General features: G+C 32.2%; 2 protein-coding genes and 1 pseudogene across 2 annotated transcripts; 1 reads left to right on the forward strand and 2 right to left on the reverse strand.

Annotated features, from left to right (window-relative positions):
- Positions 1–8,167: 8,167 nt before the first annotated feature.
- Positions 8,168–10,646, reverse strand: LOC142608154 (pentatricopeptide repeat-containing protein At2g01510, mitochondrial). The gene is made up of 2 exons (XM_075779866.1): positions 8,682–10,646; positions 8,168–8,373 (listed from the first exon to the last, which is right to left on the reverse strand). Exon 1 carries the CDS (start codon positions 10,644–10,646, stop codon positions 8,850–8,852), a length of 1,797 nt encoding a protein of 598 aa, XP_075635981.1. The 3' UTR covers positions 8,168–8,373; positions 8,682–8,849.
- Positions 10,647–39,966: 29,320 nt separating this feature from the next.
- On the reverse strand, positions 39,967–41,328 carry LOC142606581 (uncharacterized). Its single transcript, XM_075777893.1, has one exon. It carries the CDS (start codon positions 41,326–41,328, stop codon positions 39,967–39,969), a length of 1,362 nt encoding a protein of 453 aa, XP_075634008.1.
- An 11,341-nt stretch (positions 41,329–52,669) lies between these two features.
- On the forward strand, positions 52,670–63,746 carry LOC142606582 (protein ASPARTIC PROTEASE IN GUARD CELL 2-like; annotated as a pseudogene).
- Positions 63,747–72,089: the final 8,343 nt, after the last annotated feature.

Here is a 72,089-nt window from a genome sequence, read left to right on the forward strand (position 1 = left end):
TATTATCAAATCACTCTAGTATCACAGTTTCTTGACTTCTACCGAAGCTCCAATCAATTAAGGATTTAAGGTCCCACAAGAATTTACAAGTTGGTTGCAAAGATATCATATTAATGTTAATCAATGAAAGTCGCATTCATACAGCTTGGTGATGGTCGATCTATCTGACGGTGGAATTATAGACTATAGTACGTGAATTGGTTTCAAAAGGCCTTTTGAGAGAATTAGACTCGAAACGTCCTATAGCCACGTTTCTCGGTCCAAATCCACTCTTGGCAAATCTTAATTTTTAGGGGGATAATGTTTTCATGGCATTAGTGAGAATTAGACTCGAAACCAAAGTATATATATATAATGCATGTGGGTTTAGGGATGCAATCAAGGTCAAAAGGAAACACGTAGTATTGACCAGTGTGCTATCAAACAAAACAGGCTCTTGGGAATTGATTTATATATATATAATTCGAGAGAAATAGAGAATCAATTGACTGACCAAAACCATGTAGAGTTTGTTTGTTTATTTGTTTTTAATATACTTGTTTATTAATGTCAGAAATGTCCTTCTGATCAGATAGTAAATACAGCAGTTCCTGAAGAGAGAAATTGGGGTATATTGATCTGTTATTATGTGTAGTATATCGCATAATATAGTAGTATGAGATAAATGATACTGATATTGATAATGACCTTTAACCAGTTTCTCCATTTATTCATTCATTCTAGAATTTTGTTGGTGGCATGGGAGTTATTCATTTATTTGGGGGCTTTGTGATATAAGAACAGCTATTTCTTAAGAAAGAAATGTGTGCACCACCTCCTAAAAAAAACAGGTCATACAGGTATAATTCATATTCATGGTAGGATTCTTTATAAGAAAACATCATTCCATGAACCAAAGAATATATTTCATTCCCTTTAAACATGTATAATATTTTATTAATAAAAGTTAGCACTGATTGCATTAACCTATCATTCTAAAAAGGAGGAGAGATATTATAATCTACCCTATTTATTTATACCTAATAAGTTTTCCTCTAAGCAAATAATAATAATATAGTAATCAATAAATAATCTGATGATGTCTCCTAACTAAGACAAATTTTTTTAGTCTTTGATATTTTTTTAGCTCTCTCTCTCTCTCAAAATTAAAAGTTCAAAGAAAAACCTATTTATTTCTTTATGTAACAAATAACTTTTTTTTCTTTTTAGGGTGCATATTGCGCTAATTAATTAAAGTAGGAGACTATAGTTTTCTTGTGATCTCTCATATAACCATATTGATCTAGTAAAAGCCTTGATGTAGCACTTATAGCACACTCATGGAGCATCTTTGCATTAATTTTAAGGTCTTGTTTGTGTCAGCATAAAATGTTTTTTTTTTTGGAAAATATTTTGTATTCTTTGGCGTTTGGTATTACTAAAAATGTTAGTAAATGGGTAACATTTTCCATGGTCAACAAACATTACACCCAAGATTAGGTTTTAAGTTACTTCTAGTAGAACTTTTGTTATTGTTAAACTATTTAATATTTTTTATTATATGTATTTTGTCTTTTGATAAATCCGCTATTAGATTATATTGTCTATCTATACATTGATGCTTATAAAATATTATGATAAAAAGTGACTAATAATTCTCTTTTTAATAAATTTTTTAATATTTTAATATTATACACAAAAACTTGAGTTATAAATTGAATTGTAAATGATATCCGATTAACACAATATTTAGCATATATGTTAAAAGTAATGAAAACATTTAATTAACGATGAAATTTTCAAAATAGTGATCCAATAAAAAGTTATTGTAAAAAAATAATTATAAAGAACTATATATTTTTTGAGTTAACAAAGAACTATATTATATATGGTATGCATAATTTGATCTTGACTCGAATGTATACACATTTAGAATGACACTGCTAAAGCTTTATTTTATATATATATATATATATATATATATATATATATATATATATATCAATTGGCAATGTATATATATGCTAATGCAATATTTTGTTAATGGCCTAAGGGGAATAGGCACACTACTAGATCAGCCCCTCTGCCAATGTATACATGCTAAACTAGTTTAAATAAATAAAACTAGTTTCTCAAAACAGTGATCCAATGTAATTGCTGCTTAGACTCTGTTTCTTTGTGTTTGTTAATAAAACTTTCTGTTCATCAAAAAAATAATAAAAATAATAAAACTAGACTGGTTTAGCAAAAACATAAATAAAATTAGACTGATTGCGTGTGTTTTTCTAATCAAATAGCCACAACACTTTTTGCGAGGGTGACCGAGGGCATGCAGTAGACTAGTGGAGAAACTCGTCCTAAAGTCAAAAGGTAAATTTTGGTGGTTCTTTGTGCCTTGTGTCGAAGTAATTGTGACAGACTTCAAGATCTGTGCCTTAACCTTAGTCAAACCTGTGAAGATCCAAGTCCATGTTCAAACTCTTTTTTCTTTTTTTAATAAACATGTTCAAACTCTATATAAGAAAAAGGTCTATTTTCAACCCCTTCTCCACCAAAAAAAAATAAATAAAAAAGAAAGAAAAAGTCTATTTTCAACCAAAGAAAATGTAACATGGCATCTTTGTTGGTAACAAAAATATTTGCAATATGTCAACAAGAGTAGCAGGCTACATGATGCCAGATCTAGCGGAAAAAGCTGATCTCATAGATTTCAGTTAATTCAACCAACCCTAATTTATTATACATTGTCCAATCCAAGAAGCAGAGGCTGCATAAATGCCCAACAAAACAGAGAGAGAGAAAGAGAGAGAGAGGTTAAGGACAGTGCATAAATTTTGATACGGAAGGGATGTGTATATGTCTGATCAATTAAGAATGGTTTTTTCTATAAAAAATAAATAAATTTTAAGAATGGATTTTTTTTTTCTTTTTTTACATCTAACCGTGTCCACGCACTTTCACATTAGGTACATACTCTACATAATGCGTAAAATATAGATATTTAACATAAAAAGTGTAGATATTGTGTAAAATATTTTACATCAGAGAATATGCATCAATAATTAGCCATTGGAAATTATTTACTTAATTGATAAAAAGTGGATGAACTGGGATCTGTAAGATAAAATTTAGAGTGCAATGGAAACAAAAACAAACATAAACATCCCTCTAGTTAGAGCTGTCCAGACTCGACCGGAGCCCGACAACCCGGCAAAACCGTCTGACGCCGACCCGATTCTGGCCCAAGCCAAAGGTCCAGTTGGTCGGCGGCGAGTTTTCGTTCTCAAAAACCGACACCAGTGGGTCAAGTGGCAAGTTTGCATCTCCAAAACCTGAGTAACCCGAACCCGACCGGAGCTACAATAAAATCAGTCCAAAACTCCAAATCCTACAAAAATAAGCCAGATTCGGCAAGATCTCGACCAGATCCGGTGGGATTTAGCCAGATCTGGCCAAATTCTAGCAATTTCTAGCCAAAAAAAAAAATGCAGATTTCAGAAAAAAAAAAAAAAAAAAAAATCTAGTTTCTAGTGCGTTTTTTCTAGTTTCCAACAATATTTTCCAGTTTTCGGCGATTTTTTTTTAGATTCTGGCAACTTTTTTTTTTTTTTTTTTTTTTCTTTCCAGATTTTGATGCCTTTTTTTAATTCCGGCCCGACCGAAGCTAACAATCACCTAAAACCAAACCGATCGATTTTTCCGGCAATCGGTTTTGGGTTGCTTTGCCCTCCACCCGCCGTCGGCGAGTCGGGTCGAAAACTGACCCGTGGACAGCCCTAAGTCCAATTATAGTTGTTTAAGTGTTTAAAGAAAAGAAGACTCACTATATGATGATAGTGTATATAAAAGGGTCTTCTAGTTTATTGCATTTTCTTTACACATATCATTTTGATGGAAACACAGGCTATATATATAAGCTAAACTAAGGATTTTTTAGATTAAGATTTGTTCCATAACCTCCTTCCATCAAAGAGTTTAAAGCTTGTAACTTCGAGGTATTTATTAACTAAAGGAGTTATTCCAATTGAGAGTTACTTAGAAATTGTTATTCATTATAATGTATTTTACAAATAAAATCTTTAAGACATGAGTTTTCATTTATCATTTAAATGTGGGCCATATAAAATTTTCTTAAAATCTTACATTCTCCCACTTTGCCCACTTGACATTTACATTACTTGATAAATGATATTAACTTTAACATAACCATGATATTACTCATGTCAACTAGTTGTGAAATGCTCTCACTCAAATAAAGAATCCAATACATGAATCATAGCGGTAATACCCTCAATTATAATGAGTACTTCCTTCCATATATTATAATGCATGATAATCCTTACGTGAGTACTTTATGAGCCATTAATTCTTTATGAATGGACTACTTATTAGTCATTTGGGTCCTCTTTTATGCATTCCCATGGTTATATTATCCTTATATATCTCCATAGATATATCTAACTTAATTCATATACTTTATGTGCACAAAATAAAAATCAAATATTTTCTTCTCCAAAACTAACCAAATATGTGTCCAAAACATAAAATAATTAGAGAGAAATTTAACACCAAATGAGCTAACAGGTTCCATATGTCCAAAAGACTTTTATACTTCTTTGCCGGCAAACCTTTAGTTATGAAATTAACATATATTAGCTCAATAATTTTAACACAATGGACACTTTCAATTTCTTAAAATTCTCTCTTAGACTGAGTTACTTTATGTCGATATGTTTATTTCAGCTTTTACAATTATTGTCCTTAGAGAAGAAAATTATAGCCGAGTTATCTTTAAAATCTTTAAAGGTTTCATCATAAAATCGACAACCTTAAGACCTATCCATAATGCTTGTCTTATAGCTTCATAGCATATAGGATACCATACAAGACAAAATCAAATCACTACTTCCAAGTAGTGTCATTCATATTTAGGCATAAAAACAATACATTTACTCCCATTGATCTTAGTACATTTACTCCCACTGATCTTAAGGCATATACACTGAATAACAATGTAACCAGTAAAACCAAATGGCACAACAAAATTGGTGAACCTTTATATACTATTAGTGAAATACCTATATGCCAAACTTTTGCAAAGTATAAGTCTTATCAGGAGTCAAACCTTAATGGATCTTGTAAACTAATATAAATAGCTTTCACAAAACCTTTACCTTAAAGGAATAAATTCCCAAGTTTTCACTCTTGAGCAATTAGATCACTCCCACCCTCCTACTTAATTTCTCATTTTAACATATTTTATTCAATGAGATGGGTGATTCATCCACATGAGTACCAAAACATAGATCCATAAACCCAAAGAAAATAAACTTTAATGCTATGAAACTTAAACTTTAATTCTAAATTGACCAATGCCAATTTAGTAGTAAATTCGACCTTCCTATGGGTAGAGGCGCATCATGCATGAATTTACTATAAAACTTTATTCATAAAATTAGTAAATATAAACACTAAGAATCAAATTTTCCATACCTATGGGCCTAGGAAAAATCTCACCTTAATGCTACATTCACCATTTTATTCCAATTAAATCATAAAAATAATAACCTCCCTATAGGGCCAAGTCATAATCTTCATGAATTAATTGCCACTTACATGCCATTATTCCTAATGAAGTCTCATAAAAATTTATTGATGTGATTATTATCATGGCTTAGGATGCTATGGCTACTCCCATGTCATTTTGATATTCACTACTTCATATGGCATCATAAAGATCAACCAATCGTAATACTGATCATGTCAATTAAAATTAATCATAATATGATATTCAAAGACAAGATAAGTGTAAGAAACTGTAAATACACTAAAAATATCATATATTTTAATGATGTAATGGTCAAAATTTCATATATAGTCACAAACTTTATAAAATCATTGCACACAATATGCAAGTCAAACAAGATAAGTTCTACTAGCCCAAACTATGTTTTATTTCTATCAAAGAAACATAATAATCTATATGCAAAAAGTTATCATGACAGATGCCCACTTTCATGAGAAGCTTAACTTTGAAAAACCAATCATTATCTTCATGGAAACATTCAGCCAATGCCAAATGCAAAAGGAATAATTTTTCATAGATAGTCGTCTATATCCAAAAACTATCCCATATTAAAGCCATCCAGCCCAAATGATGGTAAAAGCTATTTCAATAATAGGCTTCAATACTATATGTTATAACCCACACATGAGATACATGGCATAAAACTTAACTCTATTCCATGCCTGTTAAAACTGGGTTTGCTGATATTGGTTAAAAGGCCAGATTTTAATGTCATAGTTAATTTAGCTAAAAGGTCCCAGTACAAAAGAATATGCAATGCATATACTTTATATCCTTAAATCCATATGTGCATTAGAAATTTAGCCATATCATAGAAAAATCTATGAGAAAAAAATTACTAAACAACATAGCATGAAGGTGGCTTTGATACCAAATGTAAGATAAAATTTAGAGTGCAGCGGAAACAAAACAAACATAAACATACCTCCAGTTATAGTTGTTTAAGTGTTTGAAGAAAAGAAGACTCACTATATGATGATAAAGTATATAAAAGAGTCTTCTAGTCTATGGCCTTTTCTTTACACATCATTTTGATGGAAACACATGTTATATATATAGGCTAGACTAGGAACCCTTTTAGATTAAGATTTGTTCCATAATCTCCTTCCATCAAGGAGTTTGAATCTTGTAACTTCAAGGTGTTTATTAACCAAAGGGATTATTCCAATTGAGAGTTACTTAGAAATTATTATTCACCATAACGTATTTTACAAACAAAATTCTTAAGATATGAGTTTTCATTTATCATTTAAATGTGGGCCATATAAAATTTTCTTAAAATGATACAGGATCATTCATATAGTTCTCGTAAATGTTCAAATCCAGACTCACGGTCTAGTATTCTTAGTTTCTTACAGTTAGCATAAAAGGAGGCCTTTCCAGATTACAAATGCCTTCACAACCATCATGCTAGGAAACCTTAGAGGAGACTACTAAACTAGTATGCCAAAATAGCTCAGACAAGGGGCAATAGTACTCTAGGAGATCTGTCTTTGAGACTCCGATTCTGCCTTACATCTAGGTATGAATGTTGACTGAGTAAACAGTAGTCTATACTAGATAAGATAACCCACAAACAAAGGAGAACTGCTCTGACTTGGAGCATGTTGTACCAAAAAGCTTAGATAGTCCAATACATTTTAAAGTTTGACCATACTTGATGGATATACCATTATGAAAGCTTCAATTCATAAAGCCTATGTACAACATCATACAGGCAGATGACTAGTGGGTACTCATATTTCAATTCTCCAAACATGGATAAGTATTTCCATGTTGAGATACTTATTACGCGCCTATGATGGAACCTGCGGAGATATAGGTCATGTGAAGCTATATTGGGGAAAAAAGGAAGAAAAGAAACTAAACATGCTTATCAAATAAAAACTATAATGACAACAATGATCAAGCTTTATTCCCAAATTTTTGGGTTAGTTATGAATTTTCAACAAATTAATCAAAGTGGCCACATATTCTATCCGAAGTCATACTCTTTGTTACTTGACATGTAATTTTTTTACTATTTCTATTAAAGATATATTTTGTCTTCTTCTATATTTTTTCATTCTCTCAATTTAAATGAGCTAACTATTTTTCACTAATACATTAATCGTTCTCTAAACATGACCAAATCATCTCAAATGACTCTTTTTCATCTTTTTATCAATCGTAGTCTCCCTTATTTTTAAGAGAATTTTCTCATAATTTTATCTTTTCGTATATTTCCACTTATCCATCGTAACATTTTTTTTAATGAAAGAAAAAGTCATTGTAACATTCTCATTTCAACTACATTCATTTCATAAATATTAAATACTAAATACGTTGCTTCTTAACAGCCCAAGTAGAATTTCATACTTGGTGCCTTCATCTCCCAAGTAAAAATTAAACATTCATTTGACTCATGTTCTTCAATGATCTGAAACAAGCCTCAAACTAGAAATCTAAAATCTCAAAATCAGCTTGTACAAATTATCAAAGAGCATACTAATTTGATTGCACTAACAGAAAACATCCCCCGCCCCTTCTCTGGGGTCAACAAAGACCAGATATAGCAAGCAAATAAGGAACAAGAAGAAGAAGCTGCACAACTGAATGGAACCTAATTGTTTGTTTCACTTTAATCTCAAAATAAATAACCTGTCCAATCCAAAAATATTTTCTCATTTGGGATACAGTAATAAACATTGGTTTCTCTGTTTCTTTGGAGCAGATCAAATCCAATATAGCAGCAGTAGGTCATTTGTACTCACGAGAAACTTTTGATCCTGGGAAGTAATGATGCATCACAGCTACAAAACAAATTTCTGTACATCCCATAAAACAGAAAATTAAAATAGTAAAATTTGGAGACTGTTTAAGACATTGAATTCATGAATTAGCTACCCAAATGTTCAGCTCCAAAGCATGCCCCTTCTTTTCAGGAAATAATATATATAATGTACAATAGCATATTCTACCTGATTACGATCAATTAGATATATGCTCTTTATGTTGACATTGGTTCCCACTTTTAATCACTTCAACACTTGATGAAGGATTTATTTCGGGCTTGGGTCTTGCAATATCAAAAGAATGGTATCTTTGATTGGATTGGATCGTTTGTAAAGCTTACCTCAATGCTGCTCATCATCTCAGATGGGACTCCAGTTCCCGAGCTAGTGTTGAGCCATATCAAGTATTGATGATGTGCTGATCTGTGTTCCTCTCCAACCACTTTTGTGATCTCAAAATATATCTTTTGGTCTTTAATAAGGATCAGAGTGATTATAATTTCTTGATATCACCAAAAGTCTTTGCATGAACAAGTGCCATTCCTAAAATGATGAAAACGGATCTTATCTCTCATGATAATCTCCCTCATTGTAATTTTGGAGACAAATTTAGAGAAATTATGGCAGTCATCACAAGTCCTCAAATTCTTCATCACCCTAATGGGATATTCAGGTCTTACATTGATAAGACCAAATGCAATAGCAAGTTTTTCACTGTGAGTGCTAATCGTGACTTCCTTTTCCTCCGTTTCCACATCATGGAACACAGAACTGGTTTTGGGAATGTAGCCTATACTTTTTATCTGTTGAAGTAAAACCTCCAACTTCTCGTATATATAGGCTGACTGTGGGTGTGATCTGTCTCCCCCATAGAAAAAATGAAATTCACTATTGCATTCAACTGAGCTATAACCAGCTACTTTTTTAATGCCTTTCTTTCTCATTTTTAGTCTCACCTTATCAACAAAATCCCATCTCCCAACTGCTGCATACATGTTAGACATTATAACATGATATGAAGCAATATCAGGAGCTACTTCAAAAAGCAAGTCTGCTACATGTTGCCCCAATTTGACATCATGATGAATTGCACAAGCGCCCAACAAAGCCCCCCAATCCCCTGCATCCGGCTCTGTGGGCATACTTTTAATGAAGTTATAAGCATCCTCAAGATGTCCTGACCGGCCAAGAAGATCAACCATACAAGCATAGTGTTCTTTTCTAGGTTGAACATTCTTATGACCTGATTGAGTCATATAGTTGAAATATGCCCAGCCTTCATTTACTAGCCCTGCATGGCTACATGCTGATAGCACCCCCATATAAGTAACATAGTTTGGTTGCACTCCCTCATTCTTCATCCTTGAGAACAAACCCAATGCCTTTTCAGTTTCCCCATTGATTGCATACCCAAAAATCATTGTACTCCATGAAATAACATTCCTTTGAGGCATTTTATTAAACAAGGTCCTTGCCATGTCAGTGTTACCACATTTAACATACATATCAAGCCGTGCATTTTCAACAATGATATTACAATCAATCCCCTCTTTTCTTGCCACTCCATATGTGTCCTCCCCAATCTCCAAACAACCTAATTGACCACACGCCGAAAGAGCACTCACAATTGTCACTGCATCAGGCTTAATTCCAGCCAAACTCATTTGGCGAAACAACCCAATAGCCTTACTGGCAAGTCCATTTTGCACGCACGCTGCAATCAACGCATTCCATGCCACTACATCCCTCTCTACCATACTCCCAAACAAAAATTCAGCCAAACCCATCTCCCCAAATTTTACGTACATTATCATCAACTCAGTCCTCACCATAGAAACAAACTCCAACCCATATTTCACTACATGGACATGGACTGCCCCACCAGTCCATAATTCAGGCAATTGGGCACATGCCTTGACCACAAATGGATATGTAAAAGAGTCTGGACGAACACCAATAAGGTGCATTTGCCTATAAACCGAAGCAGCTTCAATGGGAAGCTCATTTTTCACATACCCTTTAATGAGAGTGTTCCATAAGAAAGTTCGTGGCTTGTGCATTTCGTCGAACAGTTGGCGAGCGTATGACATGTGACCCAAGAGTGTAATGTTTGTGAGCAGATGGGTGATGAGTCTGTTCTTGATTGATAGACCTGTAGTGAGGAGGAGGGCATGGATTTGTTTGAGCTGGTATGGGCTGGAAGAACATGACTTCAAGAGGGTTGTAAAAGCTTGTATTGGTGGGATGGAGGATTTTTGGTTGAGAGGAAGAGAGTAGAATTTGGAGGGATGAGTTTTGAATAACATTGGTTATATATATATATATATATATATATATTTATATATATATATTTATATATATATATAGCACAATACAACACAGAAAGATAGCCAATAGAAACAGAGTGAAAACAACTACAAGTTTGTAATAAAAGTCTGATGCCTCTTTAGGGACATGCATAAACATTAAACACAAGCAAGGAATATGAAAAAAAAAAAAAGGACAATCTATAAGGCCCTTAAAGCTCAGTCTTGATTTATTTTATCAAGGCCTGCATTGGGTTTAAATTTGGGCCTCAATACTAATGGAGTCTTTGTCACAGCCTTGATCAAGGCCCGACCAAAACCAGGGACCCACGTCTACTGAAAACATCTACAGTGTACGGAAAAAACACTTTTTTTTTTGTCCACTTCTTCTGATTCATGATCATATCTATTTATCAAAATTATCGAGTTCTACAACAAAAAAATGAAAAAAAAAAATCTCATTTTTGTTTCATATGTTCAAATCTCACACTTTTGTGTAAAAAAAATGCTAAATATACTACAAATTTTATTATAAAAAACTTATAAATTGATGTGGTAAGAATGTATTGATGACATTTAAACAAGATAATAAATGAATATTTGATTTGTGTGTGTGTGTGTGTGATTAGTGACATAGTATTATTTTGTAAGATTCATGTAATAAAATTTGTAATATCATTTTTTAAAATTTATAGATTTTATGATTAAAAGAAAAGAAAAACTTAGGGGAAAAAAGAGAGGTGCAAGAGTCTTGAAGATGGTACCCAGACCACCTGCAGTGAGAGTGAGACAGTATAGTAATGTCGGTTGGGGCAAAGACGGGCCAAGTTCAGGATCGCTTTCTGTGTAGTGGGCTAGATATCAAGCGCCATACACAGTTCATCTCTTAACGTGGAATTGGGCTTCAACAATTAAGGACCTGAATTAAGAATATAAACTATTGAAGCAAACTTCTTTTTTTTTTGGACAGAATATTGAAGCAATCTTTTTTTTCTTTTTTTGATAAACACCCCAATTCATTCAAAGCTAAGCAACAACAAAATGTCCAAGACAAAACCTGTTATAGTACAAACCAAGTAAGTCTGAATTAAAAACATCAACAACCCCTATGGAAGGGGTATACAAAAAAAAATAATAAAAAATCCATAAATTGGCCTGTTCCTATTTTGGCCAGAGCATCTACACACTTATTAGCTTCTCTAAAGCAATGACGAATCCCCTTATGGGGAATCAGATTTGGATCCTCTCCATTTCTATTTGAAAAGGAGAGTGTCCAGTTAAGGAGGGACCAAATCTTTCTAAAAAAGATCTATGGTAAAAAATGTGGCAGCTTATAACTTAACCCAATATCAATCTTAACTGTAGTTAAACACTTAAACTAAAGCACTCTTAAACTCAACCGGACAAAGTCTATCGAAAAACAAAAAAATAAAACATAAAAAGAAAGAAGAGAAGAGTCACAGCTATTTTTGGAGGGAAAAGTGAAAACCAAAAAGAACACATCTTAGAGAATACATTCATAGATTCTGATTATTGATTATTTTGGAGGGAACACATCTCAGAGGCTGTTTTCCTTTTGTACAATAGAGCATGTCTCTGTTTCTATCTTGCCAAAACAAAGGTATGACAATAAAAGTTGTTTATGGTTATTTTATTTGATCTTTGATCATTTTTCTGCGTTTATATTGTTGTCTTCGTGGTTGGATGCCAGCTGGAGTCTATCTGAACATTTATTTTAATTTTTTGAGATAAAGATTGAATCTTTAACTCAACTGAACAAAGTCTATTGGGAAACCAAAAACATAAAGGCTAAAATGCAAAACTGACTCTCTAATTTTCTTCAGATTTTATTTCAATCTTCTAATTTTACTTTCGTTTATTTCAATCCTCCAAATTTCAGATTTATTCAATTAAGGCCTATTCGTTAACTATTGTTAAAAATTTTTGAAAAAAAAATCTGAAAAATATTTTTCAATCTTTAATTGAATTTTTTAATTTAAAAAATTTGAAGAAAAATTTATAAAATAGAAAATTAACCACAACATATAACAAAATTTGATGGAAAAACCTTAATTGAATAAATTTGAAAGTTAGAAGACTGAAATGAAACCTAAAGAAACTTAGAGGGTCAGTTTTGCATTTTACCCAAAAATAAAACACAAAAAGAAAGAAGAGAAAGAGTCACAACAATTTTAGGAGGGAAAAGTGAAAACAAAGAGTCCATGTTTGATTGTTTGGAGAGAACACATTCAAAGGTTTAGATTTTTATTATTTTGGAGGGAACACATTTCAAAGTTTGTTTTCTTTTTGTACAACAGAGCACATCTTTGTTTCTAGCTTGCCAAAACAAAGGCATGACAGTAAAAGTTGATAATGGTTATCTTTTTTGATCTTTGATAATTTTTCTATGTCTATATTGTTGTCTTGGTGCGTTTATATTGTTGTCTTGGTGGTTGGATGTCGATTGGAGTCTATCTGAACTTTTATTTTTAATTTTTTGAGATAAAGATTGAATCTTTTTATTGGCTGGATGATTCTTGGAGTCTATCTATATATTTTTTTTGAGATCAAGATTGAATCTTTATTAAACGCAAATTTGGGTTGGTGAGTGATGCTTGTGTTTATTAGTCATTATTAGTATATGGCATATGGCATATTAGGGGACACATTTATTGCTCACATATTATTCAAATTGATGTAATGTAGCTTTATTTTCAAATTTTTAAATTTTAGTGAAACCCATATTTTGTTCTTTCAAAAAAAAGAAAAACAAAACCAAATACAATACCATGTTTGTTTTATTGGAATTTTTTTTTTATTACATCATCTCTGACTTGAAAACTAAAATGATAGATGAAAGTTATAATAAATTTATGGTCATTTTATTCTAGGGATGATGATGGATGTCTTAATGGGAGTACATGGCCCCTCTAATGTGCCCATAGAATTTACCCCATTTAAAGGGATGGAGTTTGAAGCAGATGATATTGCATATGATCTTTATAATGAACTAGTCGCTAACCCGTGCGATGCACGGAAAAATTATTGAAAATGAAATCTAATGAATACAAAGCAATTATGCAAAATACCATTTAAATTAAAAGACAAATATTAGTAAACGTCGTTATCCTTAACTGTTTGTGTTACATTTAGAGTTTCATATCTAAGTTACTACAATACTACTTATAGCAATTGAAGCTCACAATATAAATATATTATATGAGGCCAAAACTTATATTATCTTTAAGCTCCCCTTAGCCTTACAGAGTCCCTAAGAAAATTTCTTTTGTATTGAATTTGATTTTAGAGGAATTATTCAAATTTATTTGAATTAAACCTCACAAATTAGAAAAAAAATTTATTATAATATTGTAGTTGATTAATATACAAATAAACTACCAATTTAACATTATAAATCACTATTAGTAATTTAGAAAGCAAAAATGATAACAAAATTAAAGTTGTTACCCATTTAACCTAAAACTTTTCATATTTTAAGGTTGTCAAACACCTATTAACAAATAGCTATTGATATAAAATATTCTGTAATTACTTCAATACTGCAAGTTGTTCATGCTGTAAAAAATTTGAGAGAATAACACAGCAAGCATCTTAAACTCTTTCTTACTTGGATCCTATAAAACAATATCTATATATAGTGATGGAGACAAAATATTCCATTAAAGAGACAACCAATTACGATAGTGTTGGAGGCAAAGTAAAATATTAAAAAAATAAAATAAAATAAAATAAAATAACTAAAGAAGCAAGCGGTTTGGCTAGCATATCAGCTAGTTAATTTATATCAAAAGACATAAAAATCTTACAATCAAATAGAATCCATAAGTAAATAAATACATGTGGTACAATTAGATAAATAAAAGGTTTGTCAAGATGAGCAAGTTTGGCAATAAAGAAGATATAGTAGCTATTGATGAGGGTAATCTCTATCTTAAGCTTGTGATAATGATGAAGATGCAACAAGTACTAATTATGCAGATTAAGCATAATCTTATTTTGATTCAACTACAACAAAAGTGACGATAATTACCATAAAAGGATTATATCAAAAAACAGTCTTTTATGATATAGCCAAGAGTACAATCAAAGCTAATAGAAGGAATTTTAAATCGATTTCAATGATGGAGGAGGGATTCACTTAAATGAGGAGATCAACAAAAAAGGAGAAGTATCATGTTCTAAGTATAGTATTGAATTTTAAACTCTACAATTCAATTTGCTAACTACCAAAATACCTTAGCAAATTGAATTTCTGCAGGCACGGATTACATCATTCAATTGAATTTCTGCAGACACGGATACTACTAAAACTCTATCATTCAATTTTCTAACTACTAAAAAAATATCACACGGATACTATAAAAACTCTATCACACAGATTACACAATATAAACTAATAATATTACCGTCTCAAACATTTTTTTTAAAAAATAAACCAATTTTTTTTTAAACATAAAAACAAACAATCATATATCAGTATAAATACCCAACCTAAATACATAAAAACTCATATATGACCCACAACACAAAAGACGTAGTAACAAAAAAAAAATTAAAAAAAAAAAAAAACACTAACATTGAACTGTTATGCAGGCAGCCATAAGAATAGAGGTCAAAAGCAACTGGGATTTAGAGATACCTAAACTAAATCATTCAGATTTTCAGTATTAATATAGTGTGAGGAGAGGAAGAGATGAATGAGTTAGAAAGCCAAAGTCTGGTGTTAGGAAGCTGAAGGGTTGTTGTTCCAGATTGTAACTGTGGAACACAAAGGGTTGCTATTTAAAATTGTAATTGTGAAACACAAAGGGTTGCCATCTAAAATTGTAACCATGAAACACAAAGGGTTGAGAATTATTTTCTTTTTATTAGTATTTTTAAATCTAAGAAAACTAATTTTAAATTGCAGGAAAAATTCAGGAAAAAGAATGATAATGACATGGCAGCTGATGTGGCTCAACCTGAGCGTAGCAACATTAGATGCTACGCTTCAATTTTTAGTAATATATAGATATGGAAGAAAGGCTGGCTTTAGCATTAGAAAAGAGTATGTAAATAAAAGTAAGAAAACTGGAGTGGTTACTTCAAGGAGATTTGTGTGCGCAAAGGAGGGAGTTTGAGGCAAAGACAAGCGAGATCAGAATGTAAACTAGCCACGAGCGGAAACAAGATGTGGTTGTGAAGTATGTTTGGTTATTGTACTTAATTGAGATAGTAAAAAATATGTGATGAATGAATTTATTGCTGAGCATAACCACTATCTCCACCTCCTATCAACTGTACACATGATGCCATCACAACGGAAAATGACTGCAAATCATGCTATTGAAATTGATTTGGCATATGAATTGGGATTGAAATTAAAGCAATCTTATGAGCTTCTTAGTAAGCAGGTTGGTGGATATGATAATTTTGGTTTTACCAAGCAAGATCAGAAAAACTGTTTACGAACTAGGCGATAGAGAGACATGAAGCATGGGGAAGCTACTAGCTTGGGAAGATATTTCAGTCAACAACTTAAGGAAAATCCTTCATATTTTTTTGCTACTCAATTGGACTATGAAGAGTTGATTACTAATATCTTTTGGGCCAATACAAGAATGATCATTGACTATAGCCATTTTGGTGATGTAATAACGTTTGATACAACGTATAGTACAAATAGAGATGCAAGGCCACTTAGAGTATTTTTGAGACTCAATCACCATAGAGAAACTGTTGTATTTGGAGGTGCACTTTTATATGATGAAACGATTGAATCTTTTGTATGGTTATTTGAGACCTTCTTAGAAGCAATGTCTGAAAAGAAACCAATTACTATTTTCACTAATCAAGATGCAGCAATGCCAGCTGCAATAAAGGTAGTCATGCTTAAAACATATCATGCATTGTGTAGTTGGCATATGCGACAGAATTCTGAGAGACACTTGGGTCATTTACTTAAAAATGAGTCTTAATTTAATGATGATTTCTTAGCATGTATCTATGAGTATGATGGTAGAGATGAGTTTCTTATAGCTTGGAATGAAATGTTGGATAAGTACAATGTTCATGAAAATAAATGGCTAATTGATCTATTCAAATTGAAGGAAAAATGGGCCCAAGCATATGTTAAGAGAACTTTTATTGCAGGAATGAAGACAACCCAACTTAGGACTTGAAGGATTGCTTGTGTACTGATCTCAATATAGTAGAGTATTTCACGAGTTGTCAATTAAAAATGGTATAAGGAGTTAGAAGCAAAATACAACTCTAGACATAAATTTCCAAGATTGAAACTCAAAAGCTATCCTATGCTCAACCAAGTAGCAACAGTGTACACACTAACATTGTTTGATTTATTTCAAACAGAAGTTGAAGAGGTAATGACACTTTCCTTCCTAGAACGCAATGTGAGTCAAACACATAGTTATGTGGTTGGAGTTTTCAATCGATATGGAAAATATGAAGTCATGTGGAATCCATTAGATGAGACTATATCTTGTAGTTACAGAAAGTTTGAGACATTTGGTATTTTATGTAGGCATGGTTTGAAAGTTCTTGATGTATTGGATATCAAGTTGATTCCTAATAAATATATCATGAAGAGGTGGAGAAGAGATGCAAAAAATGGAAGTAGAAAAAATTGCACAACACATAACATTAGGTCGGATACTCAACTGGAATATGTAGATCGGTATCGAGATTTATGTCCAAAATATATTCAATTGATGAATGAGGCATGTGAAACTAAAGAAGGCCATAATATTCTAAGCTTAACAATTGCAGATTTGAAAAAAACTTTGTGACCTTAGGAATTGCAAAGCTAATATAGAAGAAGACATCATTAGACCTTCCACCAATTTTACAGACAAAGAAGATCAATTATGTGCTTCGATTATGATTGTACCAAAATGGATAAAGAAAAGTGAGATTTATTGTAATAAAAAGCGTAGGACGAAATCATAGATAAAAAAGATGACGAAACCAAAGGAAGGCACATCAAAGAAGCAAACAAAGAAAAGAAAAGTGCAGGAGGTAATCTTCTAAATTATCCTTATTTTCACCATTCTATTTTATTTTTACATATTAATATAGTATACTATTATTGTTGCTAAACAAATATAATTTTTACAGGAAATATATGCAGATGACATCATGGAACAAAATAAAACTGAGGATATCTCTTCTGGAAATATTACTAGTTTTACACAACTTTTAATGGTAAAGATATTTACAATTATATATTTTTCTTTGATATTAATAATTGTTTAGATGCTTGATTTGATAATTTTAATGCTAAGCTTGTGATATGTGTAATTGGTTTTTTTGTAGTCGGCTTCTACAAGTTCTGCATCACATCAGGGAGGCTCATTAGCAAGTGTTGCATTAGCATCACATTTAGAGAGTATATCAAGTGTTGTACGCTCTAACGACAAAATTGATGGTGCAGGAGGTCTCTTGGCTCAAGGAAATGTTGCAAGTGGAGGTCCCTTGACTCAAGAAAGTGTTGCAAGTGGATGGAATGAGATGGTTCATAAAGTAATGTCATTTTTCTAGTTTAGGATCATGTTTTATAATCTATGACACATGTTGAGATTAAGTGCTCTTATTTTGTAATTTTCCTAGTTTAGGACTGGAGTTTTGATGGTCATAGTTTAGGAATGAGATGGTTCATAAATTCAAGCAATTTCCTTTTGTTACCAAATAGCATATCTTTGTTTATATCTTGCCAAAATAGAGGTACAAGTTGTGACCAAGTGTTCTAGTTTTGTTTACTTTAAGATTGAAGTTATGATGATCCATAAATTTGAAGTTTCTTTTCAATGGATCATAATTTGCACAAATTTTGCTTAATGACAAATTGAGGATCATAATCTGCATAAATTGCACAAGTTGTAGAATTGCTCATGATAACATCTGTGGATCTAAACTCTTCTTGTTGCAGATATGTCACAGGAATTTTGTTCTCAAATTCACATTGGCCAAGGAAAGAAAAAAGGATATTAGATGCCTATATTATTATACCATGTCTTATTAGGGAGTTCTATTTACCTCCAATTATCAATATTAATGTTTACTTTAATTGCAGAAGCTTCATTGACTTTTGGTAGTTGCTCAATCAAGCAACTGACAGTGATCTGCATGTCTGATGTATCTCTACATGGTGTTAATTTCTGCATAATTTTTTGTTGCTGTAGAAATTGTTATGTTTTTCTGCATAATTACTGTTTCTGCAGAATAGGTCCAGTATTGCACATTCTGTAGTAGATTGTCTTATTTTGTTTTAAAGATTTCGGATGTATTGTTAATGTTTCTACAGAAGTTGTTTTTTTTGCATAATTGTTATGCTATTAGGAGTGGATCAGTTTCCCTCTTTCCTATAGATAGTGTTTAGTTTTTGTCTAGGCAGGAGTTGTTGTTTTTATATATTAGTGTTGCTGTTTGATTTAGGTAGTGTTCAGTTTTTTTGGCTAGGCAGAAGTTGTTGTTTTTTGTTGCTGTTAGCAGAGGGTCAGAGGTTTGGATCCCTTGCTTTGTTTACACAGGGTTCTTATGTAATGTTTTGCATATTCATTAAATAAAATTTCTACCTTTTATCTATAAAAAAAATATCATTATATAATTGTTACACCAACATCATTTTTTTTTTTGAAAAGGATACTTTCATTCATCAACAGAGAGAAAATGGAATACAATAGAGTGAGGCATAAGAGCCATATACAGAGCAGAATCAGGGAGGGTAAAATCCATATTGAATGGGGGCATGACACCTTTCCAAACTTGAACAAATTGCACAATAGAAAGGGCATCAGATTCAATAATGATACTGGGGATGTTCATTTCTTGGGCAAGGATGATTCCATTTTCCAGAGCAATGGCTTCGGTTGTATCAGCAGGGTAGCGGGCTGGGAGTTTTTCTTATTACTGCTATGACATGGTCATTGGAGTCTCGGATGATTGCTCCGATGCATGAGGGTCTTCCATCTTTAGTTGTTGCACCATCAACATTAATCTTGTGAGTGCCATTATCATTGAACACTTAACTAAGCAAGATACAAATTTGAGTACACTTTGTATATTTGAACATATAACCCAAAAATAAAATTCTATCTTTGATCAACTGATTGGCATTTCTCCCAAGTTGATGTTTAGGTCAATACACTTTGAACATTACATGAAGTAAATTGGTTGGTATTTCTCCCAGGTCTTTTCCATCTTTCTTTACAACTGCAGTTTTTTTAGAGCATTTTGAAGTCTTACATTTCCAATTGAATGACAAGGTTACAAATTATAACACTTTGATTCCATACATCTGTTTGAGAAAATTTGAAAAATCAAATACAATCATACAATTAAATGTGAAAGCCATTATAACCTGTAATAAAACTCATTATAAAACTACAAAAAAGTCATTAAATTTCCCTTTTTTTTCATCAGCCCTGACATTTTGATCCACCAAAAAAAGAAGCGCCCAATGAATCTAAGAAACCTATGTGTAAAATAAGTAATTCAACATTTATAATCCAAATTCATATCCAAATAATCAAACCATGCCTAAATCCAAAATCATTCCATATCTGGGATGAAAATCAAACAAACTCAACTATAATATCACCTACCTAAATAAAAAATCAAAGCAAATCTGGGGAAAGATCCACAAGTTCATCTTCCAAACCAGACCCCATCAAGTGACCGCCAATGACCATTGCCACTGCCACCAGCCCTAGCGAGCACAACACTACCAGACCCGACCTCATCGACTTGGAGTGAGCCACCGTTCGCCCATGTCAACCTTGCAACCCCATCAAATCTGGTTTGTGTTCTTAGCGTCCATCTCTGTTGTGCATTTTTCTTTTTCAATAGAGTTAACACAAAGTAAAACAATAATGTTAACCCCGGTTGAACTTGAAGATTTAAGTCTATTAACCCCGGTTGAACTTGAAGAGTTAAGTGATTTGAATTTTAATTGATGTGGCACATTTTAGGCCTTTGATTTATTTCAAGCGAATCATGTCCCTTAACTGGACACTCTCCATTTCTAATAGAAATGGAGAGGATTCAGATCCATAGGGAATCCAGGAAGCCAGGGTCCTGCAATCATCAATAAGAGAGAAGATAAAACGATTAGAGTTATTACCAATATTTGCAATCAAATCCACAATAACTTTAGCATTCACTTCAATTTCTATAGCCTCAAGATTCATGCTAATAAAATGGTTCAGACCATCCCGAAGGGCTCAAATTTCAACAAGCAGACTAGTAGTGGTGCCAATATTCCTAGAGAATCCTTGAATCTAGTGGCCCTCCTCATTTCTAATCACCCCACCTCCTCCTGCAACACCTGGATTTCCCAAGGAAGCTCCATTGGTGTTAAGTTTGTACTAGTTACTGAGAGGTTTTTCCCATCTGATTTGGACAGAAACCTTTGGATCGAGTTGGAACTTTAGTTTTCTATGCACAGAAGTCGTTCTCAACTGCCTTGTGCATTATCTCTTCATGGATGTTTGCATTGTGGGTTTTGTGCCAGAAGACCACCTTATTTTTGTGGTGTCATAGTGTCCATACACCAAACAAAAACACAATGATCCATTGAATAGATAGGTGCTAAACAACTTTGTTAGTTTGGTTGAAAGATTTCAACCAACCACCTAAGTCTGAAAAGAAATTTTTTAGAGAATCCCAGCTTACTCTAGCAATGCTTCGCAAAGACACAATCATGAAGAGCATGAATTATAGATTCTAGATTGTTGGAACAGATTTGGCATTCAATCGGCACCATCATGCCTCTTTTGGAGATGCATTCCCTCACTACAATGCTATTGTGGCAACATAGCCATAGAAAGGTCTAAATTCTTGGCAAAGTATTAAGCTTCCAGATCCAGTGTCCCTTAAAAACCCGCTTAGCTTCCTCTTTCCCATTAGCAAGCTTATATGCACTTTTCAAGTCAAAATTTCCACTAGCTGAAACAGCCCAGACCAACCTATCTTCACCTCTAGTTGCCATGGATATCAGAGTAGCTTTTAATTTCGAGAGAATATGGGAAGGAAGAGCCATTGAAATAGCTTCCTAATTCCATCCATTCGTCGAAACAACATCTTTCACTTGGAGGTTAGCTTCTTGTAGAGGGAGAGGACCTTGCACAGAACCACAGATAGGATGCCAATTACCCTCCCAAAAATTGAGATTGCTTTCTCTACCCAACACCCATCTAGATCCAGCTTTAAAAATATCCCTACCCTTCCTTATGGCAAGCTAATTTCAAGAACACGGCAGCTTATCCTCTACCTTTGAAGCTAATCTAGGGGGGTTAGATACTTTTTCTCCAAAACCTTCCTCCACAAAGCATCCTTCTCATTATGAAACCTCGAATTCAGTTTGGCCAAGAGGGCCAAATTCCTGCCTTTGGCTGAGTGGAGACCAAGACCTCCTTCTTTCTTAGGCTTTGTAACTTTCCCCCAACCAGCCAAGTGCATTTTCCTCTTGTTATTAGTTGACCCCCAAATAAAATTCCTATTAGTCCTATCCAGATTACTCAAAAGATTAGCCGAGAGGGAAACACAATACATAACATAAGCTGGCAACACTGAAGTGACTGATTGGACAAGAGTGGTTCGACCAGTATAGGATAACAGATTAACCTTTCACCCTGCAAGCCTCTGCTTAACTTTGTCCAAGATACAATTAAGATCTAGATTGGAGGTCCCTGGATGCTTGATGGATAATCCCAAATACTTCCCCAAGTTTGGGGTAGAATTAAATCCCAAGGTACTGCATAAGGACTCTCTCTTCTCCCTATCAATCTTAAATTTTTTCACATATGGTAAATCCTTGACTAAGCATTTCTCTCATTACTACTTTAGGAAAATTATTGAATACTCCAAAAGTAATATTTTCTTCTTTTACATGTATTGTTCTTCTTACCATGAATTTAAATAGTGGAATTTATTATTATGCGAGAGGATGAAACATTAGCACTAATTTTTATTCTCATTAATATCCCTTGCGGAATGGAATTCATACAACTAACTATAGACTACTTTCTTGAGATCTTAAAATCTTATGGTATGATTTCCCATACTTGTTGTCTTGACAACTCACAGCAAGATAGTCAAGCCAAATGAAAAAATTCATCACGTCTCAAACATTGTTCATATTCTCATCATTTCTGTTTTCACCCTAACCTTTTTTTGAGGTTGTTGATGCTCATTTTGGGAAGCCTAGTAGGAAGAAGAAGTCCAACAACATGCACAGAAGAGAGTTAGTAATTGGATAGAAAAACCATTAAACCAAAGTGGCAGGAATAATGGATCATAAGTCCATAAAACAAACAAGTGGACTTTGAGGAAGCAAATGGGCTTAAAAGGGCTCGAAAAGAGAGAAGTAGCAAACCTATGGGCAATATGTGATGTAGAAAAGTGAGAATGGGCCACAGCAGCCACAACGGGCCTGAAGTAAAGCAAGTAAAGAAAGTAAGGGGTAATGGAGAGTCCATAAACCCCAAAGATGAAGGATAGAGTAATTGGGCCAGGGAAGCCCATGGGGAATGCAAAAGTAGAAAGGGCCAAGAATGCCCAAGGAAAGTAAATGGGCCAAGAACGCCCAAAAGAAAATAAATGGGACATAGGAGCCTGCAAGTAATGTAGTAAAAGTCCAATGATCATACTGTGTCATTAAAAAGGGATAAGTAGCAGGCCTAAAGAGGCCCAGCAGGCTAGGGTTAAATAACATTGCAGCAGGAATAGCAAAATGGTGTGGCAGGAAATGGTAACAAGATTGCAGGAAGGAGTAAAAGAGTGGCCTGAGGGAAGAAAAGCCCACAATCAAGCAAAACCCAGCCCATAAAGGGAACAAGCCATAAAGAATGAGAAATCAGAAAACAACTCATGCCATAAGAAGTTAAGGATGGACGATAGAATGTGCAAACGAGCCTTCAGACAGCAACAAACACATGAACAGCAGGCAAGTTTTGGAATAACATGGAAATGAAGCACGCGCAAGGCCCAGACACCACCAGCCTATACCCAGCCAATATGGGAAGTGGTGGGTCATGGGTCAAATGTAAGAGGGCATGGTCTGGTAGTGGGGAGAGGGGAAAAACCTATTCTGCGATTCCTTCTCAGGCTCTTTTGGTGGAAGCGTCCTACTAAGATGACATACCGCCCAAAATAAGTAAGGATGAGTTGGAATCACTAGGTGCATGCCATGAAGGATGGAGAAAGAGAGAGAGCACCCACACCGTGATAAGTAAGAATGTCACGGCAAACAAACAAACAAAATAGTCCTCTTTGTCTGGTGATGTGGAGTGGCTCAGCCAGCACAGGTAAGTCGTACTAGCTGGGCAACTGACGAATCAGTAATGGTCGACAAGGACACCCACACCAGACAAAGGTGGTTAAATGCTAAAATAGTAAAAGCCAGCCGCGGCAAGCATAATATAAAGGACCCTTGCCATGCACAGCAAAGGGGGGAGAGCACGAACAGAGTAATAGTATCATCTAGGAAGGAATCACAACAAAGAATGGCAGGCATGCACCAAATAGGTTAATTCCCTCTCTCCTTCTAAGCCCCTGCTCTCTGCTAAAAAAGAATAAGAAACTCTTCTGGGCATAAACCATTTAGCCTCGTTCCCTCAAACCAGTTAATTTCTTGTCGAGGGAGATTATTTGCATTGAGGAAATGGTTCCCTTCTTGGTTCCAGCCCCGTAAGATAGTTTGGCACGGCGTACTAATGTTCCACTCTTTAATTCAATAAAACTTATTACTATCCTTTCCCCATTTAGTTCTGTTGTTTTATGTACGGGAAGTCTTTTGTTACCCCCTTTATTTATTCTGTCTAAATAGTGAACACATTTTCCTTTGTTATCTTTATTATATTTGTCTGCCGTAATTTCTCATAACAGCTCTGCCTGTCATGGGCATGCGATAAAAAATGTTGACAAACAGGGCATAGTTTGTGCACAAGCCGGACCAAAGTGGGTTGCAATTGGATCAGTCCCAACTCCCTAATCTAGAACATTTTTGGCCTGACACAGCAGGAGGTAGCCCAGCCCAACATTACAAAAAAGGTCCACCATTACTCTCATTACTACTTTAGGAAAATTATGGAATACTCCAAAAGTAATATTTTCTTCTTTTACATGAATTGTTCTTCTTACCATGAATTTAAATAGTGGAATTTATTATTACGCGAGAGGATGAAGCATTAACACTAATTTTTATTCTCATTAGTATCCCTTGCGGCGTGGAATTCATACAACTAACTATAGATTACTTTCTTGAGATCTTAAAATCTTATGGTATGACTTCCCATACTTGTTGTCTTGACAACTCACAGCAAGATAGTCAAGCCAAATGAAAAAAATTCATTGCGTCTCAAATATTGTTCATATTCTCATCATTTCTGTTTTCACTTGAAATTGCAACAATTGATAGTCTACACTATCAACAAATGTTCCTCCCCAGGGGTGGAGCCAGAAATTTTGGTTTGGGGGGGCCAAGTTGTGATGTTATTTTATTAGTTAAGACATAGTTAAGACAAACCTCTATACACACATATATATAAATTAATTTACTAAGAGAATTTATTATCTTCTAAATTTTAATGAGTATATAAAAGTCAGGTATTTCTTCTATTAGACAGGTACAAAAATTTATCATTTTCTACATAGTTTAATTTGTTAAACCTCTTAAATTATATGATTTTAATATAATTTCTCTTTCTTTTAAGAGTACAATTGAAATGACTCAAAATTGGGGGGGCCAACTTCAATTTTTACATGCTATATTTTTTAAAATGTAAATTATATACATACTATAAATTAATTTTTTTTTTAATTTTGGGGGGCCTTGGCCCCCCACCCTTGTGTGTGGCTCCACCACTGTTCCTCCCCCGCCCTTACTCTGACTACATGGATGAATTCAAATTTGATGAGAAAAATTAATATGCTACAATTCTGGTATCAATTGAGATAAGTAGAATAACTTTATTCATCCCTAGCAAGTACAAAGATGGTATTTCACCCTCACGGAAGAGCTTTGATGCCATAAAGGGAAATAAATTCCTCCAAACAATATTTTCGGCCCATGCAGAGGATCCAATTAAAGGGATCTCTGATTCATTCATGCCTCAACCACTTTCCAAGGCTCACAGAATAACAATTATTTAATGTTCCCAAGAGAGAGTGACAGTGACCTTACAAATTTGTCAAACCCTGAAAAATACACTACCACTGTCGTAAACAGTAGTCAAGTGTACAACAAAGACTGAATCAATAGGCTTAGGGCAATTAAAAAAAAAAAAAAAGAAGAATCATGAGGAGCTTAAAGTTAAGTATGTTCCGGCTCCAAACCTTTACAAATCCAAACAAAAAAGGAAAAGCAGATAGTCACAGACATGATCATGTATCATAATCAAACATAAAAGATTTATGTACCCTTAGATCTTCTTGTGCCGTGTTTGGATTCCCATCACTTTATGTCCCTTATTTAATATATAACTGTTTTTTAGCCGCATAGCTAGCCCCACCGTACATCTACATGACTTATGGCCACCTAACACTGCAATAAGGTCACGCAACTGAGTCAGAACAAGAAAATCAAATCCATATAATTAACTTAATTAATTAATAAAATAAACAAACAAAGAATTGAGCAACAGAAGTGCCATGCAGCTTATCTGTCTGATATAATTGTTTTCACTGATTGTTGTACAAAAGCCAACATTTGGGGTTGCTATATAGCTCTTGCAGTCTTGCTTCTTAGTCTCAGTTCTCAATGTTAATGTCTTTTTCTGTGACTCACTCTTTCTTGATATGTCCCCAAATTTAACTGAGGCTTAAGCATAACACAGATGTCTCTTTTTCCGGATTTGTAGCTCCATGATATATTCTTTCTCCCGAATAGTCTTCTTCACTTGTGTGCTTTTGGTGTTTTTTTTTACCTGCAAGTGTGTGTGGCTTTAAGTGTTAAGGCTTCATATTCCGGTTTTGGTTGATGAAAGAAACGGCGAGTCTTGAAGCGTGATCATCATTCATCATTGCAAACATTCTAGGTCAGTATATATATATAGAAACCTAATCATCATCCTAGCTATTTTCTTTTCATAGTTGGTGCAAGTAGTTATGGTGATTTTGGTGCTTACAATTAATGCATACACATATTATATGACTCAAAAGAGTGAATGCATGTTTATTGTTTTAAAAATTCTAGACCATAATGAATATAAGTGAGAGGCAATCAATAATAATATATTATATAAAATAATTATAAAAAACTTATTAGAATAATCTTATTGATCATGGGTTGATTGGCCCAAAGATTTATTACAGAGGACTCACTACACATGTCAATATATCATGCTAGGTCCCACAATAGAGTCGGTATTACTTGTGATTAGAAAGGTGTTAAGTTGATTTGACTGTGAATTTCATATCCCATCTGAACAAAGCTTTTCTGCGATCTGAGAAATTCGTTTCTGGTTAGGCCCATGTGCATGGCAGTAGTTAATTGACGTAGTCTGCAAAAAATATTAGTCACTGCTGACAACTTAGAAATTTTGGTAGTTCGCACGTCCAACTTAATTCTTAGCCTTTCATTTTATTATTCTTTTCGTTTTAATTTTAATTTTTTTAAAATTCCAAATGCTTTCTTTATTATATTATTATGTAGCAACATACAAGCTCTTCTTTTTATTTTTGTAATTGAAGGCATAGATGTTCCTTACCTAATATTAAGGAGCCTAATTAAGTGTTTGTCCAAACAAAATCATTTAGCTTTTTAGGGTTTTTTTTTTGGGGGAGGGGGGGGGGGTTGTCTCAGCTTTTTAAATTTTTTTTTAATTATTAATTTGATAATAAAGTAATTTATAGCTTTTTTTATAATAACTTTATTTTAAACATAACTTTAAAATAAAGTTATATTTTTTCTTTGGTAGAAAATAAAGTTATGTTTTAAAACACAATGTAAATAAGCAACTAAAGATTATGAGATACTAAACAAACACTAATTAACTTGAATAAGAATAGGTTGCCTAGGTTGTTTGTCTCACTAGCAATTGCAGGGAAGCTTTCTATTGTGCTGTTTAGTCCAGAAAGTTGTATTTTATTGTGAGAATAAACAATAAATCGAAGTTGATTTTTATTTTTTAACATTTCAAGTGAATAATAAATTTGAACAAGTTCTTATTATTTTTTTCATTCAAACTTTAATTCACAAATAGTTGATAAATCCTTGTTTTCATCTTTTTCATGAAATCAAAATGGTTAACTTTGTACTTATTAACTTTTAAAATCAATGGTAAAGATAAAACTTTGTTAAATAAAATGAATGATTACATAAATCCTAAAACTTATCCTTGATTTCAGATGAAATTCCAACGTTCTAATGGTATCAATATCTATCTAATAATTTGATAACTATTATAATCATTCTACCTATGCACACGCTGATTTTCACACCAAATTTTACAACTTGTTGATTTGTATGATTATGAGTAGTTAATGAATAGTGGTGGGCTCATACAATCAGTAGCGAACAAAGAGTGTCTACCACTCATAGTAATACAAGTCAAGAAATTGTGAAATTGAGCATGATCGTAAAATTATCCTACTAAACTATTTCATTAGTGAGTTTTTATATGGGTACTAAAAGACTCTGAATATCAAGCAATATTTTAGTGTAAAAACATCTAAAGAATGTGACATTTCCATCAACTTGTTGTATTTATTTATCAAGATTTGTTACATCATCAAGTGTCTTGTAATATAATGGTATTAGTTTTTTTTTTTTATGAAGAGAATAAGTGTTCAAATCTGTGATTCATGTGAAGGATTTTGTGTCAACATAGATCAAGTGTAGTTATGTGAGTTTCTATTGATTTTAAGGAAAGTTGTAAAAAGTATAACAAATCAAATTCTACACAGTTTTTATTTTTATTTTTATTTTTATTTTTTATGTACATGAATATATTCACAAATTTCTTACAATAGTTGAGATGACAAATGGTCATGTGATAAATAATAAAATGATAATAGTAGTGAGTTTATGTGATAATCAATAACATTTTACCATTTTAGTGAGTTGTGATACAATGTTTTTAAAACTATAAATTTGATATTCAAAATTTTAATTTAATTTTGAAATTAAGATCAAACTTAAGGATTTACATGTACTGATGTACTTCGAAAAATTTCAAGATAATGTATTATTGGACTAAGCCTATTTCAAGCAAAGTTTGTACTCATGTGCATGTTATCTTTCCCTTTTCATTATTATCCAAGCAGAAGCAGTGTTTGTGATCTCGTGTTTGTAGTTCTTCCCCAAAAAAGTGAACGATAATTATGGTTTCTGCGGCTTTGGCATTGTTACCGATACTATCAGTGATCAAGCAGGCAACTTAAAGTTTTTGCAGGTACAGTTTCTGCAGATGTGTACACCATTTTCTTTTTCTTTAATGAAACTACAGTTGCTTTCATTACTCCCCTAATCCCCATATATATATATATATATGTATGTGTATATATATATATATATTATACAACCCTGTTAACTATTTTCATTTTTGTAATTATTTTTATTGTGGAAGCAGTGAAAATTCCTTAATCACGTCAATTAAGGAATATTCCAATTCTTAATTATGTCAATTATCTCCTGGGCTTTAAGCTGAATCAGTACTTTTTTTTTTTTTTTGAGGGGCAGCTGAATCAGTACTTTAGCACGGGTGTTTGAAGTTGGAATTTTAACTAATGAAAATCATAATTAAGTATATTGGAATATGCAAATAATTATCATGTGTAAATAGAGTTTCAAAGCTTAACATGAAAGTAACAAACAAACAAAAAATTGTTTACCCCTATATTTCGTCTCTACCAAATGCAAAATCTCCAATTCATAAGTTTGAACTTTGAAGGATATTCTTAAGCTAAACTAATATAAATAGTCATACAATAATATTTCATCACATGAATTCCTGTCTTGTCTCTTTTACATTCATAAATGGAATTTAGAGGGAATGGAATAAAGAGGATGGTGGAGCTGGGAACCCACAATTGCCTTATTTGAGAGTTTTTAAAAGGAAATGAAAAGGTGGTAGGTTCTCTTCCTTTTCCCTCATTTGTATTCCTTGAAAAGTAGGGGTATTTTTTTTTTTGGAAGAAAAAGCAAGTTAAACTTACCTCCATTGCCTATGGTGGAATTAGATTTCTTCACCCTTATCATTATTTTCATGGAAAAATTTAAATAGTTCAATTTACTATATATCCTTGTTATTTTCTTATAAAAGAGTTTTAAATATTTATTGAAGTTAGTTCGTTAACTGTGTAAATTGAAATTTGGACCTTTTTCTTAGCCAAGTGAAGTTTTGAGAAAATGAAAATGACTAGTAAATATTGTTGGCATATGTGATAAAGATAAATATTCACCAATTAAGTCATAAATACCTAAAGTCAAATTTTATTTAACCCACCCCCCCCCCCCCCCCCAAAAAAAAAAACTCAAAATTAAAGCATGGTATTAGCTAGGCTGCACTTTAAGAACCAACGCGCTCTTTGAGCTAAGTTGGAAAATTAATGAGCTTTGCTAAGAATCTTGTAGTTTAATTTTTTGACACTTTCTAGTGCTTTCAATAAAAACATTTAGGATTTAAATCTCCCTTCCTATTTATTGAATTTTCAAAAAGAAAATTAGTAGGCTTTAAGTATAAGGTTAAGCTTTAAAGCATTTGTGTAACAAGCTTCTTACAAAGTCATTCCCAAATTAAAGTATGAATGATACTATTAACTAAAAAACACACTAAACTCTTCAAGTACTTTAAAAAGGCTAGTCTGAGGTAATCAAAAGACAGCCTACGAAAATGGCTGATATAATGGTAATCTAGAAGTTCATACGTGGATGAAACTAAATGTGCCTTAACCACTTGTCCATAATTTGAGTGGGATACCAATAGTACATAATGAGAGTCCAGTTCAAATTGGATTGTTAACACTTGCTTCGGGTTTCTTTAATAGGTTCTTCAGTTCTTCTTGCAAATGTTACCACTTGCTTTGGATTGTTACCACTTGTTAGGGAAACCCAATTGGATGGACTGGCCCAACTTAAGCACAATTATGTTGGTGTAATCATATATATTTTTTGTTTTTTATTTTTGCTGAATATATATTTGTAGTTAATTTGTTGGGCTGTAAATTAGTTTCAAGAATAAAAACTAGGCTTTAGTTCTGCTTTAGCTAATGCATGGACTATCCTCATGTATGTCAGTTTTGTCCCTTCGCCGCATAATACAGCAAATTTGATTTAAAAAAAAAAAAGTCTGTTTATTAGATTTAAGTTTAAATAGTACTGGAATGGGGATTTGGGATGTTGCTATCTGGGAAACTGAGAAATGTATGTTTCTATCTGGGAAACTGAGAAATGTATTGTTCTCAAGAATCTCAAGTATTTTTTTTTTACCCTGATTAATTTTTGCCCAAATATCTAGTTTCTTCACTTTATATTATGCATGGTTTCTTCTGTGCATCATGGTAATAAAAAATTCTGATGTACATATTTCTCCCCATATGCTGCAGGCAATATATACATGTAACAAGGTGAAGTTGGAGCAGGTGAAAGGTAAACTATACCAACATCGTTTAGTTCCAGTATGTTGAGATGGAACCTTGGAGTTGCTCTTTATTTACTAAAGGATTAGCCAACACAAATGGTATGACTTAGCCCCTAGCTAGTTTATAAGACAAATAACTCTTTTTTTTTTTTTTTTTTTTTGAGAGAACAAATAACTCATTTAATTCAACTATTGCTCTACATGTATATTACTTCTGCATGCATATAAGTTGAATTTCCTTGTGTGGATTTTTCTCCTAGATCTGCTTAATTGCTTTGCTGGTGTAAAGTTGTGTGTGGAAATATATGGTGTCTCATTCAATTTCTGTGATATTGATATAATTTACCATAGACAGATATCTAGATATAGATGTTGCATTTTTTTTGCTACACCTCTTTTCCTTTGGAAGATATAGTTTTTTTTTTTTTTTGGGAGATAATATCTTAATATAACATAATTATAGGGATCAACGTTTGACCCAAAAATTTAATCTTATGAGTTTGGGCCCAACTATGCTATATTGCAAAATTTTCCTTAGTTATAGGGTCAAATTATTGATGTTAATTTGTTGATCACTTTGGTTGTTGCTTTTAAGCTACTTTGGTGCTTCTATAACCCTAAGTATCGATAGAGACAACAACAGATGATTTATAGGACAAAATAGAGTAGTTTTCTAAAACCTAGCAATTATGTTCACCAACAATTTCAATAGTGGTTGAGTTTTCAATTTATTGGAAGTTCGTATCAATTATACAACACCATCAACAATCACACCTCAATCCTAAAACTTTCAAGTTAGTTATGAATACTCAATAGACTAATTAAAATTAGTCATATTTGTGTTTATATATATATATATATATATATATATATATATATATATATATATATATATATATATATATATTTGTCATTTTATCCTATCGAACATACTCTCATTTACACATAACTATATTATCTCAAGTGAATCACATCACTCATTCTATCATCAATAGGGATCACCCTCATCGTAAGTGAATTTCTTAATTTCGCATTCTATCTTTTTTTATATTTCCACCTATTTATCTTAACATTCTTATTTTAGCTACACACATTTTATGACCATGTGACTTCTTAATGGTCCAACATTCAACACCATAGATCATAATTAGTCTTATAAAAAATTTTCTTTTAACTTAATAGGTATTCGACTACCACATAAAACTTTTAATTGTTTTCTCCACTTCATCCACCCTCAAGGGACATAGCTAGGAATTTTTATTTTGGGGGAGGGTATAATATTGATATAATAATCATAACGCATTAATACATTGAATACAAAATTATTAACTTTAATATATAATCATATTCTTAAATTTTAATGAACATACAATAATTCTCTAATTCACAATAAACATATGAAAATTATCCAAAAAAAAATTAAAAAATGAAAAATAAAATAAATAAATATTACTAGATAATTAGAAATCTAACCGCTAAATTGCATGTTCTTTATGTTCTTAATACATATATCAAATATTGTGTCAATTATATATTATTTATTATATGATTTATAAGTCTATATTTTATGTATAATTTTAAATTACAAAAACTTGAAATTTAATAACTATTAATCTTTAATTTTTTAGAAATTTTGTAAGCACAGAGGATATAAGAAGAAGATGTAATCCAATGGTAAATTTGTCAAAATTCACCTCTAATAAAAAAAAAATTTGAGTAAATTTGTAATCTTAGGCTACAACTAATATTGTAACTAAACTTTGTCTTTAAAAAAAATCATTTCACATCAAAATTATGCTGGACGACAATCTTTTATAAAATAAAATTCATCCATTATTTTCTCAATAATGAGATTCTTTGCAATTTTCTCACACTCTTACATTTTTTCTTTCGAACGGTCTCACACTCTTTTAGATTCATTGATGAGATTGAGTTGTGAAGGGTTTGTTTAGTTGTTGAGAAGAGAGTTGTTGTGTTGAGAAAAGAAAAAAAAAAAGAAACATTAGGCAGTGTGGGGCAGCACTATAAAGGAGGAAAATGACCCGAGCATTGAGATTGAGAATTGAAGGGGGGGGGGGGGGGGGGACAAAAATTCTGCTTAAAAATGGGCTGCCAATTATGTTATTTGAAGAAAGTGGGTAATTGTCCATTGGATTAACCACAAGTATTTGGACAATTGGATGAATCATTTATTATTTTATTGGAGAACAAATGGCCATTATCTATTGGACTAAGTATAAATCTTAGGAATAATTGGTTTGGAGGATATATATATATATATATATATACACACTATTTGGGAATATAATATAATCATAACCTTTTCAATTTCTCCATCGTCATGACTTGTTGATTTAAGATATCAAAATCACTTAGTCTTTGGGATCTCTTTAAGATCAAGTTTTAGAATTCCTTCATCTATATCTCTACTTTTACTAAACATACATTACAAAATTTACACTTGCTTTGTAGTTCTACTTAATTGAAAAATTTTAGTAGTTAAAACTTCTCTCCAAATTTCTAACACGGCATTAACTAGTTTCATCCACTGAAGGGTACCAAGGGACTTAATCTAATGTTGAATTATCAAAAAAAAAAAAAAAGGAATTGCATGTGCACAAGGGCTAGTATAAATGTATAGCTAATAGATAACATAATAGGAAATGATTACCTGATAAACAAAATATGGATAGAGTTGAAATATGTCGTACGTTGAATACATACTAAAGTGTGATGACACTGATGGGAAATACTAAGTACCTGGCGTGCCTATTGTTCCAGAGCTCACCCTTCATGCACTCAAGAAAAGGAATGATTAGCTTTTGATGCTTCCATAGCGTATAAATTGAAATGATATTATTTTCTATACTTATTTATTTATTATATACATGCTAATTAATGCTCTACTATATATATATATTCTTTTTGATACATACTATATATATTCTTGACCTTGAGTTCATGCTGCATGCTGTATTGCATTTCTTTTACCCTCAAAAGTTATTTTGTTATTACATTTATCAATTTCCTCCATCATATTCATTAGGAGTACTCAAGTATAAACAAAAATCATGTATCCTTCCAAACATAAAAGCCCCATATGATAGGAAGTCCCAAATTCCTTCCAAACATAAAAGCCCCATATTTCATTCTATCTAGGGTATTTAGCCATGTGATATACACTTATAGGCTAAGGTATGGCTAAAAGAAGGTCATGTTACAGTACACTAATTAAGAAATATATATATTGAAGTAGAAAAATGAACACTATATTATCATATCAGACTAAGCTTGAGCGGCCAGTTCTGGATGTAAAAAAGAGATACAATTAACATCAAACACATATCATACTAAGCTTGAGCAGCCTTTCAGTCCATGCATGCAATACCTTTTGAAGCCAAATAATATGATACGGAAATTCGGTATCAACAAAATCATTGAGTTCACATTAATCATTATTCATGTCATGGATGCACAGAGACCACTTGGTACTTGTCAGTGAGAAATTAATCATTACTCATCTGGAGAATTCAGTTCATGACAAAAACTCTGCATATGTTTCAAGAAAATTTGTTAGACATCATTTTTTTTCCTTCAACACTTTAGTACTTGTGAGTGAGAAATTAATCATTATTGGTCTGGAGAATTCAATAGTTACAGTACTGCGCATGACAAAGATTCTGCATATCTTCCAGCAGGCACTTTTAAAATCAACAGGGTTCTAAGAAAATTTTTAGAGATCACTTTTTTCTTGAAACAACTGCAAATTTGATGCTTCGATGCCTGATTTACTCTATGAAGGGATTATTATCGGGTTCAATAGTCTTACTTGATGTGGTTGAACATTATTTTTTCTACAACATTGAAGATTCTATTTTCAAGGAAATTTTTTAACATACACACATTCATACTAATACATGTATATGTATAACCAAAGGTATATATTAGGCCTTCTTTTCATCTATATGAAAGTAAATTGCATATATATAATAGCAATAGAGAAAAGAAAATGATCAGCATAAGATTTTGCTAGGAAGATAAATATCTTGGGAAGACTACTTAAGTAGTTAATATATTATATAAAAACACATTTCACCTAAAAGGCCTAAACTCAATGGGTATGATCAACTCAACTATGTTATATTAACTACTTATTTTTCTCATTAATATCTTATGTGGGACTTCACAACTTAACCAACCAAATTACTCACATGTGAATATTCTAAAAAATCTCCCCCCTTACATGTGAATCTTTTACTAAGTCACTTGTGGCACTTCAATTAGTCTCACCCCTTAAACAAAAGCCATTTTCTTGACAATCCAAGTGACATGCATCACCAGCACCAATAGTATGCCCTTTACTCAACCATGCTTAGGGTAGACATAGGAGTCTTCACAACTATGGGAATCACCAATACACAATCACCTTGACTCACCACCAATAGAACCCTTACTCAACCATGGTTAAGAGAACATGAGAGTCTTCCTCATTCTACTTGGTGTGACCCACTAATGAACACTTGTCCTCGAACCATCGACTCTGATATCACTTGTTGAGGAGATAAATATCTTTTGAAGACTCCTTGAGTAAAAATATAATATATAGAGACACATTTAACTCAAAAGGCCTAACTCCAATGGGTATGAGCTCAACTATATTATATTAACCACTCGCTCTTTTCATTAATATTCCATGTGGGATTTCACCACTTAACCATTCACATTACTCACATGTGACTATTCTAATAGATTTCCATTTGAAGGGAAAAAAATCCAAATAAGTTCGATCCTCAAATAACGATTTTTCCCCTAAAATTCTCTACCTTTGAATTAACGGAATTAAAAAAAAAAAATAGCACAGTAAGCAATACAGAAATATAAAATGAAGTAGTTCAAGTTACCTAAATGCCATCTATACACAAATCTAAAATGAAGTACTTTACCTAATATTTAAGCCAAAGAAAGTTCATATCTTTCTATGCATATGTTTAGAGTCATAGTTCATCTCCACTTACCCAGCCGAAAAAAAAAAGGGAGTCACACATGATCTCCACTTGAGAGTTATATATATATATTTTGATCCATTGATTGGAGCATCATTGTTACAGATTCTAATTTGAGTTTTAGTTGCATTTCCCTTTCTATAAATACTTATTTGGATTGCTTTATAATTATAAGACCCTTCTCATTAGGTTTGCACTACAAAAACCCCATGACATGCGTCTAACCAATCACCTTCTCCAGAATTCTAAGCGCATTTCTTCGGTAAGTAAAAATTGGTAAGTTAATGAAGCAGGAAATTTTTATGAAACTATTAGAATATATAAAACATGGATATATGATACCAGATTTTTTTAAAAAAAAGGTGAAAACAGCTTTAACACCAATATAAAATGTATGAGAAAATATGAAAAATAAAAATAAAAGTGAGAGAGAGAATGTAGAGAATTAGCGTGCTAAGAATTCAAAAATAATTATCTCATGCATCTAACATATACCATCTCTCTCACAACATGTAGGTCTCACAATTGGATGTGATCCATATGTTGTGGGAAAGATCATGCTTAAGTTGGTTTCCACATAACATTTAAATCCATAACAAAAAGATCTTGATAGCTACAATTTACTATTGAGCCCTTTGTTTACAATAAACCTATCAAAGATTGTTAGAAATTGTCTCAAATTCCTATGTAGAATTAGTTTCAATATTGGGAATCCTCGAAATGGAAGCAAATTAAGGATCTCCTTGGTATGAAAAGGAAAAAATATTCTTTGTTCAAGAATAAATATGTTATTCCTTGCCCATTAAAGAATATGATTGGAGCTTTATAAATAGTTATTATTGGATAATGCAAATAGTTTGGTAGTTTTTGCATGCCCAAGAGTACTCCCACATTTAAAGAGAAGAAAACTCATAGAGAAACATGGAATGAGTTTCTTTGAAGAGTAATTCGGTAGATTTTTGGGGTTGAATGATGCCTGTGTTGTGTTAAGAGTTTATTTTGTTAGTATGAGAGAGTTATTGAATGTATTGGGACTTCCGACTTTGGGTTGTGAATTTTTGTGTGTGAGGATTGTGAGTTAGTTACAGTAGTTGTAATCTATATCATTGATAGTAGATTTTGGTTAGTGTGGTTTGTGAATATTGACTTGGAATTGGCCGAACTACATTAAAATTATTGCCTTATATAGATATTTTATTTATAGCAAGCTAAATCCTAGACTAACACCCGCACTCAAACTCAAGAGGTGAAAGCATGAAAAATAACTTGAACTTGGGAAGGTGAGACCTTGAAGGAAAGGATAATTGGATTAGATGTGGAATCAACCAAGGTAGACCAAATTAAATGAAGCATGAACGGCAAACTAGAATGAAGGCCACATGCACACAATGATTGAAGCTTGAGTGTTGAGCGTGGTGTTTAATACATATTGAGATTACTGATCAGAGACATGGTTGGAAAAACTCCACTTGAAGATGATAAAGACACGGGCCAAGGGGAAAAAAAGGCCAATACAGGTTACATATTAGAGGTGTGATCTGAATAACGCAACCTGAAGATGATCAAGACATGTCACTAGAAAGAAATTAGATAGAGGAGGTTACTTGTAATGAACTAAGGAAAATCACTCATTACGTCTATGCTTTATCCAAAAAAGAATAGTAGTCACAATAGGGGTTCTTTGTAATTGTTTATAAACTCAAATCAACCAAAAATATGTTGTATGTGGAATTCAGCACTATACATCTATACCTGCACAACACACTCAACTAATTCAATAGCAATTTAGTGCATACAATCTCCTTCACTTAAATCTCTAACATGCTTGTCTAGGCCCACATCATAGGGTAATATTTCTGGGTCCATATAGATGAACTCTGATACCATTTACAATAACCTAAGGAAAAACATTGCTCACATATCCTCTATACATTAGTCATATTTGAGACTCCTTATAGTAGTTTTGTAAGACTCAAATAATTTAATATATGTCCAAAATGAGACTCAAAACACACTCACAAAACACAAACTCAACTATTTCAATATCAATTTGAGGTATAGAGTAGATAAGGCTAACATTCTTCGCTGGTTCGTTACGTTAATAATCAACATGGTCTATCATACTTAGCTAATATGATTAAGGACACTTGACTAGAAGGAATACTGAAAAACAAGTGCAAAAAACAATATACGTGTGAACGTTGATGTAGTTGGAATCATCATGATTGTCTTGTTAGAAAAATATCAAATCAAGACGTTGTCCATGATAAGGAAAAGATCAAAATGAGTCCTATACAGTGGCTAGCAGCAGTGGTCAGAGAAAGAGCCTAAAATCTGCTTATTGGAGATGCGAATTAGAGGAGGCCATAGAAGCCTGCCCTTGATACTATTTATAAAAAAATAAAACATAATTATGATATCATGTTAAAAAAGGTAAAACATAACTTTGACACCATGATCATAAAGTACATGAGAGAATATGAAAAATAAATAAATAAAGAAAAAAGAGGGGGTGGAGAGAGGGAGAAAATGTGGGGATTAACATGTTTCGACTTTAGAGACCTGCATATACAATGAAAAGTCCTCCGTAACTAAATATTTGCTTTTTTTCAATGAACTCATTCAAAGGTATTTATAGTAGACTAAATCATAGATTAATCCAAGTAAGATTAAGATTACTTTATTTACATTTCAAGTAAGATTAAAAATAATGGACCTATATTAGAATTATATAACATATTTAGACCTTCATTAGGATTGAACGTTTAAATCTTTAACACAAGCTATCCCGTTGACTCTAATGCAATTGTATGTATGATCATATTCGACGTAGAGACAACTGTTAGATACTTTGTGCTCTTGAAAACGTTTTAAACATCCTGAGAAACTAATAATTAATTAATGATTGAAAATATTGTTGCTTTAATGGAATTTTCTACTTTGAAATAAATCTAGTAAATATTTCTACCTGGAAGTTCTAGAATCTGCTGCATATTGCCTAGTCTCTTGCCATTCTTGAAGTGGAAATCGTGGTATCAAGTAGATCTGAGACTAGTCCTCTTTAAGCTGCAAGACAATGATATGATACTCCAAGATGCTTTTGAGTAAGGATAACTGCCATGTCCATGAGCTAAAAATAATAGAAAATTATAAAGAAAGGAAAAGAATATGAAGTTTTCATTACTTCTTTTCAAACCTGCTGCTTAGAAAGAGAACAGATCTCTTGTGCAAAACAATATTCAGAAGAGCTCAACCACTAGTAGCCTTGTCTAAAGTAATTTTTGAACATGTCCTCTTGTATTACAACTAAGGAAGGAATAAATTAGCCTAAAATTGAATATCAAATATATTCATGTTTTCTTGTTGCTTTTCTAATTTTTGTTTTTGTTTTTATAATTCTGATACAACTTTGCTACTAGCAAGTAATTTTTGTACGAACAGTAACCAACACATATATGATAATGTTTAAACATTATAAAAATAGAAATAGTTCAAAATATAATGATGTTGACAAAATAAAGCTCTAAATTCTTATAAATGTTAATCCAAGGAGTACAACAAGTTTTTAGTACTTGGTTTAACATTCAGCAAACAGTTCATTAGGACACATGGCAGTTGAAGACAGGTAAAAACACACCTTTTTTGTTCATGCACTGAAAAAAAGAGCACCTCAATATGTTAACTGCAATTCTTGTCACACCCACCCAACCGAGGATTTCAAAAGAATTGGTTTTCTAGACAATGAGATTGCAAAGAATTATTTGAGGTAGCCAAAAGATTTGAAGTAGGGTTTTGATGTTGAGAATTTGAAGAGGTAATGAAATATGAACTAGGGCTTTGCTCTGGGGTAGTGTTTGGGGTGGTCATGAAAATTGAACTAAGCATTTGTTCTTGGGCATTGTAGGTAGTTGTGAAAATCGAAGTAGACTTCATTTCTTGAGGTTTCGAGGTGGCTGTGACAATTGCACTAGGGAGTTTTACTGGTATATCACCTGTGGATGGCTCCGCCGGCATGCTTGTTGTTCTGCAGCAAAAGGACTGCATATTGGCATTTTTGCTATTCCAATTCACAGGAAATCCTGGAAAATCTTCTTCGAAATTCCCCCCACTTGAGACTGTAACATTGTGTGAGGAATTAGCACCCACAATGCCCAAATTTTTCTCATTGATGCTAACAGAATTGATTTGATGTTCTAGCAAGTGATTGTTGTTGCTAGGCTGCTCAACCTCAGGCATCATTCTCAGAGAAGATTTCATTTCTTGGCTACAGAAACATGCTTTCTCACCAGTCTCAAGGGGAGTAGAAGACCATACCTGTCCCAACTTACTTGGGCTTGCTTCAGAACTTTGTTTAGATTTCTCAAGGTCTCTGATTATCATTTTTTCCCTTGTTCTCTCCCTTGCTCTTGATCTTGCTTTGTCCCTGGAATCCCTTGCAACTCTATGTATTTTTCTGTTCTTTTTCACTCTGACTGAGCGATTGACAAATTCACCATCATCCACAATCTCCAAATTTTGTGAAACCACTTCACTTTCTGATGTAAATGAGACAGTACTCTTAGCAACATCACTGCAACTAAATTGCTTCACTTGTGACATAGTACTTTCTGTGAGTTCCTTGATTGCAGTCTTGGACTTAGAAAATAGCCACTCAATGGTTTTGCTTGCTTTATCAAAGCCTAACATGTCTTGAAGATCAAAGAACTTACGCGCAATCTGAAGGGACAACCTCATTCTGCGATCTCTAGGACCTTGAGCAGTACAGATCTTGCTGTGCCTGTCCTTCTTACCAGTCCTCTTTCTGGGGCTTGTCTGTTTTGGACCACCATTGCTTTTCTTCTTTGGAATTGTTCTTTTAGAAGGAATCAACTGCTCGGAGACGGTGTTGTTGCTACTCGCTTCCTTAATGTTATCTGAAGCCACAACACTATTTTCAGTCTGAGCTTGAGAAGAAATAGTACCAACAAAGAATTGCTGTTGTAAAAAAAGGTTACTAAAAAATTGATCATCATCCTCAGCAAAAAGAGGAGCCAAGTGTGAGCTAGTGTTTTCATCATTTGCAAAGCACTTTTCAAGCATGGTTTGGTTGGTGTATGTAAAAGCGCTGTGACTGTTGCTACAAGGAAACATGGCCTCTCTTTGGAGAATACTGGGTGATCTGTAATTGACAAGCTACTGCTTTTTATGCTTGAGAAAAAAATAAACAAAACACTAGAGGAATGGAGAGGACGATGGTCAATTTGCCTAGGCTATTTGAAAGGGTATGCTATGCCAGTTAGGGTACTACCATAAGAGCTTGACATAGGGGGTGTTATATAATTACTTGGTGGAATTTATATATTAAAAAAATACTACCTATAATTTCAATAATTTTATAAAAATATTACATGTCCAAGTTGGTATTATATAGGTAAAAAAGTATTAGTAAATAAACCTACAAAACATAACTGTCAGCAACAGTATTCATAAACTAAGTAGGTAGTAGGTAATGATGTTAAAAATGAAAGAACACCAGAAAGAGAAGAGATTTAAGTCTAACCACAAATGAGAGAGTTACTGTTGTTGAGAACTTTGCTTTCACCGTGACCTTTTGTTGCAAAAAGTAATAAACTAGTGTGGTGCAGCTTGGATTGAGAGAGAGAGAGAGAGAGAGAGAGAGAGAGAGAGAGAGAAAGGGATAGCAAGGTAGTGCGAGTGGTACAGTAGAAGTAAGTGGATACGAAAGAGAAATATAGGGTGTTGAGGATGCTATGGATCTGTGAAAGTGTGGGAGATAGATAGAAAGATAGATACGAATTAAGCACAAAACCGAGTATTGCGACATTTCACGTGGGTGCAGGTGGGCAGCTTGATAGCAACGTTTCCTGTTCTTTTCAGAGATAGAAAGAGAGGGAGAGAGACTCTGCGAGAGATAGAGAGAGAGAGAGTTTCAGTTAATTAGGGTAGAGACATGGCCAACTCTATGAGTAGGAACCCTAGGAAGAAAGAAAGAGAGAAAGAGAGTGAGAGAAAGAAAGAAGGACAATTATATGATGAATGGAACAGAGGCTATATTGTACAAATTGAACAACTTTACCGACTTGAAAGCCAGCGCTTCTTTGACTGGACGACCAAATGTCATTTTCTACTTCTCTGACTGCATTTTTATAATTCATCTTGGGTTTCTATTTTGAGTAGTGGTTAATTAGTACACACCAAATCATCTCACAGGTTTGTTTCTAATTGGAACATATTGTGCATACACACTTGTTTTTAGTTGAAATTATTGCTTACTGCATTTAGTATGTGTAAGAGTTAGCGTAATGATCACCTCATAAATACAGATTTTTGTGAAGTAGGAAAAAAAAGTTAGGATTTAAGCTTCTCAAAAAAATCTTCACTTACATATAAATTTAGATTAAACTTATCATTTAAAAAAAAATTATTTCCCTTCTTTTTCTATGATTTTTATTTTCATATATTTTAATCTTTGAATAATCTCACAACCTTTTCCAAAAGAAGCTCCTCTTAAAGTTCTAAACTTTGTACGATTTAGTTCTTTCCAATTACGCCTACTGGACAATCTTCAATCTCAATACATGCCTCTCACATTCACAAAAAGAAAGAAAGCTAAGAAAGAATTGCACATGCTCATCATCCTTCACTAGACTTCTACCATTTTCACATGCCGGTTCTCTCTGCTAGACCTTGACCTAGCTAGGAATGATTTCTCTCCATAGCTCGAATAAAAATCTTTCGTGATTGTGAAAATGGAAATGCTCCTCTACTTTATGTCCCTTTCTATTATACCATTTATAAATACCATTCATACATACCATACCGTAGCCTTAAAAAGAATGAATAAATTCTCCTTTCTTTCTGCTTCAATGATCATATCCCGTGAATTTAGATTTGACAAGTAAAGGTCATTGTCCTTCACTAAAGGAATATGAGCTTTTACTAAAAAGAAAAGGTCATATCTAGGCAAGTCCACATAATAAAAGTGCGTATTAGGTATACCAATGATTATAGAGTGTTCTAATTATGATAATTTCTTTTAAATTAATAGAAGTAACTAGTGTTTTTTTCCCAAATCTTGATAAATAGAAAATTAAATTGCAATTTACACTTTTGAGGTTACTATTAAAGTTAATTTCAAACCTTTGATATGTACCTTTAAGTCTCTAAAGCTAATTACATAGCATTTAGATTTAAGCTCTTCCATTCATGTACCTAGATGGAGAGATTGAAAAGGATGTGAATGAAAGGATAAGAGCATAGTAGATAAAGTGGGAAAGTGCATCAAAAGTACTGTGCAATTGTAGAATTCCTATTAAGTTAAAGTAGAAATTCTATAAAACTGTTATACAATCAGCTATGCTTTACAGTATCAAATGTTGAGCTATTAAGAAACAATATATTCATAAAATGAGTGTAGTTGATATAAAATTTTTAAGATAGATTAGTAGAAATACACGAAAAGATATGATTTGAAATGACAAAATTACAAAAAAGAATATTTGCGGTTGACCTTAACTAATATGTTGAAGATTCATAGCTTACCCAAAAAAATTGGGATTAAGCCTATTGTTATTGTTGATGATGAGGTATATATTCATTTAACATTAGCTCAAAATGATGTAATTTTATGGATCCAAATTTAGAAATTTTGTTGATCAAAAAAATTCTCAAACTTTAATGGTATAAATGTCAATTTAGTCAAAAAAAATCTCAAACTTTAATAGGCTTCAAAACTACGTAATTTTTTTTTTAAAATGTGAGATAGAATTTTACTCTAATTTAATCTAGGTGTATGTGTACGAAATTCTCTCCTAAAAACTTGAATCATGACCCTTACTCTTTACACCTCACAAATACTTATATTTATGGTATAACCATCATGCTAAGAGTGTGTGGTAATAAAACTATGGACTGCAAAATAAAAATAAAAAATAAAAACATCATGGTTTTGAGCTTAGTTGACATTTCATAGACACTTCCTCACAATACATTGAAAGAATTGACATAAATTCAAAATGACACATGTACGGATCCCAATTTTAAAACTTTAGAAAAAAAATTAAAATTACCCAAAATTTTAGGATACAAATTACAATATAGTTAACACTCTTTATGGGAAATGGTAATGACCTGATTGGCCCACACTCGAAAGTCTCTTTTTACATATCATTTTGAGTCTTTTTCATTTGAACTGTACACATGTAGACATGCAACTATTCACTACGTATCAAATATATTCGTCTCTTCTTTAAAGTTAACAGCATTATTGTGACTGACAAGGAGTCAAGGACCACAGATTATCATTAACTAGCTAGGTTCGTTTCAGGTTCAGTTAATTAATGGGGCTTGGTTAACAAGTATACTTGCGACAATTTTTTTTTTTTTTTTAGAAACACACACACACACACACATATATATATATATATATATAAAGATGAGATAAGAGAATACACTAACATACCAACATTAAAACTGCATGCGATAGTTAGTATAGCGGAGTAAGTGATAAACTCCTTCTCAATATCACACCTTACCAATGTGGGATAACTCAACAACTCTAAGTATCTTTTTTTTTAGAAACACACACATACACATATAGGGGAAGGGAATCAAGGACAGCTTGATGCATTTAGGGGATTTAGGCGAAAATTGACTTGAGACTTTTTAAATATTTAAATGACTTTTTTATTAAAAAAATTAATATTACTTAAATTCTATTATCTTATTTTAGATGCAATATTATTAATTAACCATATAGAATCTTTTTTTCTTTAGAAAATCTATAGACAAAAAAATTGACAAAACTTTTCACAGTTGTTGATGTGACAGATTGGTAATGGTAAGTAAAAACGTGATGATAGTGGTAGACCTAGATGAAAACTAATAAAAATTTGTCAGCTCAACTATTGTGAAATTCTTTGTATGTTACTCTTTTTTTGTGAAAAGTGTTATATTCACAATATTTTCACAACAAATCCTAAATATTTCAACTATTATTGGTTCTAATTTAAACCCACCATTGAAATTATTTTTTTTCCCCACCAATAACAACCAGTAACAACCTGGCACTTAAGATTTGTTATGGAAAATGTTGTAGACGTAGTTGTAGGGTTATTGGGCCTAGGATTATGTGAGGGGTTGGCCCAAGAGTATTTTTTGAGCTAAAGGCCTAATCCGAGGACACTGAATGGTCTGAGGATATAAGAATGTCAACTCATAAAGCAATACTAATAAGTAAAGAGGTGATACCTGAACAAGTATGTCCAAGAGGATAGTCCGAGGAAGATTATGTCATCGGCTATACATAGCCGAGACAGGAGAATGACTGGTTAAACATCCACAAGCAATGTTCTAGAAAATCCTATAGGTAAGGGTAAACATGGTAAACGTGGAAGATAAGAAGAAGGGCGGTGGAATATCTAATATAAAGCTGTTACCACCGCCCCCGCATTGAATGCTCTGCAACTGCTATTCTGGCCACATTAATGGGGAAGTGAGACATGAGCATTAGAGTTTAGCCTAGCTCTTGTGTCCAAAGACTTCAAGGGGTGGATGGGACAAGAATCTAAACCAACAATCTAACCCTTACGTGGAGGATAAAGAAAAGAAGAAGGAGGTGATATAAAAGGAAGAAGGGACCTTAAGGAGAGGGGATCGGAAAAAAACAGAAAAAGAAGACTGTACAACTCACTATCCATAGCTGTAATCTATCTTGAGAAGAGATAATATAAATCATCATCGGCTTGTGTCCGAGGAGAAGATTCTTTCATATAAACAGTTCCTTGTATGTATCATTATGAGGGAGCCCATCATTTTTGTTATCTAACATCACTAGAACCTAGATTTCAAGCCCACTCTCTACAAATTTCATTGTAATAGGCCTTTTCAGGCCCATCCCCTTCGCACTGTAGATTTGGGTGTAAATTGTGTTCTTACCAATAACAACAAGTAACAACCTGACACTTAAGATTTGTTGTGAAAAATGTTGTAAACGTAGCATTTTTCTCTTTTTTTTTTTTTTTTGATAAAAAAATATTGTTTTATTTATGGGCTAATATTTTTGGGCTTAATGAATAAGTTTATAATATAAAAAATTATTTGGGGGCCTTTTTCTACTTGAGGGCCTTAAGCGACCGCCTCACTTGCTTTTATTCTAGAGCCGGCCTTGAAGGAGATGAGATAAGATAATACACTTACACGCCAATACCAAAACTGCATGCGGCAGTTAGTGTCACGAAGCAAGTGATAAACTCATTCTCAATATCACACCTTACCGATGTGGCACGACTCAACAACACTGAGTATCTTTTTTTTTAGAAACACACGCGCACACACACACACATATAGGGAAAGGGGATGAGATAATGGAATACACTCACATGCTGACACTAAAACTGTATGCGGCAGTTAGTGAATAAACAATTTTATAAAAGTTTTGATACTATTTTTATGAAAATTATAAAAATATTTATAAAATATATCTTAAATTAATTTTTTTAAGATTATCTTAACTTTTTTTTATTAAAAAAATTAAACAAAAATAGGAAGGCTGCGGTTTGTATTAATGAGAAAGCACCTTGAAAGTTAAGGCGGTTATTAATTTCTCAAAAAAGAGGACAGCACAAGCTACTCTCAATGGCTGCGGCTGCCTAAACTTGAAAATAGGAGAGTTGGATGTTTGTCTTTAGCGCGCGTGTGTGTATATATATATATATATATATATATATATATATATATATATATGAATTGGGTTCAAATTATATCTAATATAACTCTAAGTAATGTTATACAACCTAATAACTTATATTAAAATTTATTTTCGAAAATTTCACCGTTAAATTACATGTTCTATATGTTTTTAATACTCAAGCCAATTTTTATGTTAATTGAATGTTATTTACCATTCGATTTATAAACTCATATTTTATGCATTATTTTAAATTACAAAAATTTGAATTTAAACAATTGATTGATAATATGACTATTAATCTTTGATCACCTTGAAATTTTATAAGTATGAAGAATATACAAAGATAACGTAATCTAACGATAAATTTGTCAAAATTTATATCTAATTAAATAATATTAAATTGTGTAATATTGTTTAAAGTTATATCAGATGTAACTTGAATTCAACTCTATTTATATATAAAGTAAAAAATAGTAAACTATAAACATTACATTTATTATAATTTTTTTTCATAATTGATAATATGACTTATTGTGATTAGAAGAATATTGTTCAAACATCAATCACGTCACTACTCACTTAGAGCAATATTGTTGTGATTGGAGTAATAAAAAGTGACATCATTTAGATCATTAACCTGTCACTTTTTTCTTTATACATCAATCACAACAAATTATATTAATTATTAGCTTTTAGTTTTTTTTCCTCTAATGTTTGCTGGTCTCACTGTTATGGTTTTTTTTTTTTTTTGTTAAAAATTAAGTCAATACAATTAATTGAACGTGGGCCTCGCAATAAGCAAAAAAACATAGATCCCCAATATTTTTTTTTTTTTTATAATCCATAGATTCCCAATATCATGGGACCAGCTTGGGAACTGTTCACTCAAGCTTTAGGTCTTCTCTTTTAATGCATGTGTAAGTGTACCTAGGTTAAACGTGCACATTTTTTATAAAGTATCCTTACTTGTCAAAAACGTACCAAAAACTATAAATTATAGGATAGGAAAAGTGAATACGTTGGAATTGGAGAAAGAAAGAGTATAGTTTTTTACGACCAGCAAAGATTCATTCAGCCGTGCCCTTTACAATATTTTATCTTTTGAGAACATTTTTTTGAAGCTTCAATCTTCTCTTTGATTGTGCGACTAAACTATATAAGTGCTTTTTTAATGTCACTTTTTCCACGCTTTACTTAATTTTCACATCGTTTAGCAATTCTAGCCCACCATGAAAGGGAAAGAAAATAAAATGAAAACTTTAGCTCATCTATCATTATGTCTTGTTCAAAACAGTTGGGTGGATTGCATATATAGCATGCGTCTAGATTAGACTTTTTTTTTCATTTTCTTTTAATGAAAAGCTTATTTATTGAAAGCTAACAAAAATATAAATATATCTGAAATAGAGAAATTTAAAAAATTGTACGTAAGTAAATAAAAATAATAACAGAGAAAATCTAATGCAAACACACTATATATATATATATATATATATATATATATATATATATATATATATATATATTATTTAGTATCTTTTATATCCACTTGTTTACCATTATGTTCTTCATCTACTTGATTAAGACTGTCCTATACCAAAGGAATGTTACTAAAATGTGCCACTAGTATTATCCTAATTTGCAAGCAATATTTAAAAAGATGACTATATATAGTTGAATTCACAAATGACTTTTTTTAGGTCAATTCGCTATCATATATAAGGTCACACAATATTGTTTCCATAAAGCTGGACATAAATGGTGCAAACATGTTATTGCCTAAAGCAAATGATGCAACACAAAAGGCAGAGAGAGTAGTACACTTTAATTTTTCTCCAATTAAACAGTCCCAAATTAAAGCTAGCTAGCTAGATTTGCATATAATTTTCAAGGGTCCGGTTATTGTGTGCCTTAAAGGCACATATTAAGTCATCTATTTTTTGAAAAATTAAAAAAGCTGTAAAATTTTTTCAATTTTTGATAATTTAAAAAAAAAAAAAAATGATATACTATTGTGTACTCTTAGGGTACATGTTAGTAAAATTCAATTTTCAAATAGAAATAGTGAGGGAATAGATTGATGTGGTGACCATTTATTGAACAGAAAAAGGAAATGATTTTATCAGTTTTCTTCATGAATTAAAGTAGCTCTCATGTACAATTTTGTCTCATACATACCTTAGACTCGAAGTTAGAACTCTATAAATACCAGTGCTTCCAAGCACTAAATTAAGAGAGAAACCTTTTCGCCCCTGTGTATATCTATGTTTTTCGTCTTTCAACAACCCTTCGGTTCTTTCATTGTTTCCTCTACATGACCTGTATCTTTCAGTGTGTTCATCTCTCTGAACTCTCAGCATCTCCATCTCTCCCAGGTTATGTTTCTTTCAATGCGTGTGTATATCTCACGTGTTTGTTTTCATCATTATGCTATATATCACGGGCCACTTTCTCTTCACATATTGTCAATTTTTTTTTTCTTTGTATCCCTTTTCATCTATAAATCCAGTTTCTTTTTCCCCTGTGAAAACTCACTTAGTGTATAAAACACTTGTGAATGTTTAGACCCTCAAATACAAATTTTTCAAAGCAAGCTTACATTCAAATAATGTATGTGCGGAATATGAAATATAAGCAATACCCAAATAAGCAAACTACTCTAAGCCATATTTTAATCACAATTCACCAGTAAGTAAAAGCAAAAAGTAAGAAAAAGAAAGATGCAAATACAAAATAACAACGGCACGTGTTATCGAAGAGGAAACCGAAAAATTTGGCGAAAAATCTCTCTGCCGCCCTCCAAGCAGTAAATGATCTACTAGAAAATCAGTTGGGATACATGAATAGTAATAGACTCTTCAAGCCTAATCTATCCAATACACCTAAGCCTAATCTACCCAATACACCTAAATCTTCTAAGCTTCTTGCTCCAACAAGGTTACGCCGAACCATGTCTTCTCTAGCTGACCGAATCCCGCAATTAGCTCATTGCCTCAACCAATGTGAATTGGTTCTCTCTTGAACTGCTACCCAAACACCAAGAACCTTCTCACTATTATGAATTTGGTGAGGTAAGGATTTCGTTTATAATCCTCTCATGGGTATGACAATGGAGAGGATGAGAGTAGAGGAATTTGGAGAATCAAATGTATAAGATTGTGGATGAATCAATTTTGTTTTTCTCTAGGGTTTCTCTCTCAAAATTCTCTCTAGAAGCTCTTTACATTTCGTGGGTATAAGGGTATTTATAGTAGGATATGAGATGGAATATGAAAAGTTAGTTTTTAGCAAAACAGGGTGCACTGGCGACTCACTTCACGACTGGGATGAGTTGCGAGTTCCAGTCGCCAGTTATCAGACTGGTCAGACTGTACTTTTTGTCCTGTAGTGATCCAGCTATTCTGACCCTTCAACTTCTTGCATACTTCACATGTGTGTTACATTTTGGCGAGTCACCACTCGCGAGTCAGTCGTGAGTTTCAGTCACGAGACACATCTTATTGCACACACTTGATCAATTCTTCACACTCTCTCACACACAACATTTACATTATTCCCACTTAAATACAGGATTTCTAAATGCTGAATTACATGCAAATTTGGCACAAAATAAAGCTAACACATGGTTGAATAAATTCAACTTTACTCCTTGAATTTTATAATCACCCATTCATGATCTAGCAATTCAATTTTTAAAAAAAAAAATTAAAATCTTAGTCATGTTTGGGTTTCTCAGTAGACAAATCAAGCTAATTACTCCACAGGGTTTATGGCCTTGAGCCCTTGACCCAATCGCCAAGTTCCGCAACATTCATCAATTTGAAAAAACATGCTCACAATGTTATACCAATCAAATTAAGTATATACTGCAATTTTAATCATGATCCAACCCAAGGCACGTAATTCATAGACATTAAATACTAAAATTTCGAACCCCCAACTCTCCATGCAATTTGTATATACCCTCGAAAGTCGAAACACAAAACAATCTTAGAAGACGAAATTAATATAAAAATTTTTAAAAAAAAATAACACAAGGGAAAAAATGAAAGAAGATTAAAATATTTTTACAATGATTTTTTTATTAAAATCAAACATGTGGAATGCACTTGACACCATTTCTATTAAGCTAACAGAAATGTGACAGAAGTTTAACTTAGTCATTTCCATAACTTTTGAACTTGAAAATTTCAAGTTGTAATGTTAGAATTTAGAAAAAATAAATAAATAAAAGTTACTCAAAATTTAGTAGATGTTTTTTTCATTTTTTTGTCTTTAAGTAGCATGGCTTTTTTTTTTCTTTCCTGTTTTCCTTTTTGTTCCAATTGCTTTATTTTTTTTAATCATTGCGACAAAAATCATTGCTTTATATTGTTGCAATAACTTAAAATGAAAAAATCATTGCAAGAACTTGATACCAATGATTTAGCAATCTATTGCAACAAAAATTTTAGAATTGATAGCTTATTGCAATGAAGTTTTCATTGCAATAACTTAATATAAATTATTTTACAATCTATTAAAATGACAAACATGAAGATACAATGAAGAAATCATTACAATAACTTGATATAAACTATTTTACAATCTATTGCAATGACAAATGTGAAATTATTATCAATTACAATGAAGATATAGTTGCAATCTTCCAATTACACTGAGATACCATGTGACTCTTTAGTTTGTGACAGACTCAATAAAAATTTGGATTGTGATCATGCGGGGTGTTGCTTATACCAGATATTATATGGTGATGGGTTCAAGTCCAAGGGAACCCTTATGTTTGAATTGATGGTGTTTGGAGAAGTTACAATCCTAAACATGGTTATAAGGTTCGGACATACGAATAAGGTTGGATTTAGTAGATAGATCGGGATCATGGGTTTGGGAGCTGGGTCTTTATCCTTTGTATATAAGATTCCAGTTGGTGGGTTCTTTAGCTACTATTTGCCAAGCAGAGATAGCTAGGTATCTGGATCACTTTTACTGGGACGTGAAGCTATCTCGGTGGGTACTGTATGGGACCTATGGGTTCCCATGCTTAGCAACATAAAAAACCCAAGTTTATACTATGTTTGGCTGACGAGTCTTAGAGTCGAAGGCATTCAAGTGCCTCTTTTTGAAGATGTCTTTCAGTTAATAGAATTGGGTGACGGAGGAGTGAATTGTTTTACAATTAATTGAAAAATATTTTTGCAATAACTTGAAATGAAGAAATCATTGCAATAACTTGATACCAATGATTTTTGCAATCTATTGCAACAAAAATTTAAAATTGATAGCTTATTGCAATGAAGTTTTCATTGCAATAACTTGATATAAATTACTTTTCAATCTATTAAAATGACAAACATGAAGATACAATGAAGATATCATTGCAATAATTTGATATAAACTATTTTACAATCTATTGTAATGACAAACATGAAATTATTTTCAATTACAATGAAGATATAGTTGCAATAATTTGATATGATTTATTTTTGTCAATTGTTTTCAGTGTATTGTAATAAGATTCGTGAAGTAATGGTCTATTATTATTATTATAAGATATTTGAAACAATAAATTTTTTATTGAAACAAAGCTATTATTAAAATATTTAGAGTTTATTGCAAAGGATTTTTTTTTTGTTGCAAAAACTTATTACCTTAGATTTTATTACAATAACTTGCATTAATAATTGCAATGAAGCGTGACGCTATCAAATATAACCATCAGTTTCAACAGAAATGGCAATTTTAGAGTTGCTTCATAAAGACAGAAACGACAATTATAGCCATTAGTTTCAACCAAGAATGAAGCATGACACCAATAGTGTGGTGAGCTTTATCTACGATGTGGAGCAAGTAATTTTTGTGGGAAAAGTCATTTCAGGCTTGAATGAAGGATTGGTGAGTACCTTGTTCCAATATGGATAGGTTCCCCACCAACAACCCAACATGTAATTTTGGACACTGGGAGTGACCTAATCTGGGTACAATGCTAACATGTTAGCAATGCTACAGCCAATCTGACCCAATTTTAGTCTCGACACAATCTTCCAGTTGCACTGAGATATCATGTGACTCTTTAGTTTTAATAAAAAAATTGGATTGTGATCATGCGGGACGTTGCTTATACCAGATATCATATAGTGATGGGTCCAAGTCCAAGGGAACCCTTATGTTCAAAACGACGGTGTTTGGGGAAGTTACAATCCTAAACATGGCTATAGGGTGCGGACATGCTAATAAGGTTGGATTTAGTAAATAGGTCGGGATCATAGGTTTGGGAGTTGGGTCCTTATCCTTTGTGTACAAGCTTCCAGTTGGTCGGTTCTTTAGCTACTGTTTGCCAAGCAGAGATAGCCAGGTATCTGGATCACTAGTACTTAGACGTGAAGCTATCTTGGTGAGTACTGTATGGGTTTCCATGCTTACAGCATAGAGAACTTAGATTTTTGTTATGTTTGGTTGACAAATCTTGGAGTCAGAGGCATTTAAGTGCCTATTTTTGAAGATGTCTTTCAATTAATAGAATTGAGTGATGGAGGAGTGAATTATTTTACAATGAATTATAATTTTTTTTTTTGCAATAACTTAAAATGAAGAAATCGTTGCAATAAATTGATACCAACTATTTTTGCAATCTATTGCAACAAAAATTTAGAATTGATAGCTTATTGCTATGAAGTTTTCATTTCAATAACTTGATAGAAATTATTTTACAATTTATTACAATAACAAACATGAAGCTACAATGAAGATATCATTGCAATAATTTGATATTAACTATTTTACAATCTTGGCGTGTGAGTGTATTCCCTTATCTCATCCCCCTTCCCCTATATATGTGTGTGTGTGTGTTTGTTTGTTTCTCAAAAAAAAAAAAAAAACTAGTTTACAATCTATTGCAATGACAAACATGAAACTATTATCTATTACAATGAAGATAAAGTTGCAATAATTTGATATGAATTATTTTTGTCAATTGTTTTCAATTTATTGCAACAAGATTCATGAAGTAATATCCTATTATTATTATTGGCCTTATCACACGTACTTCGCACGTGCAATGAGACTTTTTTATTTTTGGGTTTAGTAAAATAATGTTTAAAAGTGAAATAAAGATAGTATCTTAATTTTTAGGATTTTTCACTACGTGAGAGTTGATAAAAGTTTGAAAGTCTAAAAGTCAGGAAATTCTTAAAAAATAGTAAATTTCTATTTTAACCTATATGTGTTTTTAAATTTAAAATTATCTAACTAGAAGGTAGGGGTATTTTAGAGAGTTTAAGAATTTGTGTGAAGATTTTTTATTATGCAAAATGATGAATCCTAAATAGAGAATCCTCTTATTAGTAGTATAGATAAGATATTTAAAACAATAAATTTTTTACTACAACAATATATATATATATATATAAATATATATATTATTACAACAAAGTTGTTATTAAAATATTTGGAATTTATTGCAACAGAAATGTTTTTGTTACAAAAGCCTATTACAACAATTGTAATGACCTAATGTTATTACAACTTTTTTTTTTTCTGTAATAAACATTTTTCTTGCAGTGATTTTTTAATTTTGAATGTGCACTAAAAAAATACCAATTTGGATTTGAGAAAATTTTGATAAAAAAATCATATAAGAATTAATTGAATATTAAATAGGATCTCTTGATATATTTGTTACTAACACTATAAAAATTCATAAATAAGAAGAAATTAAACTAATTAAAAAGATTCAAAATATAATGAAATAATACAAAAAAAAAATTAACAAATAAAATAATTGTAATTATATCCAAATATATAATGTGACCATTCTTGATTAAATAAAAATGACTATATTCACTTCTAAATGTATATATCACTTACAAAATTTTATTTGCAATACTTGTTATAGTTGTTTTTGTAAAAAATAAATAATAAAAAATAAATAAAAATTGATAAACTGTTACTTGAAATCAATTGAAATAACAATATTATCAATTGGTAATGGATTATAACATAACAAAAAAGAAATAAATTAATAATTTTACATCCTGGGCCTCATATTGTATTAAGCCAACATACTGACACATGACACATGATACAACATAATTGGTAAGAATGAAAACTGGGGTAAACAAAAAGCACTATTGTACTACCCATAACGTCTATAGTACTAGTGAGCTGACCATGATTGCCAAGAACTGATTGCCTTTTTTTTGGGGCCATGAACTTGGTAATCAATCTGTCATGTTGATTGTCGTCTAAAATTCTCATTTGTGGTGTAAAAAAGAAATTAAGGCTATTTTTTCCAAGTTCCAAAGAAACACTGTTGCGTGCACATAGCCACATGAAAATATTTAAATAAATACACAAATAAAAATAAGTTATCTTATCTTCTAAACTTGATTGGGGTACTTTCTTACAGAGCCTAGGATTCTTGGAAAGATCAAAGCACTTCTAAGAGGAATTATATGAAATGATTTCTTATTGGACCTTTTAGTACACGGATGAGTGTGAGAGACAAATAGATGTCCACAATCTTAACCAAGGTGATTATGATTGATCAAAAGATAGTGTATGAGTAAAAAGTAAAACAATTCAGTATCTTGCAATAGTCCAATGGATTGGTCTATACTCTTTAGTAATTTTCAGACCTTACGGACGCTCCGTTTGTTTCAATGAAAAACTTTGTGTAAAGATAGTTTTTCTTATTTTCCAATGTTTGGTAGCATAAAAAAATATGAGTCAAAGGAAAACTATATTTGGTCAATATAAAAAGTATGACTTATTTTTAGAGATTGTTTTCCATTAAATTTTTTTAGAAAACAACTCTATCTCACAGCAAGCTAAATAAGGGAAGTTAAAAGGTTATTTTTCAACTTATTTAAAGTTGCTACCAAACATTAGAAAATGAGATAGTTTTATAGAAAATGTTTTTTAGAAAATGACTCATTTTCTAAAAAACATCATTATTGAAACAAACAAATATTGAGTTCAAATCACTTACTCTACTTTCTCAAAAAAAAGAGTCGCTTACTCTATATCTCGGAGTTATTTTATAGGATTTCTCTAATGAAATTAACTGTTTTGATTTATGAGATATTGAGTTGAAGTTGTTAAATTACCGATTATTCTAAAAGGTTAAACTAAGCTTAAACTATTAGGATATGATAAATTTAATTATTTGACTACATACTTTTCTCCTTAGGGCCTCATGTGTGGGCAGAAATTACTTTTAATAGGTGAGACCCAACATGTGAAAATTTAAATGGAAAGTAGAGCGAAGGAAATAAGGATTAAACTCAAGATTTCATACTCTGATACTATGTTAAATTGTCAATTGTTCCAAAAGTTTAAACTATTAGAATATAGTAAATTTAATTATTTAACCATATACTTCTAACACAAATCGCTTAATTCATATCTTAGAGTCATTTTAAGGGATTTTTTTTTTAAAATCTAATTACCCATTAGACACAAACAAAAAAAATTGAGAAAAAAAAAAATCAACTTGGCGACATGTGAACTCAAGCATGGAGGACGAAAATCTCACATTGTCATTTGTGAACATAGTAGAGTTTGGAGATCTTTGCTCATGTTTTTTATTGATCTATGGAGCTATCTGCTTGGGTGAAAGATATGTTAGGGAAATCAAGACCATTCAACCGTGCGTAGCAATAAAGTCATCATGGGCCAAAATGGGGTTTTGCCCCTTTTACCAAAAATTTCTAGCGTTTTTCCCTCTTTCTCAAACTATATAGGGATATGTCCCTATTTTGAAACTCGATAATGTGAGGCTCGATTTTCATATAAAACTCGATGGTCATATAGTTGAGTTAGTATGATCTTTTTGCCACGCTGGCAAAGTAAATGTGGCTATTTTCAAAAAAAAAAAAAAATGCTTGTGTATACATGCATAACTTGGTAACTAGAAAATCGAGTTTGCTTTAACAATTTGAAAACCTAACGTCTCACAACACCTGTTCACTCTCTCCCTCTACACTCTCCCTCGCTCTCTGCCATCACTCTTCCTCACTCTCTCCCACTCTCCATTAGTCTCACTCTCCCTATCCAGTCTCCCTCACCCTCTTCGATCAATAGTCGTTGCCAGAACCCTGGTGCTTCCGTTGAACGCTCACCATACCCACCACTGTTGATTACAGGTACATTGCTCTGTCATTGATTATTGTTTTGTGCTGCATTTGTTTTTTGGGAAGTGGATGATTATCAGTTTGACTAAATATAAATTCTTGGTGTCTGATGTAGACTAATGTGGGTTTTCTGAGTTAATTTTGATTTATTGGATTGGTTTAGTTTCATATAGTATGTTTTTTTAGATGAATATTTTTTGTGCTTTTTATACTGATACGACCCATGGTGCATTTTATTATTGAATGTTATTGAGTGCATTCAGTCTTGGTCTTTTTAATGCCTTGTATGCTAGTGTCTGTTTTTTGCCATGATTTTTTCAATGTGGGTTTTATCTTTTGAGTCAGTTTTGAGCTGATTGAGATTGGTTTTTGTATGAGAGTTTACACCTGGTTAGCAACTTGGGTATGTTTGGAACAAGAATACTAAGCAACAATCAGGTTGATGGTTTGGACCTTTTTTTGTTGTTGATAGTTTGTACGGATTTAGTTCGTGGTGCCAAGGACAAGCTCTTGAGGGTTAAAGGCCCAGTGAGAATCCCCACTAAGGTTCTGCACATCACCACTAGGAAGTCCCCTTGTGGTGAAGGTATATTTTCTATATCTTACTATAGGATTCAATTGATTGAATGCGGTCGTGATCCATATCATTAATTGTGAATTTTAGTTGGCATTTATGTGAATATAGGCTTGGAATTAGTCAAACCATGTTAAAATTTGTTCTCTTGAGTGATTGTTTTATTTTATTTTTATTCGTATGAAAGCGCTTTCAGTAGTCTTAAATCACAACAAATTGGTATCAAAGCTTAAAGTTTCGTTAAGTTCACCAAAAAATATGTTTAGTGCATAGTGGGGAGCTAGAGAGGGCTAAGGGGGTCATGGGCCCCCCTAGCTTTTTGAAAATTTCATTTCTAGCCGGCAAAATTCAAAATTTCACCGTAGCTAGATAATTTTGACATGGTTCGACATAGGAGTAGGAAAGGCACTATGAGGTTGGTATCAAAGCTTAAAGTTTCGTTAAGTTCACCAAAAAATATGTTTAGTGCATAGTGGGGAGCTAGAGAGGGCCAAGGGGGTCATGGGCCCCCCTAGCTTTTTGAAAATTTCATTTCTAGCCGGCAAAATTCAAAATTTCACCGTAGCTAGATAATTTTCACATGGTTCGACATAGGAGTAGGAAAGGCACTATGAGGTTGGGGTCAATACAATGGTAGGACATAAAAAAAATAGTTGAGTACTCCCTTATCCACACCCAAAAAAAAAAAAATGAGAAGAAAAAAATGAGAGAGAGGTAGTTGAGTACTCAATTACAAACTTAAGCTTTAAATTAAAAAACTTTAATCGTTTATTGAGCTTTTACTTTATTTAAATTATATATATATGAGGGAAGAATTTGAACTATAAGAGTGTTTGGTTTGAGTTGTTTTGACTTATATAACTTAAAACTCATCACTCAAAACTCAAAATTAGTGCAATCCACTGAATAACAACTTGTTTTGGTGAGTTTTTGGTGTTTGTTTTTGTAACTCATAGATCAATATTTTGAGATAGAGTAACAAAAACTAAGAGCAGGTCTGAGGGTATTTCCAATTTTTAAGAAATAAGTTTGATGGCATGTTTGTAATAATTGCAAGTGTGTGGGGCCCAAGTTAGGCTCCGGTCAAATCTTTGCTTAGTTCATTAGAAGCTTTTTTTTCTTCTTTGAGTTTACCTTCAGCTTCACAATTGTGTGAAAGTTTTTTCTTCTATGTGTGGGGCCCGATTTGTGTAGGTTGTGGGCTCCACCAATTTGTGATAAAGTTGAGTTATAGATTGAGAAACACAAATTGGGCATTTTTTCCAAACAAGAAGTTCTGAGTTTTGGGTTATAGATGAGATAGAGTGTTAGTATCCATTTAGTCGGGATGATGGAAAAGTGAAAAAAAAAAAAAAAAAAAAGAGGATAAAAAAGTGGGAGGATAAAAAAAATCTTAATTTCCCTCGTTTGTGTTTGATTGAGACGGTGGAAAAGTGGAGCTATGAATTTTGGGTTTTAAGATAGACTCAAAACAAACACCCTCATTGAGTTATTATTTGTTCTTAGTCAATTGAATATATGAAAAAGCTCATAAAAATTTGATATATAATATATATGTAATTAATAAATATTTATCAAATCAAAAAAATCAAATTAGAGAAAACTGAGGCTCATGTAGTTTGTGCAAACATATCCAAAATTGGAGCCATTTCCATTTTTTCCCTTTCGCTTTCTTGTTAACTGTTTGTTACATCTCCCATATGCACTAGAGTACTCAAGTTTCTTCAAGCTAGTTATTGGTTGTTTGGCCTTATCCAAAAAATAAACAAAAACACATGGACAGCACAACATGCTTCTCTTAAGATGTTCCCAATAATTCCTTCAATCTTGCTCACAATCACAAGTTAAACTATGTCTTGGGAAGGACCTCGTTGTTGTTGTTGGGGTTGAGATCTCGTTTTTGGTATCCTTTTTATAAGTAATAATTGTAAATATAGAGTCGATTATGACATATATTAATCATCCATTTTAAAAAAAAAAACAATTTATAGGGAATAGACAAATCTATCAAGAAAAGGCTACGAGTTCCTGAGGCACGGTCAGCCGAGTTACCTAGAGACAAACCTACCAACATACTTGCTCGTCTTGAATGGGAGAACAATCAAATGCAAAGGCGATTAAACCATTTTCATGCAATCCAAAAGGCTAGGAAACATCTATTAGGGAAGGCGCAAGAGCGAGTCATCAAGTTTATTAATGAAATTACTACTTTAGACGATGATAAAGATATTTCAGACTTTTTCAGATTCAAGCAATGATGATTTCCAAAAATTCCTACCTACGAAGATTAGACATTGTTGTTAATGTCTAGACATTCTGTGTAAGACGTAGTGTTGTTGTCAATGTCTAATAATGATGATTATGTATGTTCGACTAAAGCATGGAATGTATTAATGCATGATATGTGAGTCCCACCACCTATGGATGCATGTTAACAAATAATAGATAAGGAGACCAACATACAATTTCGTCTATGGTAACCACTTTTATTGTTTTTGCATTGCTGATTTGTTAATAAAAGCCTTCTAGAGTTATCAACATGACCATAAATGCTATATCATATTCTTAAACTAATTCTTCATAGTTTATCAAAACCAACTACTTGTAGTCGCTTCATTAGAGGGACAAAATAACAATATTCACTACCTCTCACAATTTTTTGATGAAGGATTTTGTGAGAGGTAGTTCACTACCTCTCACAAAATCCTTCATTTCACTAACCATCTAATAACAATCTAAGAAAAATAAGATATATAATTGATTATTTCTTGCTATGCTAAGATTCTCATTCTCTTGTGATTAAAATTTACTACAACAAACAACCAATATCACACCAATGTTTTAATTTTAAATATTATTCCTCCACGGAAGGCATAGACATTTGACCTTGTACCTCGCCACTCGAATCACATGCACATCGATCAGTACATGAATAGTGAATCAGCACATGCTATTTTCATTCTTTGACAGTGATTGAGTGGGATTTATTAAACTGGAATTATCAGAATGAGCATGGAAAGGGGGTCACAGCTTTTTTTCTTTTTCTTTTTTTACTTGCAAGTTGCAATAAGTAAGAGGTGGAGAATTTGTATCCAAATGTTCTGTTACGAGAGAACTAGGTAATACTAGCGATATACATATATTATCTTGTTAAGCTACAAAGCTCGTTGGCACAACAAATTTACCATCTTATTAGGTTTATTGTTTTGCTTCTTTCTCTTTTGTTTATTATAGTACATGTTTTTTATTCTCAAAAAAAAATTACATGGGGGCTCAAACAAGACCCATTCTTCTCTTCTTCTTTTTTGGTCCTAGCTAGCCCCATCTATTTCTAAAGCCCATTTCTCTTCTAGCGTGAGTAATTTATAGATGGCCCAAATCCAAGAACCAGCTCGATTTAAATGAAATCACTCCAAGACTGGCCTAACTTAAGTTCTTCATTTGAATTCTTAACAAATCCAATAGTAAAAATTAAAATACATAAATTTCATAATTAAATATACTAGTACTAATTACTAACTACTAACTATTAAGCTTTTACACGACATCTATTAACAAGCTACATAGGATAGGATGAGATAAAGGAACAGTATATTATACAATATAAAGTAAATAGTGAAATCCACTTCTCCATCTTTTTTTTTTTTTGTGCTGAATAATACTTATGATTAAAAGAAACAAAGAAAATTGCAAGAAGGAGGAAATAGTTTGAGCAAACTCCTCATAAAATCAGGGATAGAGATAATGGGAATTAATTAATGTTCCCACCACCCACCCCCCCCCCCCCCCCAAAAAACCAAAAAATCTAAAGACTCCTGACATTTTTACAGACTATTGAGGTAGTATAATTCTTACTAGTTTGCATCTGGGTCCACCACTTACATCACTTTTTCACTTACTAATAATCACAACTACAATTTGCAAAAAAATTTGTAGATCTAATATTTTTCTCCTTTTAAAGTCCATAATAAAATTTATAGATCTAATTTAAAAAAAAAATATATATAGACACACACACACACACACACACACAAGCCCAAAATATTAGGCCAACAACAAAAATTACCGATAGGCAATAGCAAAGCTAAAAAAAAATTGAGACTAATCAACTAATTTTACCAAAAACAAACAATTTAGCCCTTTAAAAAATTTTAAACAAAATAATTTTATCCTTATCAACAAAAGACACACTCTACATACATAAAAATAATAATAATAAAAAATAGAACCTTTTTTGGCTAAGCAGTATAGCTAAAAGCTGAAGTTACCACATGCAGCTGACAATAAAACCACCCCCTAACTCCAAGTCCTAGCTCTGTCCCTACCCGCATGATCACAATCCAAATTTTTATTGAGCCTGTCACAAACTAAAGAGTTGTTAAAGGGAAAATTTCAATGTTCCCAAGTAGAATATGGGGTAGCCAAGCCAAAACTCAACGATGGGCCCTTGAAATAAAGCCCAAAGGCTTTCGGTGTCGTGTAAGCCCGCCCAAGCAAGAGATGGAGGCTGCACTCTAACAAGAAGACAATAATAAAGCCTAATAAACACGTTACCGTTGTTAGTTTGTTATATTATTAGTCCTTTTACAGCATCATAATCTAAATCAGTCCTCTAGCAGTACGGTATTATCTCCAGCGGTAGGGTAATTTCATGTTAATAAGTGTGTTTACATGGTAAAAATCATATATTTTTCTTATTATTATTAAGTCAACATAAGGCAAAACTTCCATAGTATCCAAAACATTATACATTTCATCATAACAATAAAAAACAAGGATTAAAGGCTTCATAATTACAAATAAAAGAGGAAAAATAGGATTTAATGAAGGGAGAGAAAGCATGTCCAGCCGTGTGCATCGGTTGGTTAAGTTTGTCCCCTTAATCATGCACTTAAATGATTTTCCCTATGTAATGCCCTTTTAGTTTTTTAGTCAAACATGAGTGAGTTTGTGTCTTTCATAGAAGTAGCTTTAAGTGTTAGAAATGTATGTCTTTAATGAGAATGATTTTAATACGAAGTTTTTGTGCCTTTTAAGAGAAAGGCCTTAGTATTGATGTTCATATGCCTTCCATGAGAAATGGCTTTTGTAATGTGTTCTTGGAAGAGTATTTTGATACGTTTTGAGATGTGAAGAGATGGTAAGAAATAAATAAATATATATATATATATATATGGTGTTTGAAAATATATGAGAGGTATGTATATGTATTTTGTGAGGAATGTGTTTGTAAAGTATATGGAAGTGTAAGATAGATAATATGAAGGTTAAATATAGTAAATACATGAGATTATTTGTGTTATGGGTTATGTTGCTTTCTAAGAAGGGAGGTTTTGTATGAGAAATAAAGAATGAGATGGAGATGTGTTTTTGGGCAGCAAAAATGATGAAGTTTCAGAACAATGGAGTGTGGGAAAGACGGATAATGGATAATGGTGTGTTGTAATATGTGTATTGTGTTGTTATCTATGAAGAGGGGTTTTGTAAGAGAGATGGGGATGTAGGAAAATGTGTATGTAGCTGCAAAAATGAGTGAAGTTTCAGAACAATGGAGTGAGATGGATCCCTCCCTCTAGTGTGTAGCTTGACCCTCTTTATATAGAGTCAAGCTATGTAACTAGATCAGAACTTAGTTGAAGAGAAAATAGCAAATAAGGGAAAGTCCTTGACAATGTAAGTGATCTCATTAGAGGGATTTTGTTTTTTAGCCAAAAGAAGAAAAGCTAGAGACTTAAATGTTGCTAACACAGCTGGATGATGTCATATGAATGACATCTTTTGCTTAGAGGAAAATACTTGGCATTGAATTCATGGTTTAGCTAAAAAGGGTAAGATAATTTTTATAGGATCCTCTTTGTTTCTTCGGGTATGACAGCAAGCTGCTAAGATGAGCAAGTGATGTCATTTTCAGGACATGTATCAACCTGTTGGAGCTTCTGCAACTAAGCTGGAGCTGTTACAGCTTTTGCAGAAGCTGTTTGCAGCTTCCGCTGGAGCTGTTTCAGTTTCTGTAAAAGCTATTGCAGCTTCCGCTCGAGCTATTGCAGCTTGTGTAGAAGCTGCTGCAGCTTCCACTGGAGCTGTTATTGGTATTTTCGGCTAAGTTTCCTCTTTTGGAAAAATTATATGTTTAGTCCATATATAATTTTGGTAAGTAATAGACTAGTTGGTTGATATTTGTTGAAGTTTTAAAGATGTAATTATGGTTTTTTTTTTTTGGTATTTTAACCAAATCTTGGAGTAAAGAGAGCATCTAATGCTAGATATGAGATACTAATATATATTTAGCCATGTACTTGGAATTAATTTATATGAAATTAATAATATAATTAATATGGAATGATATAATTATATTTTAAAACTTATATTATATGATGGACGTTAATTTTTATGTAAAGAGCATGGGGAGTTTTATCATTTTAAGTGTTATGTGATATGAGAGGCTTACCAAACGTTACCTATTGCACACTGACCCGTCAAAGTTCAGGGAATTGGGGAAGACATGCCAAGTAACATACTTTCCTTTATCAACTTTGAGCCACTAGAGTTTTACTAAACATACTTCTTAGCCCTCCAAACCACGACTCCCAAAATTCCCTCGATGAGACTCATGAGCTTGGATCATGAGCCAAAAATGAGATGATGTGCTATGAACTTAAACCATGGGCTTTGACGCCTTTTTTGTGTAAATATGGGCTATTTTGGGCTTTAGAAGATATTTTCCCAAAATCCATGATAGTGTTGACATGGTGCGGGCCGCCAATGAAAGGAAGCCATGTGGTGTGAAAAATTTGTCCTCAACAAGAGTCATACGGTATTTTAGTGTAATTGGAAGATCGCGCCGAGACTAAAATTGGGTCGGATTGGTTGTAGCATTGCTAACATGTTGGCATTGTACCCAGATTAGGTCACTCCCAGTGTCCATGATTACATATTAGGTTGTTGGTAGGGAACATATCCATATTGGAACAAGGTACTCACACATTCCTTCATTCAAGCCTGAAATAATTTCTTCTCAAAAACTACTTGCTCTACACCGTAGATAAAGCTTACCACCCTGTTGGCGTTATGGTTCATTCTTTGTTGAAACTGATGGCTATAATTGTTGTTTCTGTCTTAATGAAGCAACTCTATAATTGCCATTTTTGTTGAAATTGATGGTTATATTTATTAGCACCACGCTTCATTGCAATTATTGATGTGAGTTATTGTAATAAAAATTTGAGGTAACAAGTTTTTGCAACAAAAAATAGTTCCGTTGCAATAAACTCCAAATATTTTAATAATAACTTTGTTGCAATAATATATATTTTTGTAATAAAAAATTTATTGTTTCAAATATCTTATAATGATGATGATAATAATAATAATAATAATTGTAGGGTCACAATTTGCGCCCAAACCCAATAAAAATAGGGGAATAAGCCCAAACAACCCTATAAAATGAAATTTGTAGAGAGTGGGCTTGAAACCTAGTTTTTAGTGGTATTGGATAACAAAAATGATGGGCTAGATCACCACATCACATATAATGAACAGTTTATGTAACTGAAATTCTCCTCGGACACAAGCCGAGGAAGATTTGTATTATCTTTCCTTCTCAAGATGGATTACAATTATGGATGTTGGTGTGTCCAATGTTTTCTCCCTCTTTTCTCCAATCCCCCTTCTAAATGCCTTTCTTTTCCTTTTTATATCCTCCTCTTCCTTCTTTCCATCTTCCACGTATGAATCTGATCGTTGATCAAGATACTTGTCTCATCAGCCCCTTCCTAAAGTCTTCAGACAATAACTATAAGGCTGATCATCACTATTCAGATGTCACTTTCTCATTAATGAGGCCAGAGATTTAGGTACAGAGCATTCAATGCGGTGGTAACAGCTTTCTCTAAGATATTTCCCATCTGTTCTTCCTCCTTGTGCCCTTGTGAAACATATTTTCATCCCCAAGACCTTCTAAAATATTATTCTAATCACCATGGCTTCCCGTCTGACCTTCACTTCACTTAGTCGAGGAGATGCCCCTCCTCGGACTATTTCCACTAGCCTCTCTCACAACAGTTTACTCGTGGGCTTTTAAGTTTGATATTATTATTATCACTAAACCCTCCTCAGACAAGTAAATACCCTCGGATTAGGCCCAAGGCCCAAGAACATGCCCTGGACCCTTTGTCCTCACAATAATAATAATAATAATAATAGACAATTATTTCACAAATCTTATCGCAATAAATTGAAAACAATTGACAAAAATAATTCATATCAAATTATTGCAACTATATCTTCATTGTAATTAATAATAATTTCATGTTTTTCATTGTAATAGATTATAAAATAGTTGATACCAAGTTATTACAATGATATCTTCATTGTATCTTCATGTTTGTTATTTTAATAGATTCTAAAATAATTTATATCAAGTTATTGCAATGATGAAAACTTTATTGCAATGAAAACTTCATTGCAATAAGCTATTAATTCAAAATTTTTTGTTGCAATAGATTGCAAAAATCATTGGTATTAAATTATTGCAATGATTTCTTCATTTTAAGTTATTGCAACAATTTTTTTCAATTAATTGTAAAATAAAGAGTCACATGGTATAAGCAACACCCACATGATCATAATTCAAATTTTATTAAGTCTATCACAAACTAAAGAGTCACATGATATCTCAGTGTAACTAGAAGATTGTGCCGGGACTAAAATTGGTTCAAATTGGCTGTAGAATTGCTAACATGTTGGCATTGTACCCAGATTTGGTCACTTCCAATGTACATGATTACATGTTAGGTTGTTGGCAGGGAACCTATACATATCGAAATGAGGTACTCACCAATTTCATCATTTAAATAGGAAATAACTTCTCCCTTAAAAGTTACTTGCTCCACATGGTAGATAAGGCTCGCCACCCTTTTGGCGGGTCCAAATCTTCTGTCTTACTTTTCCTGCTCCATTCTATACTCCACAAATATAAATATACCATATGTCCACCTATTTAATTAAATGCTAAATTTATGTCTTTCCTAATTTCAATAACCTAAAAAAAAAAAAAAACAACCATCGCATTCTCACTGCCAATCCCACCACCACCACCCTTTGCCAGCCACCACTATCAAGAGCTCTGACACCATCAATGCCGTCGTAAGAAGTAATAAGAACTGATAAATAATTTGCTTGTCTTGCCCACGGGCTACTGAAATTAAAATTTGCCATTTGAAAGTTTATAGATATTATAAATTTTGTTGTGAGCTACTCGGCTACATCGTCCAAATAATGACACCTAGAGAAATGAAGAAATAAATTAAACATTATATTATGTCTATCTCTTACAAATATCCTCTTACGGCAAAAATTATACCAGTAGAAGAGCTGAATTTAAATATTGAATAAATAAAATAATTTACAAATCACTCTCAAAACTAATTAATTAATTAGGTAGAAAGACAAGAAAAGAAGATAGACCATGCATAAAATGTCCAACCTATTACATACTAGCATATAACCCACACTATGTGCAGGGCTTGTATATATTTTTTTGATAAACAAACTAGAACTTTCATTGAATCAAATCACAAGATACATCATGGAGAAGAGCTTATTCAAGAAAACAAAGGATTTTCTTCAATCCAAGCTATATAGTCATAAATGCCTAAAACATATTTTGCTAAAAGATGAGCAGGCTTATTGCCTTGCCGATGAACATGAGAGAAATGAACATTGCAAAACTCAAGACTTGCAGCTAATATTCCATACACAAATATAACTCTAAAAACTGTAAAGAAACTTTAAGAAAACCTAAATTATGTTCTACGATAGCTCCCCTCTGAATTTTGCCCTAAAAACCCTTTAAATAGATCAAGAAATCCTATTACAAGTTGAATTCCCGTTTAGAGAAAATCTCACGTTTTTAGGTTTCACTTAACTGATATTTTTGGCCCATTTAACTTCAGAATTTGGACTTTTGGTAAACTACAAAGTTGTAGTACTTTAAGTTAGCTTTCCAGCCTAACTTGAATCATCTCGATTGAACATCTAAGCCGAAATTTATGCTCTAAATATTAACTGGTGCGCAGGCTGGAATCTTAATCCGAAGATTTGGACTCCCTTTTGGTGTCATGCTTCATTCTTTATTGAAACCAATGGCTATAATTGATAGCGTCACATTTCATTGCAAATATTGATGCGAGTTATTGAAATAAAATCTGAGGTAATAAGTTTCTACAAAAAAAAAAAAAAACTGTTGCAATAAATTCCAAATATTTTAATAACAACTTTGTTGCAATGATATATATATATATATATATATATATATATATTATTGCAATAAAAAATTTATTGTTTCAAATAACTTATAATAATAATAGGCTATTAGTTCACGAATCTTATTGTAATAAATTGAAAATAATTGACAAAAATAATTCAAATCAATTTATTGCAACTATATGTCCATTGTAATATATAATAATTTCATGTTTGTCATAGCAATAAATTGTAAAATAGTTGATATCAGGTTATTGCAATGATATTTTCACTGTAGCTTCATGTTTGCCATTGCAATAAATTCGAAAATAATTTATATCAAGTTATTGTAATGAAAACTTCATTGTCATAAGCTATCAATTCTAAATTTTTGATGCAATAGATTGCAAAAATAATTGGTATCAAGTTATTGCAATGATATTTTTATTTTTAGTTATTGTAACAATTGTTTCTAATACATCAAGGTATTGAAACCTCTATTCTAACAAAAAAATTATAAGTTATTGCAACTATTTATTGTTAATGCAATAATTTACCCATTTTAAGATACTATTGCAACAACTCTTAACTTGTAGATACGATTTTGTGTTTAATACCACTATACTAATGTTGTTGTATTAACACTTGATGTCATGGACTTATTTTATTGTAGTGAATATTTATAAATAAAATAAGGCCATTATCTATAATTAAATTATAGTGTAGAATAACAAAATGTAATTTATCAAATGCATTGTTGCAATTTCACTCACAAAAGAATCGCCCAATGGCTTAAATCTACCCGTACAAAGACAAATTCAAAGCATAACTTGATTAATTAAAACCAACAAAACCAAGTTTGTTTGTATAGAGAAAAAAAAAAAACAAAAAGAGATGAAAATTTATCATCTTTTGGAAAAAATGAGTTTTGCTGTACCTCGGTAAAGTGATGCATATTGAATGAAAAATAAAATCTAATTTCCAATTTTGATTTTAAGGTTAAGAAAGAGACATTGTTCTATGTGCAAGAGTGTGAGATGAAGTGAATAATTAATATTAAAAATTTAATCGTTTGAGATATTGACATACTTTTTTTTTAAGTCTCAAATTGTTAGGATAAATTAGTCATAAACAAGGATTTGAAATACTCTTAACATTTTAAACAATTTAGGCTTTCAATTAGATTTGGTTTTCATTGGCTAATAAGTTTAAGAGCCCTCTTGGAGATATGGAAAAGAGCTCTCTCTCTCTCTCTCTCTATATATATATATGAGTTAGGTTCAAGTTACACTTTGTGTAACTTTAACCAATGTTACACCGCCCAATAACTTGTTATTGAATTAATATTTTGATAATAAAACTGTTAAATTATATGTTCTATATGTTCTTAACATGCATGCTAATTTTCATATTAATCAGATGTTACTTACCATTTGATCCATAAACTCATCTTTTATGTATTATGTTAAATTACAAAAACTTGAATTTTAACAATTGATTGATGACATAACATTAATCTTTGATTACCTTAAAATTTTGCAAGTATGGAGAATATACAAAGATAATGTAATCTAGCGCTGGATTTGTCAATATTTGCATCCAATTAAAAAATATTGAGTAGTGTAATATTGCTTAAAATTACACCACCCCACCCTCTATATACACACACACACACACACACATACTATCCTTTAAACACGCGTGTGCTCAGAGGCTCTTTTATTTTTTATTTTTTTGTAAAAGTTAATAATTTGCATCTATTGTAATTTAAAAATATATTTTTTAATTTTTAAACAAATAAAAAAATAAAATTTAGAAATAAACAATAACTGTAATCTCTTTTTTGAACTTGAAAGGAAAAAAATCTTAAATCTTAGGAATTCTCTTTTTGAATTCAAAATAAATATTTGACATTTATGACCCTATTTCTAGATGAAGTTATCTTTCATTAACGAGAGTATTTTTGAACTACATAAAAATCTAATTGAAAGAAGGGAATCCTCTTATATATAGTATAAATGTACAATATAAAGTAAATAGTGAAATTCACTTCTCCATCTCTTTTTTTTTTTTTTTTTGCTGGATAATACTTATGATTAAAAAAAGTAAAGGAAATTGCAAAAATGAGAAAATGTTACATCCACAATCCGAAGGATTGTATATATGATTTGGTAATAATACACTTTTAATTGAATGAGAAATTTATGTGAAAATTATGTGTTCACACATGACACAGAGATCTAGTGAGTAGTGAAGTAACTAATCTTATCACACTATTCATATGATCGCGACTTGCAGTGGAGTAAGAGGATTATGTTAAAAAAATAAAAGCTCTAAATAATTTTAAAAAGAATATTAGTGTGTGCACAATGCCACCTCTTTTAATCCAATAATGTACAAATCAAAATTTTAATGATCAGTTTGGCATGGTTTTTAATTCATTATCAGCCCCTCGCTCACCACCACAACCACCATCTACTCTTCCTTTAACATACAATGATATGTACACCTATTATAACCCGTTATCTCTTCATTCATCATTGTGTAAGCAAATAATAATAACACCAAGTCTCTTTTTTTTTTCTTTTTTTTTTTTTTACTTTTAAAGTCTCATGGGTTTTGGGCACTTCTTCTCCTATTGGCTATTGGGCTATATGTTAAAATGTTAAACGAAGCCCTTGTTTTTTGCTGAACAAAATGATTCAAGAGTTTTCCCTTGTCTTTCTTTTTAAAAAAGTTTTATTTGTCATGGCAATAAATTTTTAGATGAGGTGCAAATGCAATGAATAGCTGATAGCACAAGACTATATTAACAACACATAAAAAGTTCCTACATAAGCCTAGAATTATCCATCATGAGACAATAATAGTAGTGTAATTTGTTTGAATATAGCGTGTGTTTATAAGCTTTTGTTATATTCAAAGGCCTTGTAGCTGAATTGACTCTTCCCCATGCATAAAGTGTTTGGAAATCTACGGGAGAAAGGGTTCGAGCTGCAGAGTTAGCAGCATGTTATAACTATTTCTCAAAAAAAAAAAAAAAACTTTTGTTATTTAAAAAATAAGGGATAAACTACGTATTTGGTTTTTATCTTTTTAACCATGCATATTACAATTTGATTCATAACTTTTTAATTGTGCTAATTTGGTTCTTAATTTTTCAATATCGTGTCTCTTAGATGAAAATTGCTAACATGACAAAATGCTAAAATAATTAATTAATTTTTTGCCACATCAACGAAAATTAATTTTTTATTTTGGCCATTAGCCACATTAGTAATTTCCACCCAAGAGATAACAAGAAAGACTAAATTGATAAGACACTGAAAATTAGGAATTAAATTTATACAATTGAAAAGATGAGAATTAATTTAAAATATGATGTAAAGTATAAGGACTAAATACATAGTTTACCCAAAAGTAGATTACGTAAAAGTATAATTATCCCTAAAAATTAAGGGTCGTTTGGTACATGTGTTTAAATACATATTTTCTGTTTTTAAACAACATTATATGTATTTTCATACATTTTTTTACCCACACGTATTTTCAAAAAATATAAACAACTTTACTAGAACAACATTACTAAATGGCCCCTAAAGTTTTGCAAAATTATACCTAATCAAATAAACAAAATAAAGAAAGAAAAAAAAAAGGTTCAACCAAGTGAAACTAACATTCATTTTTTTTCTTTCCACTTTCTTGTCTGGATCTCTGTTTCTCTCTCACATGTGCAAGCTGTGATGATCTACAGGAAAAACTGAAAACTCTAGCAAAGAGAAAAAAGGGAAAGACAAAAAAGAAAAGAAGTTCCAATGTGTAAATGAGCCTACTACCGTACGATGCATAAATGGAAAAGGGCCCACCCAAGCAAACAGGTAACAAGGCCAGCTGGACAAGACACGTGGCAGTGAGTGATTGGAGGTGAAGATATTGTCGTCGGACATCATTGGATACTACAAATCTAATCTAATAAAAGCAAAATGAATTTTGAAATTCACAAAAAAAGAAAATCATAATAACACAAACACAAACAAAACACGCGAAACAATGCCCAAAAAGCATCTTCCAAATTTGTAGCCACATCCTTATTCCTTAACGTGACTCAGACTCTTGTCCATCCGTCCCCCACTTAATATGTACTCGTGCGTGTCAACTTTAGCCCATATCTTTCTCCCAAAATTATAAATAAATAAATAAAAAA

The sequence above is a fragment of the Castanea sativa genome, chromosome 8 (genome assembly GCF_040712315.1).
Source record: "Castanea sativa cultivar Marrone di Chiusa Pesio chromosome 8, ASM4071231v1".
In the NCBI taxonomy this organism is placed as follows: Eukaryota; Viridiplantae; Streptophyta; class Magnoliopsida; order Fagales; family Fagaceae; genus Castanea; species Castanea sativa.

Excerpts from the sequence above, each read along its gene's own strand:
- LOC142608154 (XM_075779866.1), bottom strand. The coding sequence starts at position 10,646 with ATGTTATTCAAAACTCATCCCTCCAAATTCTACTCTCTTCCTCTCAAC.
- LOC142606581 (XM_075777893.1), bottom strand. The coding sequence starts at position 41,328 with ATGCTTGAAAAGTGCTTTGCAAATGATGAAAACACTAGCTCACACTTG.